Raw genomic sequence first — 72089 nt, forward strand, 5'->3', positions numbered from 1 at the left:
ACTGCTAAGGTGTTGGGTCATGGTTAATTGGTAGTGTTTTTCTTATTGGTACATGAAATATTGGCATGTCTTATAATCCATGCTGTTTTTTGAGTTGATATAAATGGTTTCTATTATAAGGCTGATTAAGCAAAGCAAACAGAACCCAACTATATGCTGTTTGCAAGAGATACACCTAAAACATGGGGGTGGAGAAAACTGAAAGGAAAAGGATGGAAAAAGATATACCACACAAATACTGATCAAAAGAAGATATCTGACAAAGTAGACTTTAAGGCAATAAGCATTCCGAGAGATAAAGAGGGTCACTCCTTAGAGATAAATGCCTCAGCTCACCAGGGAGATATAAAAATTCTAAATACATATGCATCTAATAACATGGCTTCAAAATATATAATGCCAAAATTGAGATCAAAATAATAAATCTATGGCAAAATAATAAATCTAGGAGCTCTTAATGTACCTCTTACATAACTGATAATCAAAATGACAAAAATATCAGTCAGGAGAGAACATTTGCTCAATAGGATTGGATTAATAAATCTGACCTCATGGACATATATAGAATACTGTACATAACTGCAGAATACATGTCAAACATTTACATGCAGACATTGGTGGAAAAATGTAGGGTTGAAATGAGCAGACTGGCAGTCAGGAGATGTTAGTTACTAGCAGCACTAAGGATGGGGATGGGATTGCAACCATGTCTTTATTGACTTCCAAAAGCTTCTTACAGCAAACATGAAATCACATAATTTCCTCCACTTTCCTACTCTGTCCTGCTCTGGATTCTGTCCTGCTTACTGTCCAACACTGTGGCTCCTTAAAAGTTGCTAGTCCTCTGAACCTCATGCCAATGATGGGGCCGCTGTTCCCTGCTGCGGCCTCTCAGATGCTGACTGCATGCTTGGCTGGATATGTGGCTACCACTTGACCCAGATTCCTTGTCACTGTGCTTCTCCCACCTACTGGGACTTGTTGCTACCTGTTTGGGACCCATTCCCATCTTCCCCCACCAAATACTTACAAAGGCAATGCATTCCCATGATCCCTTGGACATTGTACTCTGGACACCAGACTGAACGTCTCCTTTGGGCATCTGCAGCTGGGTTAGTTGCCCCAGCACTGTCTAGCCACTTGGGCATGGTTAGTTCTAGAGCAGAGAATTAGCATTGCTGCCCGTCCTGCTATGCATGCCTGGACAAATCATGAGAAGTGACAGCATCCTATGGTGATGCAGGATGCAAGAATTAAACTGATATCAAAATAGTACTGCAATTCTTTGACTGTTGGACTACGGAATTTATACTCAGTTGGTTTTCCTCTTATTCACTCCACTAAGGCCAGGCCTTGGGATTAGCTGCCCAAGAGAGTGTTTTGATCTGCATAGCATGGAGTCATTCCCAGAATTACTGGCCTACGCTTGTGTGTAGGCCTACACTTGTGCTTTCCTCCAGAAATCAGGATCTGGGGTACTTCCAGAAGGACATCAGCAGCAAGAGGAGAATCCACTGAACTTCAGGCTGCCTGACCCCACAGTCTGAGAGGAAGGGGCAGAGCCCCATGCACAGAAGGCACTCTCCCCAATACGTGCCAGATGGCAGACCTTCCTGTCTTCTGGGCCGAGGAAGGAATGTGGGGAAAGGAAAAGGACAGTTTTCTCCTCCTTTTGCATTAAGTCTGAGAAGTTTCACCAGCTCTCTGGGGAAGCACCTTTCCATGCTGGGTTGAGTGTGGGAAAGAGACATTGAGTTAGAACACTGAAAAAATATATGTCCTGGATTATTCACCTTCAGCTCCAGTGCGCATTGGGTTTGTCCCTCATCCTTGTCACAGTAGAGATGGTCTCCTCTTTAGAGATCATCAAGAGAGCGCCAGCAGCTCAGTCTCCTCACAGACTGAGCCCAAGTATGAGGATAAAATACAGGTCTCTGGAAAACAACAGTCAGTAAAAAAGGCCATTCCCCAGAGCAGGGAAAACTCCTTTACATCTGCTGAGGTTTCAGGGGTGGCACATAACCCTCTCCCCTTGTCTCTGTGGTCAAAGTCCTCCTCCCTGTTCTGCTGCTCCCATCACACTGGTCCAAGCCTCCTGAATTGTTCCATTCTTCTTCTTCTTCTGAAGTCCCCGTTGTCTGACTCCTTCTTAATTCCATCCTTCTGGGAAGATTCCTCTCAGAAACAGCCATCTTTCTAGGCCCTTTCATCTAATTTCTAATGGTTCCCGGGGATTTCCTCCTGTTGCCCACCACCAGCTGGTTCTGGAGGCCCAGAGACGGTACTTGCTGACTTGCAGGGAGAGGCAGGAGACAGAAAGCCCCATTTGGAGGGGTCTTACCCGGCCTGGTGAGGGAGAGACACCTTCACCAGAGAATAGGGCAGGGCGGACAGTCATCTGGGCTTCTCTCGGCTGTTTCCAGAATGGCTTTGAGAGATCCCGCTGTCCAGGACCAGGAGCGTCTGGTACATGACCCAAATGTTGAATTTCATGGGGTCTTTGGCTGTCATCTGAACCGGGATCAATACGACTAGAGAGTAGCATTTCACCTGGAGCATGGGAGACTGCGCCTTCCCAGCTCCACATCAAGCGTCCCACCTCCAGCTCCAGTGGACTCTGGCAAGCTCAGGATTTCTCATTATTTCCTTCTTCCTTAGCCTTTAGTGAGAGGCAAGTGACCTCTCTTCTCAGAACTTAGGCTCTGGAATTAGGCAGAGTTGGGTTCAAATCTGATCTCTCTCACATATTAGTTGTGGGACCTGGAGCAACATTCTGAATTGTTTCAGTTTTTTCATCCATGAGATGAGGATTGTAATAGGGCCTACCAAATAGGGTTGTTCTGAGAATTTAAAAAGTTATTCAGTGATCAATATTAGCAAAGTGCCTGGATCATTGAGGAAATATTAAAAAATTCTTTATTATTATTGTTGTAGTTATTATTTTTCTTAACCCTTTTTCTTCCACTCTCTCCCTGGGGACATCATGCCATCAGCAGTGCCTGGGGTGGGACAGATCCCTGCACTGGCTGGGCCAATGGAGGGAATTGAAGAGTGGGCAGGGAGAGACGGAGACAGGAAGCACCCAAGAGCCCACTGTATAAGACTGAGCTGGCACTGCAGGAGCTCCTTCAAAAACCCAGAGGAAGGGGTTTTTGACGCTGGTTCTCCTGCCACCCCCTGTAACACTTGTTCTCCTGCCACCGCCTCCCTGAATCCATCCTCAGCCCCTCTGTGTGGGATGGCTTCCTCTCTGGGCTGCCACAGCTCTCTGCACGCATACCTGTAGCACGGGTGTTGGTGTCCTTGTCTCATCTCCCTATAGCACTGTATGCTCCCGGGTTGCAGGTCCCCTGTCTGACCTGCCCAGGATCCTCCTCAGCCCGAGCCTAGTGCCCCAAGCATCATGGACACCCAGTGTTTGTGGAATGGATGACCTGCCCAGGTGAGATCTTAAGTAACTCTACAATGATACGGGGTCAGATGAGATCCGTGGTTCTCAGCCCTGGCTTACCTTAGGAATCTCCTTGGGAGCTTTTCTGGGTCCCACCCTCAGACATTCTGACTTCATGAGACAGGTGCCGGTTGATTAATAATCCCTGAACTAGATTACCTCTAAACCTTCCAGCTTCTCAAACTTTAACACGCAACGAATCACCAGCAACTTCTGGTTCAGTAGGTCTAGGTGGTGCTGAGAGTCTGCCTTTCTATAAGCTCCAGGTGCTGTAGATGCTGCTGTGGTCTGATGACCACTCTTTGAGCAGCATGGTCTAAGGCTGTAGTTCTGAGCCTTGGCTGTACACTGGAAATCACCTGGTGGGTGATGTTTTAAGCCCATAGATATCTAGGCCCCACAACCCTGAGATTCTAATTCAATTGGTTCAGGGTGAGACCCAAAGATACTATTTTTAAGAGATCTCATTTCTACCACTACCATTGTACATTTTTTCCCTCTTAAATATTTCTTAATCTGTTCCCTCCTTTTACTTCTGTTTCCCTCCCAGCACGCCCTGACTCGGGCCTTAATCATCTCACCCTCAGGCTAGTGTCATATCCTCATAACTGGCGTGCTTGTTCATCATCTCTGATCCCAAGGCCACTTTAGAGGTGCAAGTGGTTTTAAGGTGCTGCTAATTATTTTCTGTAAGGAATTAGTTCTCAAACAACAGCAGAAGCAGCAGCAACAATGGCAGCAGCAATGGTGCTTGAAGCAGCCTCCCCTCACAGAGACACAAGAGTGGGCCTGACACCCGTGTGCACCTCATATCACTTGGCGCTCACTACTGTTTTGCCAGGGAGGAAAGTGAAGCCTAGTGTTCACACACTGGCCTGCGGTAGAGCTGGGACTCAGGCTGAGGTCTCCTGACTCTGCTCCGTGCAGAGAGTGGTGACGGGGGAGCCTTAAACCTGACTTGGGCAGACAGATGTTATAGTGCCTTTAAATTCCAGCGTCTGTTGCTTACTACCTGTGTCATCTGGGACAGGTAGCCCCTCTCTCTTGCTGTGTTTCTGCTCCTGACAAGTGGTGATGTTAATTTCCTCCTGCGGTCATTGTGAGGTTCACATGGTAGCCTGTGAGTAGGGTTCCGGCTCAGTGCACAGCAGCCATAGCGTTCAGTGGTGTGGGTTTCCTGTGCGCCCCCTGCTGGCCAAGTTTCTCTTTTTCTTAAATTCTGTGAGGAGGTCAGGGTTGCCAGCCTTATGGCAATGATCAGAAGAAGCACCTGGAAGATTCCCAGGCTCAAAAACTTCCTTCTCCTGTACCACTCACCGGATATATATGATCTGCTCCTCTGAGCCAAATCAGAGGCCCACCCAGGGCTCATCTTGCACCCCATCCGTTCTTCCCTGCTTGGCCCCCCTTGTCAGTGCACCCTGTTCAAGAGCTCTCATGTGTGGGCAGAAGGCGTGGAGGAGGTGAGGCTCAAGAGTGGCTCAGAGGCGTCCGGCCAGTGTTGGATTCAGAGCCAATGAGGTTTCACACGAAACAGGAGTTTAGTGAATTCTTGGGAAGTAATGGTAATTAAAATTTTTCTTCTTCATTTTGTTTGTTCTGCCCAAGACTAGGAGCACATTAAAAAATCATAAAAATATTTCATTACCAAATAAATTTTGGAATGCTGGATTAAACAAACATAGCTCAAGAGATGTAATATTAAAGAAACTTAATTTTGTCTGCAATAATACTTTTAAATTTTAAAAAATCAGCTTTGAGGTATAATTTACATACAATAAATATGTTCACTTTAGATATATAGTCTGATGCATTTTGACAAATATATAAGTTCATTGTACCCAAAGTCCCATCAAAATGTAGAGCATTTTCGTCTCCCCAGAAAGTTCCCTCCTGCCCCTTTACAATCAGTCTCCCCCTCCCCCACTCCAGAAACCACTGATCTGATTTCCATTAGTATAGATTAGTTTCACTTGTTCTGAATATTCATATAAATGGACTTGTACAGTATGTAGTCTTTTGTGTCTGGCGTCTTTCACTCAGCATAATGTTTTTACAATTCATCCATGCTGTAGCGTATATCAGTACTTTATTCCTTTTTATGACTAACATTCCGTTGTATGGATATGCCACATTGTGCTTATCTAGTTTTGGACGTTATGAACACAGTGTAATTAACAATGTGGTTGGATTTAGCCTACCGCTTTGCCATTTGTTTTCCAGTTGTCTCTTCCATTTTCTTCTATTGCTCTTTTCTGTTTTCATTTGAGTTAGTCAAATATTTGTTAGTGTTCTATTTTATTTCCGCTATTGGCTCCTTTGCCGTCCCTCTTTTTATTTTATAGCATTTGCTCTGGGGCGTTGTCCCTTTAATTTAAATGCTAATACTCCTCCTGCACCTGTATAAAAACTCAGTCACGTGACCAGAAGTCTCAATCCAGAAATTATGGTGTCTTGTTCCTTGTCCCCACTCTGCTTCCAAGCTCCAACAGATGAGGAAGACAGCAGACAGGGAAGGAACAGACAATACAATGGAGTTTAAGAGGTGGCAACAACGAAAATTAAACTTGAGCTCCCATTGGCTGGAAGGCCAGAGAATACTTCCTAATTTAAAGAACAAACATCATAATTTTGTAAAGTAAACTCTGACATAAGACATATTCATGTTTCCCATGACATTAGAACCATAAACAGTGTTAAATATAAGAATTGGATATGTATTATAATTTTGCCTTCAATTTTCGTTTTCTCCTTATAAACAAAAAACTAGGAATTTCCTCCATGATTTCAAAGTTTCCATTGATGACCCTCTATACTCAGCAACCCGTCACTCTGTCACATTGTCAGTCTGACTGTGTCACCTGTCCTTACACCTGTCACACCCTCTCACAAGGTCCCTGCAGTGACAAGAAGGCAGCTTGAGCCCTTCAAGATTTTCCCAGGATCCACAGGATGCTATCTCAAGAGAGTCTAGTTTGTGCCTCATAAAGGCCATAGGACTCCAGCCGTATGATCTTGGGCAAGGCACATCACTTTTCTGAAATGCGGTTCTTCTCTATTCGAAACAGGAATATTGAAGATGTCTTCATCTCAGGGTTGGTATGAGCATCACAAAAAGAGAGTATGTGAAGAAACATTGGAGCATATTTACTTAAATTGAAATTCGGGGGTCCTGTCAGAGAGGGCCCACCAGGCACTTGGGCAACTGGCGCTGCCCAGTTTGATGGGGCAGAGGCCCTCAGGCCCTCAGAACAGCTCTGGCCACAGGCCCACTGGGCTGTGAGGCCACAGCATGATGTCAGGCCTCATACTGAGACCCTTGCCTGTCTGTCTCTGGCTTCTGGACACGGACCCCACGTGTCCAGCCAACTCTCTCCCTCTCCTTGCCCTGAGCTGTGCTGCTCTTGATCTCTTCACAGACCCAGGACCTAAATCCCATTCTTGCTGCAGGGAAGGCCTGTGCCTTTGTCTCCTCCCCTCCCGTCAGTAAACACAGCCACTGAAGATGGTGAACTAGTGCAAGCTGCTGGCTCTTCCCCCAAAATCAACTCTGGGGAAGTTAGAGAAGCAGAGAGACGTGTGGATTCCTTGATAGTTCCTGGGGATTCACAGAAACTAACGGAGAGAGCATGAAAACCTCCAGGGGAGATTAGAGGCTGCCTGGACAGGTGAGGATGGGCTCCGCAGTTTGGAGAGGAGGGGCCAGAGGTGGAAGGGGGCGAAGGGAGGCAAGGTTTTGGGTTCTGCTCTTGCTGGAATGCCATGTTGCTTTGGGACAATCACCAGCTGCCCCTTCACCACAGACACCACAGACATAGGCAGCCATGGCCCGAGCCACCGGAGGGTGGGGTAATATTGGGGCAGTGTGAAGGCCCTAGCACAAAATGAAGCCTTTTAAAAATGCAGTCATAGCCAGGGGGATGAAGTGCTCTTGGAATTCCCAGGAAGAGAAATTCTTAAACATTCTCTTCAGAGTTTTTCCATCATCTCTGTTAATACTCACATCATAGCACAAATAATAAACAAAAAACTGGGAGCATGTTCCTGAAACCAACTTGTGGAGAGGGAACAAGTTCTCCAGAGCTGCCAGAAACCAAAGGTGGGAGTCCCAAGTGCCAAAGTCTGGTATCAGAAAGGATGGCTGTGAACTGGGAGACACACCTGTCTGCTGTGTCACCTGGAGAGCAGGTGACCCACACAGTGCCCAGGTCACTGGCCTCCCCCACGGAGCAGGAGGTAAGCCTCTGATGAGGAGCACGCCCAGTGGCATGTGCTGACTGTTTGCACTTGTCCAGTTACCGGCACGTCTCTGCCAAGCAGCTACTTGAACACCCTTCAGGCGAAATCCCTCACTGGGGTCTGACCATTTCAGGAGGATCAATAGTGGCAGTGAGAATGGCTGGATGCCACTGGGTCAGCAGTTGTGCAGTGGACCTATTTCATAATTCTCACAAAACGACTATAAGATATCTCAGCACGTCTGGCACCCTGACCATGGGGGGATGGCTTGAAATGGAGTATTATAATCTTGCTGCACTTTCCATTTTGTCGTAAAGTAGGGGATATCTTATGTGTAAATCAACCCAATGTCACGCTGAACCCTGTCTGGTGCTATGCAGTTACAAAGGAAACTAAGGTTTCCCCCACCATACAACATACATGTGCACACGACACAAACAAAACCACACCAAAAAACACATACCCACAACACATACAATACATACCTAACATACACACATATGTACAAAACACACACAAAACATATATACCCCCACACGCACAACATATACATATACACAAAACACATATAGCCATAAAACACACAGCACACAATAATATACACCCACAAAAATAACACACAAAACATACACACAAAAGCACAATACACACTCCAAGAAAACATATGCCCCCACCCCCCACACAGAAAACATAAATGCACCAAAGACACACACACACACACACACACACACACAGGAAAATACAACCTGCAAAAAGTCTGTATAGTCATTGCCTCTGTAATGAGTGTTTAGGTAAGTGAAAAAAAATAATTTAATAAATTAGATTCCTTAAAATCACTGTAAGATGCAAAATTTTAAAAAATATATAAAATAAAATGTGCATATCTTTTGACCCAGTTCTAGGACTTTATCCTAGGGAAGTAATCAATGATATATGCAAAGGTTTAAGTCCAAGCATATTTAGCACAACATTGTATATAATAGTGTAAAAATGAAAACCCAAATGTTCAAAACTGGGGATTAGTTAAATAATGGTACCTCCATATGTGACACACAAATTAGCTGTCCCTTGTCCTCTTCTTCAACCTCCCACAAATAAGAAAACAAATAAGTAAACAAGAACATCCTCTTGTGCATCAGTATTGGTTAGGACTATCAAATTCACTGAGGTTTTGTGGAGGGGGGGCAATAAAGGCAAAGGTTTGCATTGAACACTCCACATCGCACTATGTAACAGCCTTCATTGTAGAGATAACCCTTCTCTCTCATTTCCCTTCCCTGTCTTGAACTCCTGGGCAGGATCTACAAGTCTATTTTGCACTCACCCCGACACAGCACCTCCCCGCCCTTCTCCATCTTCCCCATCCTGAGAGCAATGCTGGGCCGCCCCACACTTACGTTCTCTCTCATTCCAGAACTCAGCAAACAGAAGTGCCTGCCTTCCTAGAGGACAATTTAATGACTGTTTTGACTTTATTTTATTTTTACCTCCTCTTTTCCTTCACCATCTGATCTCCATTCCAAAGGTTTATTTAGAAATTCTCCAAACAAAGATCTCTCCTTATTAGGAATTTAGCAGACAACTTAGAGACTTTTATTCCCGCTATCAAGGGAATAACATTGTTCCAGGTCTTTAGACAAATAATGAAATACCTTACAGCAATTAAAAATGATGGTGTAGAAAAGTATTAATGAAATGAAATGATATTCGACAGATATTGAGTAGAAAAGGCAGGATGCACTGTTAAGTAGGAGAGGCATGTTACAAAGTAATTTGCCAAACACACTCCTACATTTGCATGTTATGTAGATGTGCATGTGGAAAAAGACTAGAAGGTGAGACCTTAGTCTTTAACCACTTATAAGAGATGGAGCTGCCATGTGCTCAGACAGGCCTAAGTTACAGTCCAGTGCTGCCTATAACTAGGTAGGTGATCTCGGGGCCACTGCTTAACCTCTACAACTGTAACGTCTTTTGTCTGGAAGCAGGGAGGAATTCATCTACCCACAGGATCATCAAAGGATTAGGTGTGATAAAGAAAGCAGTGGGGCCGGCCCCGTGGTTTAGCGGTTGGGTGCGCGCACTCCGCTGCTGGCGGCCCGGGTTCGGATCCCGGGTGCGCACCGACGCACCGCTTCTCTGGCCATGCTGGGGCCGTGTCCCACATACAGCAACTAGAAAGATGTGCAGCTATGACACACAACTATCTACTGGGGCTTTGGGGGAAAAAAGAATAAAAGAAAAAATAAATAAAATAAAAAAAAAGCAGTGGACTTAGCCCAGGCCTGGCATGCTGACTGCAATGGTTGTTGCTGTTGTCCCTGTGTTGTTGTGGTGCTGGTGGTGGTGGCCCAGAAGCTATTATCTTATTTAGTTATGTGGATTTTCCTCTGAATTGACCAGCTTTTCCTGGCATCGTGAAGCGCAGTCACACAGACTAGCTGACGAGAGCAAATGCAATGCAAAATGCAAGAAAATGCAAGTAAATAGACAAGAGACTGTAGAGAGAAGCTGGTCCTTGGTGGGCTTGATGAGGAAGGTCCCTTGGGCATGTTTGGCATGTCACCATTGAAGAAGAGGTGGAGGGAGGTGTCAGTGACGTCGTGGAGTGCGCCTGAAGGAGAGATGAAAGGAGGACATTTTTCTCTGGGACTTGGAGACTCCTCCTGCCTGAACTCTGGCACGGGGGTAAAGAAGAGCATGAGGACAGGGACGTCCCTGCACCTCCCAGGCTCACTGCCTGAGGTTAGCCCTGCGTCTCCCCTTTCCTTTCACTCACGTCTCTTTCTTACACCTTTGCTGTCGGACTGGACTGGTGGCCACACAGTCTATCTCGAGTGCCTTGAAATGTGTTGAATGGATGTGGCACAGTCCTTGGTGGAGTGACACTACCCCACAGGAATTTGGTTACAGTAGAATTTGTTTACAGTTCCGTACACCACACCTTGGTATGGAAAACGGCAGGCAACGAGTGATGGCTGATAACCTAAGATGCTGTGTATTATTAGTTAAAGGAATGCTGCTGTTACATTTGCATATACACTCCCAAACTGATTATTTAAAATGAGGACCAGACCTGGCCCCTCCAGATCAGAGATCCCAAGAGCAGAAGACAAACAGAGCTCCAGGACCCCAAGACAGAGCCACAGACTGTGGGGATCCCTGGCCCAAGTAGGTGGTTCTCATCCCCTGCTCAGGCGGCCAGCTGACACGGATGGGGAAGCAGAGGGGCATCTGGGCCCTGCCTTGCTTTTTTCCCCACTAGAAGCACGCCTCTCTATGGATTTCCTGAATTTCTAGATATTACATCTGAGACCTGCTTAGACCACCCTACTCTCAGCCCCAACAGCAGCCCGATGTCTCCTAGGAGGGCTTCCACCAATAAGCAGGGCATTGCTACAGGGCCAGGCAGACACTGAGCTTAGGAAACCTGCAAACTGTGATAATGCTAGCACCTTCTCTGAAGGCTGAGAAGGCTGATTTCAGAGTCTAGAAAGTACTGGTCTTCAGAAAGAGATTTTGAAACCCAATATTTTGAGTGTTCTTAGGTGGAAAGAGATAGATCTCAGATGGTCGAATGCACTGCTTCTTTAGGGAGTTCTGTGGAAGCCACCTGCGTTTGTCTTGATATAGGTGGCAAATTCTATAAGCAGCTCACGGAGATACTCCCAGGTTCCTTCAGCCTGTGGGCATTATTCTGCCCTCCAGCAGCACCACCAGTATATTCATGCATGGGGGTACCTACATTTCTCCCCAGACATCTCTTGTTCTGATGTCCTCTGGCTGCGAAATTCTCTGCCTTCTCAAGTGCCACCCATTCTCCGCGTTCTTTGATTTACCCCCAAACTGCAAAGGCAGTTGTGCTTTGCGGATTTGGGGGCTACAGTCTAACAACAAACAACTTAAAATCAAATAGTAGATATTCGTGCCCTTTAATGATCCATCAGGTCTCCCCACCCCCCAGAACTGCCCAGTGGTCATCCTTTCCTTTTGCTCCCTGTCTTTGCTGCCAAACCCTGGAGCCCTTCTTTATCGTTTTTATTTTTTGAAAAACTGTATAGTTCCCTTTGTCTCACTCCTAAGCCATTGTCGAAGCACTGGGTTTCCACACAAATTGCCCATCTCTGCAACCCTAAAAGTGGTGCAACTCTTGAGAAGTCGTTTGCTTTCAGGTTTTTCTTCCGTAAAGTGAGAGTGACAATTCTAGCCCCACTTCCTTCACTGTGTTGTCCTGAACTAATGTTGGTGAAAGTTTTTTGTGAACTGTGTGAGATGTGATGTGGCAAATTGGGGGATGTTTAGAAATCTCTCTTCTAAGCCCTCCAATGAGTGGATCCTGTGTTAGCCCTGCCCCAAGACATCAGGAGCTGAGCCTTCCGGGACCTTTGGAGGCTTAGTTTCCACGACAAGAGGCTGCAAAGAAACTGCCTTTCTTTGAAAAGATTAGACTACAGCAGGGGGTCAGCAAACTTTTTCTGTAAAGGTTGGGACAGTCACCATTATAGATTTTGCTGGCCACATGATCTCTCTTTCAATTACTCATCTCTGCTGCTGTTGTAGCCAGAGAGCAGCCATAGACAACATGTAAACAAGGGCATGGCTATGTTCCAATAAAACTGTATTTAAAAAACAGACAGTGAGACAGATTTGGCTTATGGGCTGTAGTTTGCCAGCCCCAGGACTAGAACAATACACTTTGAACTTTTTGTTTCATTTTTATAAAATGTTGGCAAGATCCATAAAAATGATATCATGATCCTTAGTGCATTGTGACCCACAGTTTGGAAAACATTGCTTTGGAGGGGCAAAAATCAAAGAAGGAGTGATAGAGAGAAGAGCATGGTCCAGCCCTGTGAGCCTTCCTGGATGCAAACATTTCTAAGCAGAGAGCAAGGCCAGCAGCCTGTTCTGCACTCGGGGGCATCCAGCAAGGTTTCCTGGGGTCAGAAGTTGCCGTAACCGATCTCCTTCTTGTCTACTCAGGACCTGCCCTTCATCCCAGGTTCCTGCTGAGTCATTTCATCACACTGAAAATGTCTGTTTTGCAGGAGAACTCAGGTGTGAGAATGGACTCTGAAGACTGGGAAAGAGAGGAACCCCAGTGCTGCTCAGAAGGTAAGATTCTTGTGAAAATCTACACCAGGGCCAAAAAGTAATTCCTAAAGCAGGACCTTGTTAGGTGCTGTGCACAGACCAGTTCCTCTCTGTTGACCTTGCACGGTAAGTGAGCTTTGAGAACTTCCCTGGTGAATGAATTAGACAAGAGAAATCCTTGAAGGGAAAATGAAGCTTTGCCACAGGTACCCAGGTACAGTAGGTGGTAGATAAATGGATCATCTTCACCCAAAGTTTTGGGGCTTTGAAGACCTGACTCACCAACTGGTTGGTTTTGAATCCTCCAAATGTATCTCTTTGCTCTCAACCTGCGCAGGCAGAGGAGAAGGCCTTGGGGTGGAAGGGGTTCTCTGAGTCTGGGTTGGAAAAATGACCTCAGCTCAGAGCTTCTTAGCACTCCATGGAGGAAGGCACTTGGGCATTGGCTGAAGGGGGACAATAAGAGGAGGTTTTTGACCGAAATGACTGTCTAAGGGATGGAGTGTGAAGGGAGTGGCCTGTAACATGCCAGAGGCCAAACCCGTAAGCTTTCAACTCACACATGGCAATCAGAGTTCCAAAACTAAAAATCAGGACATCGCTCTCACAAATGTGGATCTTCTAACAGTAACAATAGAGTGGTTTGGAACCAGCGCTCCTGGAACAGGGGCAATGTGGTGGCCACCATGCTCATTCTGTCCCTGAGGCTGTGGGGAGTGGACACTGGGAACACACAGACACAAGATTCTGTAATTTCCCAAGGCCAGGGAACTTCACCTGGTGACATTGAGACCATATCCTGATTCTGCCTCTGTTTGTTGGTGCACGGGAGGGGAAGGGGTTTCCTCCTGCTTCCAACACAATCCTTGAGAGTCTTCTGTCTGAGCTGGGCCTGGGGCAGCTCCACCTTCCCTCTCCCCTTCCCCACCAAGCTGCTTCTTTGAGGCATAGACCGTCAGAGCTGGAGGGACAGATGGGGAAAGTGAGGCTCAGAGTGGCGAGAGGTGGAATTGTCTCAGACAGCCAAGCAAAGCTATGACTGGGTAGAACCTTCATACCGGAGCACAAGTTCTTCCATAGCTTCTGTGTGCTCTCAATGTGCAAAAGTTGTTTGGATTATGACCAGGGCTTTCATTCAGGCATTTCTCAAACTTAGTGTTTTATTAGGCAGAATCCTCCAGATTATTCTCGAAGTGATGTGGGCAATGTATACTATCCCCCTGAATTAATGCAACACATATGTTTCTAATAAGGGCTCTAGGAAGTTCTGCATTCAGAAACCCGGTTAGCTCTATTTTAGCTCCATTTCCCACCATTCTTGACCAGGGAAGCTATTTTTAATGTCGTTACTGTCTCTCTGCTTTAGTGTTTCTCAAAACACGGAAAAAAGAAGTGAGGCATTAAATGGCCCCTCGTGCTTCTAAATCCCTGGAAAATTCCAATTGCATGTGCTAATCTCACTGTCTCTTATTCCAGACCCAGCCAGAAGTCCCCTGGAGCCAGGCCCGAGCCTCACCTCCATGAGTTCTGCACACTCATGTAAGGCCCCTGGGTGGACTGATGAGGGTGGCTGAGGGGTGAGGACGGGGATGGGGGATGGTGCCTTGGGGCTTTTCTAGAGGAGAGGGAGAATCAGAGACTGGGGACACCTAAGGGTGCTGGGATGGGGCTGAGGCTTTTCCTTTGCAGAAGCAAATCTCAGGAGGGTCAATAAGACAGATAAGCTCAAGGCAGGCCTCTGCCTTTCCAGAAAGGTGCAGGTAACCCATATCCACTGAGCGGCACACGAGAAGAAAGCTTTCGAGCCTGGGAACCTTCCAAATGCTTCTTCTGACTGTTGCCAAGAGGCTGGCAACCCTGACCTCCTCACAGAGCTTATGAAAAGCAGAAACTTGGCCAGCAGGGGGCGTGCAGGAAACCTACACCACCGAGTGCCATGGTGGCTACACACTGAGCTAGAACCCTCCTCACAGGCTACCATGTGAACCTCACAATAACCCCAGGAGGAAATTGTTAACATCACTTTTCAGGAGCAGAAACTGAGGAAGAGAGAGCAGCTACCTGACCTAGTAAGCAACAGATGCTGGAATTTAAAGGCACTATAACATCTGTCAGCCTAAGTCAGGTCTAAGGCTCCCCTGTCACCACTCTCTGCACAGAGCAGAGTCAGGAGACCTCAGCCCGAGTCCCAGCTCTACTGCAGGCCAGTGTGTGAACACTAGGCCTTACTTTCCTCCCAGGTAAATGGCAGTGAGCGCCAAATAAGATGAGGTGCACACGGATGCCCGGCCTACTCCTGCGTCTCTGTGAGGGGAGGTTGCTTCACTGCTGCCACTGTTGCTGTTGCTCTGGTTGGTTTTGGTCTTGTAGGTAGGAGGTTTAAGGCTCCTGATCTGCATTGCGCCCCATCGGGGTGGAAGCAACCACACAAGCCTGTCTGTTGGGCCTATTCGCATTTCTTCTTGTCGGGGCTGTGGTCCCCCTCAAATCTGGGAGCAGAGGTTCTCAAGATGTGGTCCTCGGACTAGAAGCAGCAACAGCTCCTGGAAGTTTGTTGGGAATGCAAATTCTCTGGCTCCACCACAGACCTCCTGCATCAGAAACTCTGGGATTTGAGGCTCAAGAGTTTGTGTTTTAAGAAGCCATATGGGTTATTGCCATGCACAGGAAAGAGAGAATCACTGCCCTACAGAAAAAATTGCCAGTGCCTTAAAACTACTTGCATCTCTACCGTGGCCTTGAGAAGGAAGTTTGAAGAAGGGATTTGGGGTGTCAGGAATAATGTGAGAGAACACCAATTAAGAGGATGCTACACAAGCCTAAGTGTGAGATGATGGGGGCCCAAGTCAGGGCGTGATAGGAGGGAAACAGAAGTAAAAGGAGGACAGATTTAGGAATTATTTAAGAGGTAAAAAAGCACAATGCTAGCGCTAGAAATGCAACTTATATAGCATGTCTAGGTTTCATCCTGGACCTACTAAATCAGAATCTCAGGGGTGTGGGGCCCAGGCATCCATGGCCTTAAAACTTCTCCCACCAGGTGATTTCCAGTGTACAGCCAAGGCTGAGAACCATGGCCTTAGACCATGCCCTGGAGGAATTCAGCATTCATGATCAGGATCACAAAGTATTGGTTCTGGATTCTGGGACCCTTAAAGCAGTTCCAGATAAAACCTACATACTCCTAGGTGACTCTCAGTCTTGGTTGTGGTTTCTGTCCTCCCCCAGCTGGGTAAAGCCTTCCTCTAAGGAGCTCAGCTCAGGCTGTGCCATACCTCCAGCTCCAGCAGGTGGTGGGCAGCAGGGTCGAGGAGCTCCGGAGACGGCTAGGAATTGGATGGAGCGTGTGTAACAATGACCAGATCTGAGGGAATTCTTTCTAGAAGGGCTGGCAGAAAGAAGGAGCCAGACTGTGAAGGAAGAGGAGGCTTGGACCAGTGAAGGATGGGGCTTTGGCCCAGAGCCAAGGGTGGAGGATTGCACATCATGCCTGAAACCCTGGAAGACAGGAGGGCATTTTCTCTGCTCTGAGGACCAACAATTTTTCTGACTGTCTTTTTCCAGAGATGTTTTTTGTACTAGCCTCCCACTTGAGCTCAGCCTGTGAGCAGAAAGGAAGTCCGATTCTCCTGGCAGTCTCTAAAGGAGAGCTTTGTCTCTGCTGTGACAAGGACAAAGGACAAAGCAAGCCATCCCGTCAGCTGAATGTGAGCATTCCAGTTCAATTTCCTTTACCCTCAGCCACCCCAAAGTGGAAGGCCAAGATCCTCAACACCTCTCACTCTCCACAAAGTCTTATCGTGGCCAATATAACAGGAGCATCCACATTTCTGGAAACACTGGGTAGAAGAGGTTCCTGCCCTCCTACTTGGTTCTGTGCTCCAAGAGCACACATGCTGGATTTTCTCCCTCTCAAAGACTGTGCTGTCTAATTAATCTCTTTTACCTCATAGGAAAAGAAATTTACCAACCTGGCTGCCTAGAAAGAACTAGCACGTTGGCTTTCATCTTTTATAGGGCTAAGGTGGGCTCCCAGAACACATTGGAGTTGGCTGCCCACGCTAGATGGTTCATCTGCACCTCCTGCAATTCTGGTGAACCTGTTGGAGTGACAGATATTCTTGGGAAAAGGAAACACACTGAGTTTTCATTCTGGCGAGTTCCCAAAGCTGACGTGAGCCCCAGTGAGGTCACTGAGTAGGAAACTGCCCCACTGAATGCCTTCTGTGCTTCCCTCTCTCCCACCAAGCACAGAAGAACGTGGAACCTACTGCTAACCTCTTTCATTTCTCATTAGTACTTTGAGAATTCATGTCTTTAGGTCATAGAAAAAAGGATCGCTTAATTATAGAGTTCTTAGATGAAATAAAGTTCTGGTTGGAATGAACCCAGCTTCTGCCTGTATGCTGCTTACCCTGAACCATCAGTCATCTGTAGGCTGTGGCATATTGCATGATTTGGCCAAGCAGAGCATGAACTTGCCACAGGAAGGAGGAGCTGGGCTGATGCTATGATCTAGTATTAGCCATTCTTTTTATTTTGCTGAGGAAGATTTGCCCTGAGCCAACAGCTGTTGCCAATCTTCCTTTTTTTTTTTTTTTCTTGAGGAAGATTAGCCCTGAGCTAACATTTGTGCCAATCTTCCTCCATTTTTGTATGTGGATCACTGCCTTAGTATGGCTGACGAGTGGTATAGGTCTGCACCAGGGATCCAAACCTGCTAACCCAGGCCGCCAAAGTGGAGCGTTTCAAACTTAACCACTATGCCACGGGGCCAGCCCCGAGAATTAGCCATTCTTACTGGTGTTTGACATGAGCTGAGGGGTTGACCCTGGGGCAGAAGTGCATGGAAGATGTTTAGTCTGTGTCTAGGGTCCAGTGTGACAGGAAGAAAAGCAACAGCAAGTCACCATCTAGCCAAGTGGTAAATGGAAAAGGGTGGGGTGGGTCTCAGACAAGGAGCGGGGTGGGTCTCAGACAAAGAGCAGGGTGACTCAAAACGTGGGAGAGGCACAGAGACAAGGAATCTGAGTCAACTGACAGTCAGGAGACCAGAGATCTGTTGAACAGCCAGTTGTCATCTGGAAGGCCTGTCAACAAGGGCAAGGTCCATCACTAAGCTGGGCTCAGATCCTAGTGAAGGGTAATGAGTGGGCTGGCTGAACAGAAACCCAGCACCTGGAAGCAGGGCGTGGGGTGAGGAGAAGAGGAGGCTTGGGAATTAGCTGTGTACCAGTTATGGTTCTTCACTTACAAGCAACAATAGTTGATTCAGGCTTACTTAAGCAAAAAGTGTACTAAAACAAACAGGAGCTTACTAGAAGGATATTGGGCATATTTTTTCTTATTGCTGCTGTGACAAATTACCATAAACTCAGTGGTTTAAAACAATGCAATTTATTATCTTAGCGCTCTGGAGGTCAGTCCAAAATGGAACTCACTGGGCTAAAATCAAGGTGTTGGCAGGGCTGCGTTCCTTCTGGATGCTCTAGGGGAGAATCAATTTCCTGCTCCATCTTCAAAGCCAGCCATGGCTGGTTGAGTCTTTCTATGCTGCATCACTTTGACCCTCCTGCTTTCCTTTTTCACTTATAAGGACCCTTGTGATTACATTGGGCCCACTTGGATAATCCAGGCTAATCCTCAGCTGAAGATCCTTAATTTAACCACATCTGCAAAGTCCCTTTTGAGATGTAAGGTAACACATTTACAGGTTCCAGGGATTAGGACGTGGACATCTTTGGGGGCCATTGTTCTGCCTAGTACATGAGGGACATGCTGAAGACCCAGAGTCAGAAATTTCCCACAGGTCAGAAATAACAGGAGCTAGGGAAGCTTTGTCCCCAACACTCAGATGGGTAAGGACCAATCATGTTTTTTGTCACTTAGCAAAAGATTCAGATTCCAAGGAGAGCATGTGATTGCTCTAGTTTGGGTCATGTGTCTGCTCCTTGGTCAGTTAAAGGCAGCGCACCTTGATCAACACTTTCTCCAAGATACTCCTTCGTGTTTCAAGCGAGGCCAGTGAGGTGTCCTCCAAGTTGAATTGGAGAGCTGAGCTCAGGAGAAGGTGTGTGGATACCAGGCAGGAAGACAAACTGATGCCTCCCCGAGACCTCTCAGTCGTAACTAGGAGTGTGATAGTACCCCAGTCTCTGAGGGTCAAGGGAGACGAAGCCCAAGGTCAGCTGCTTCTGTTTCTGATCTGATGATGATGTTGACCAACACCAGGCCAGTGGTAAAAAAGTATCTCGTATTTTTAGCTTTTGAAAATGTGGTCAGGTGACAATGACGCTTGGGGGTGGGGGCGTGTCTTCTTCAAAACACGGAACCTTTTCACAACCAAGACACAAGTATTCAAATTAGCCTCCGAGCTAGGGCTGTCCCACGGCAGTGAGGACTCTGACTCTCTTATGGACCAGCAGAAAAGAGATGAGGCTCGCTGACCATGGCCTTGAGGAGGTGACCATTCGGGCCAAATGGAGATAGGCACAGCCCGGGCTCCACCTTGCTCCGCTTCCTTCCAACCTGGTGACATGTAGCAAGTCACTGTGGCGCTGGCCACATGGGCTTCTGCAAGGCTCCACTGAGATCACACATGCACCAGCACCTTACTGAAGCATGAGGCCCCTGTGCGCCATTGACTTTATTGTTCGAAAGCTCAGGGCATGGTTATGGTAATCGCATAGGTGTTCCACCCCATTTAATGCTGTGAGCTGCTTCCCAATCCTAGCGCTACCAACCCTCCTTCACCCGACCCTATTTTTTGTCTTTCTAACATACTATATAATTTACTTATTTATTATGTTTATTGTTTGTGTCTTCTGCTAGAATGTAAGTTCCAGGAATGCTTTGCTCTCTGATGTATCCCAAGAACCTACCATAGTACCTGGCACTTGTAGGCACTCAATAAGTTTTTTACGAATGAAGGAAGGAAGAAAGACTGGAGGGAGGAAGGAAGGGAGGGAGGGAGCGAGGGAAGGAAGGAAGCATTGCTGTTTAAATCATGGTCTTATAACTACAGCTAATATGACTCCCCCTGCAAAGTAGATGCATTTTGGAAAACTTGTATAAAACAAACTCAAGTGTTTTGAATTTCATTTTCCTAACTGTCATTGTAATCATGGGTCTGGGTGTTCAGTAAAAAAGTTTTCGCCCTTATGTATTACACCTGAGAATTGCAATGTATTAGTTTTCTAGTGCTGCCGTAACAAAGTAATACAGACTGGGTGGTTTAAAAGAACAGAAATTTATTTTCTCACAGTTATGGAGGCTAGAAGTGTGAAATCAAGGTGGTGGCAGGGTTGATGCCTTCTGAGGGCTCTGAGGGAGAATCTGTTCTATGCCTCTTCTGGCTTCTGGTGTTTGTTGGCATCTTTGGCATCCTTGGCATCTTTGGCATCCTTGGCATTCCTTGGTTTGTAGATGCATCACTCCAATCTCTGCCTCCACTGTCACATGGCCTTCTTCTCCCTGGTCTCTGTGTCTTCACATGGCATTCTCCTCTGTGTATGTCAGTGTCCAGATTTCTGTCTTCTTACAAGGACACCAGTCATATTGGATTAGGGCCCATCCTAATGTCCTCGTCTTAACTTGATGACATCTGCAAAGACTCTATTTCCAAATAAGGTCACATTCACAGGTACCAGGGGTTAGGACTTCAACATATCTTTTTTGGGGGACACAATTCAACTCATAATACTCAACATTCCAGCTGTTCACCTCAAGGAATTCTCTATGCCTGTAAAAGGGTAATCTCAGGGCATTTAATCTGCGGCAGGAATGCCTGCACAATTACCCTAACCAGAGGTTCCTTTCAGAGCTGGCCACTCTTCCTGCCCCTATCCAAGGTCCTGGGGCAGAGTGAGGCAGGTGGGGGCAAGAGGAAGTCTGTCTTGGGAATAGAAAGAGAAGACGCTTGTCCATCCTGCACTCTGCTGGGGAATGAGTTACCCAGCACAGAGCATAACAGACAGCCTTAGGAGTGGTGCACCCCAAGCATTTTTGATCCCAATTACACCAATCAATTAAACAATATTGAGGACACATCTTGAAGTGAGGGCATTAGTACATTATGAAACCTACACAAAATTAGAATTTACAAGGACTAAATAAACAGGAACTGACATTTAGCAGTTCCTTCTCGTATTCCAATGGACTGTCTGGCTCCCCCAACCTCCACCCCCATCCCAGCAGACACTTACCTAGTGATGCGCTGGCAAATGTTTAACAACCAGTTCTCTGGGGATGAGTGGGAGTGGGAGGGAGCTCTGATATGGAGTTCTTGCCGGTTTCCGTGGTGTAGTGACTCCCAACATGGCCAACTTCACACTGCCAACATGAAGTCACTAAACAGTTTGAGTTGGGAAGAGATGCTAACAGTTGGCTCTTGTAAGCTGATAGAAGCTGGCTATGGAACAGCAGTGCAACCACCTTTAAGATCTTTATTCTAGAGCAAGGCAACCTTAGCCTGCAGGCAAAATCCAGCGCACTGCCTATTTTGTATGGTTTGCTGATACAGCCATACTCACTGGTTGTCTATGGCTGCCTTCATGCTGCAATAGTAAAGCATATAGCCTCTCAGCCTGCAGAGCCTAGAATATTTATTATGTGGCGCTTAACAGAAACTTTGCTGACTCCTGCTCTGTAGGGCAAGAGACCATAGACTGTATGCAGCCGCAAGACATTCATCCCTGAGTCAGTCTGGAACTTGAAGCACAATTTCCATCAGAGAGCTGCAATGCGTGATGGTTGGGTTCTCCATTTCACTCACAAAACCCTGCAGTATTTTTTACTGAAAAAGTAATGTTAGTTTTTTTTTTTTTTTTTTAACTTAGCCCAGCTTCTCTTGGCAATTTTCAGCAGGAAAATGCATTCTAAATTCCACCGAATCAGGGGACCTGGAGCCTTTGACACTACCTGTTACTTCCTCACAGCCCTCTTGCAGAAGGTGCTTTGTCTGAGCAGCTCCATGCAGGAGCTTGGGGCAGGATCATAGGTCAGTTGACCCAATGAGGCAGGGACAGACTCTCTTTGCAGAGCATGCAGAGGGCACCATTTGGCAGACTTTCATGGTCATGGTGATTTCTGGTCTGCAAGGTAATTTTCACATGCATTGAGTGATTGTCACATCCGCATAACGCTGTGAGGAGGGTGGGGGGGGGTAGTTATTGTGCCCTTTTCATAGATGAGAAGATAGACTCGGAGACAAGTAACTTGACCATAGTCACCCAGATTGAAAGGGGCAGACTTCCAAGTGTTCTAACTCCTAGTACAGAGCTCTTTGCACTGTCCCTGAGCTGCTAAAACACTACTGTGCTTAAGAATCACCTGGGAAGCTTCTTTAAAATATAGGTTCTCAGGGTTGCACGCCATGAGGTTCTGATTTAGGTATTTCTGGGATGTAGCCCAGGGATCCAGCCGCCTTTTTAAAAAGCCCCCAAGACATTTGGATTCAACCATTTCTTTGTGGTCTACACTTTGAGAAATACTGCCTCCTCCCCTTACATTTCGTTGGAAAATGATAATGTGCCTTTCTCGCTGATAGCTACTTCTGGGTGATTGGGTACCAGCACTAGCATTCAGTCTGGGCTTAAACATGAACCACTAGAAATGTCCTACTCCAGGTAATGTGAGCTTGAACCATAGAGAAATCTCATTGCGTTGCCCGTCTGGTGCTGGGCACTGTCCCCAGCAAGGAGGCATCCAGCAGAAGACAGCTGCTGAGAAAGGCTTATTCACACAGAGCTTGGACAGTGTGGGCTGCCTGGTGAGTCCCCTGCCGGTTGACCCATTCACACAAAAAAGTGCTTGTGGCAGTCTCTGTGTTAGGCGATGAGGACGAAAGGCTGCACAGACTCAGGTGCAGACCCTGCCCTCAAGGTACTTACAGTCTGGTGGGCAGACAGACGTTAATCAGGCAACCACAACTGCACAGTGCCCAATGCATGACGGGGGTGTGTACCCCAATCGGGAAATCAGAGGGGCTTCCCTGAGGAGGAAACACCTGAGCAAGATCAGAAGAAAGAGTGGATGTTAGCTAGGCGCAAGGTGGAAGAACTTCCCTCATCCTTGAGGGATCTCGATGAGTTTCCTTTATTGATATAGAAAAAAGCAAAGATGGAGAAAAAGGAGAGACGTGGACAGCATGGAGCCAGCTGTATTTCCATATCTGGCAGGGCTGTTTTATCAGACCCCAGGCCATGGTACCCTGAACACCCCATCTATGTGCCTTTGGGTACCTCCTTTCATATGGAGGGGCAAAGGGAAGGGGTGCTTTTAGAGGCACAGGGAGCCCGTGTCACCCATCCCTCTTCCACCCTGTCTCCTGACATGCGCAAAACCCATTTCTTGACCTGACAGACAAAACAAGTGTTGCTGGAAGGGCAATAAATGAGAATGGGCCTTGGGCACATTCACGGCATGAGACAACCAGTATCTCCTCCTCGGAAATTTGGGAAGAGAAACTCCTTTATTCCTCTTTACATAACCCCAAAGCAGACGCTGGCCCCTGATCCACTTTCTGAAACTGTGGCCACAGCCCATATATTACCCAAGGCTGCAGAGGAGAGGAAAGGGCAGGCAAATTTCAGAATGTTGCTGTGTGCTAGTTATTTCCTGCCTCAGCCCGACAAAGTCACTCAAGAGAGGGATGGACTCAGACCAACGCTCACCAGGTGACAAGCAAAGATGGAAGGAAACACTTCTTTCCTAAGGGAAGTGGCTGGTCTGCAGCCTGCAATCTAAGCTCCCTGCAAGTCCCATTTTTTTTGGAGCTCTGCAGGACTGAGAAAGCCAACTGCTTCTCTATGGACCATAGAAGCTGCAGAGTGGCAGCTTTAACAGTAGATAAGATTGGGGCCCCACATCTTTATCAGGTATGGTCCTTTAAGAATAAATATACAGGGCTGGCCCCGTGGCTTAGCGGTTAGGTGCGTGCGCTCCGCTACTGGTGGCCCGGGTTCGGATCCCGGGGGAGCACCGACACACCGCTTCTCCGGCCGTGTTGAGGCCGCGTCCCACATACAGCAACTAGAAGGATGTGCAACTATGACATACAACTATCTACTGGGGCTTTGGGGGAGAAAAGGAGGAGGATTGGCAATAGATGTTAGCTCAGGGCTGGTCTTCCTCATCAAAAAGAGGAGGATTGACATGGATGTTAGCTCAGGGCTGATCTTCCTCACACACACAAAAAAAGATCCATTTTAAAAAAAAAAGAATAAATATACAAATACATTTACTCAAATAGATCAGGCATTGTCCCTTAAGAGTCAGGCCAAGTCGGTCTGCCAGTAAGTACTAGACTAAGAACATTTATAATCTCATCTGAGCGCATTCTGAATTATCTCAAGGCAGCATCATTAAGTTAAGGACCTTTCAGACCCCAGAGCAGTGGTTAAATGCCACTGCCATATAAGAACTGTCGGTTGCCAGAACTCCCCAAATGAAAATAAATGCAAACATTTCCAACACATAAAATGTTAGGTGAGCACTTACATAATCACATAGAATGGAGAACTCTTGAAAGCATTGCTGCAAATGCAAGGTAGTTTTCTTTTTTGTGTGTGAGGAGATCAGCCCTGTGCTAACATCTGCCAATCCTCCTCTTTTTGCTGAGGAAGACTGACCCTGGGCTAACATCCATGCCCATCTTCCTCCACTTTATATGGGATGCCGCCACAGCATGGCTTGCCAGGCAGTGCGTCGGTGCACGCCCGGATCCGAACCAGCGAACCCCGGGCTGCCACAGCGGAGCGCGCACATGTAACCACTTGCACCACTGGCCGGCCCCCTGCAAGGTAGTTTTTATTTTATTTTATTTTTTTTCCCCAAAGCCCCAGTAGATAGTTGTATGTCATAGTTGCACATCCTTCTATTTGCTGTATGTGGGACGCGACCTCAACATGGCCGGAGAAGCGGTGCGTCGGTATGCGCCTGGGATCTGAACCCGGGCCCCCAGTAGCGGAGCTCGCGCACTTAACCGCTAAGCCACGGGGCCGGCCCGGCAAGGTAGTTTTGATTGTCCCTTTTCTTTGGGGTCTAGTCGAAGAAAAAGGCAGCGAAAATGTTAAACCTTGTGATTTATCAAGTCATTTTATTCTTAGTATTGATATTAGTCACGCTCTTTTGGACTCTATATCAGCAGATAAATCCAATGAGTAAGCAAATTTTGTAAGTATCAAGACTTTCAGTTAGAAAGTAATGGCATAGCTCAGTGAACTGTAAAAGAAAGGCGTAATTAGAGTTTTGGTAAATGGTTGGCTTTTAGTCTTAAGATGACACAAACAGGGTTTGTGTTTCTGAAGGATATGGAGGAGAAAGATCAACAACATAACAAAAAGAGCCTCTGACCTCCAGATTCCAAATTTTCACTAGGCTTTCCCAGCTTCAGATGACAGTTTCTGAGTGGATGAGGACCACTCCATGCTTTAAGCATTACATCTGTTTCATGCAACCCTAGAAACCAAACCTATACAAACCTCCAACCTCCCCAGCCACCAAATTTGTGCCTGGGGCCTGAGTTCCTGGCACCCCGACCCTGCTCTAGGATCTGGACCTTGTCTTGCTTTTGACCTACACCCAGATGAGTGATGAGGGCCTGCTGCCTGTCTTCAGACCTAACACAAGCTGCTTCTGTCTGCCACCTGCTCTGGATTCCTTGTCACTGGCTCCTCCACTTGTTCATATCCACTGCCCCACCCTCTCCCACTGAGGACTCACACGCAGTGCCTTGCCATATCCCTTGACCCTGGACCCCATTGAATCTCTCTGTTTACACCTGCAGCAGGATCGGCTTTCCTATGGTTCATCCAGCCTCCACTGGCATCACTAAGTTTAGAGCTTGCATTATCCAGGTGACCCTCCTGGAGGAGATAACCAGTATGGCCTGGTTATATCTTGAGAAACAGGCACCCGAGTGAGGTCGGACCGTTTAGAAAATCAGCAAACCCACAGGCACTGAGATCATAGCTCCCCAGAAATTTATTTCAGCCTAGAACTTTGTAATTAACCACACTCTACATTTTATATCCCAAACTACACACACTTTAAAGGCACAAGTGAAAACAAAGCCTATGTGCTTGCTGGGTAAAGACAACATGTAATGGGGAGAAGAAATTTTCTCATTTGCTATTCTCTGGAAATAAACGAAGACCACTCAAGTGAGAAGAAGCAGCGGCTCCTTACTCAGAGCTGGCTCTAGCACAGGAGTCAGCTACCATCACTTGCATTTGGCAGGGATTCAAAGGCAGGCAGAGGAGTGGGAAAGCTCTACGGTGACAACAAAAGGAGGGCTGCAGGGGTGCTTTGGTTGGAATTGTTGGCGTGGGGAAGCTAGAGGCGGGGCGTCCTTTGTGATTGGTTTGGGGAGCATAGTTGGTTTTCTCTGGTTGGTCCTGAGTTGGAAGGGGGGGCAAAAATAGAAAAGTTGGCAGTTATTGACCAAATCCTGATTCTGGGCCGATTACTGTAGAAGTTGCGAGTCAGAGTTCTATTGTCGTATGTGGTCTGGCCATCGTTTGTATATTCAGTCTTGTACTGCCCTGAAACTCACATCAGTATTTTCAAATTCGAATTGAGTGTTTTCTTCTTTCCCTATGTGTTTCGTCACTCCCACAGGTTGCCTGGGAACGTTGGAGGCGTAGACGAAATATCCGTGATTCGCAGCTGACTCCAAAGTGGAGTAGGAGCCAACCTGTTCCTTGAGGAAGATGAAGGGCAGACGCTCGTCATGGTTCAGTGAGTTCAGTTCTTTGACTTTCTTTTTCTGAAAGACGAAGGAGAATGTATGAGGTAGCCAGGCTACTTTGTGAAGGAAAGAAGGAAAGATCAGGGCAGTCTTTGCCCAAGTTTAGGTTTTCAGCCTTAGCCTTAAGGCTCCCCACCTCCCTGGATGGGAGGACATGGAAAATTCTTTCCCAGATCTCTTACTTTTAGTCACAAAGAGGGGTGCTTTGGCTCTTTGACTCTGTCACAGTAGGGACAGAGCTCCCCTTTAGAGACAGCCAAAAAATATGATTTTCTTTCTTGATACTAGTACTTCTTAACTGTGAAGTTGATATATAAAAGGTCTCTGGAAAACGGCAGAAAACTGGTGAGTAGAAAAATAATCTTTTTTTCTGTTGATGTTTTGGGTACAACAACTCTCTTCCCGTTAGCAATGTCATCAAATTCTCACGCCGAGGTTGGCCCAGGAGCCAAGGACATCCCTATTCTCAGAATTTCCCTTTCCCTATACCTCTGGCTCCTTCTTCCAACTCTCTTAGGGAAACCTCTTTTAGCTCGGGGACTTCTTTGGGCCCATCTCCTCACCCTCATTGTTGTCGACCACCAGCTGGCCCTAGAGGCTGTTTCCCCGGGAAGCAGCCCTTTGCCTGTCCCAGAGAAGGGTGTGGCTGAGCTGCCCCATTGGGAGAGGGGCTTTATACAGGCCAGGGGGTAGTGAGAGAGTATAGGAACCACTTCTGCTGAGTAAAGCAAGGTTGAGAGTCACCTCAGGTTGTGGAGCCTTTGTCTGGAACTGCTTTGAGGACCCCATTTTCTAGGACCAGAAATTGCTGGTTTGGGTCTCGAATAGTACACTTCGTTAATTTTATGGATTTGATTGTTGAACCTGAAAAACAGTACCAGAGATTAGGAACAATTTACGTGCCTCAGTTCACCGTTCTTATATCTCCATCTTGCTCAGTGGGTTCAGGCGAGATGTTTTCCTGTCATTAGTTTTTCACCCCACCCCATTAATCTATTCGTAGACGAACTTTTGTGATTAACCACTTGTGCTCTGGAGTCAGACTGAGTTGGGGTCAAATCTCTGTTCAGTCATTTACAAGCTGAACAAGGTACTAAACTTCTCCAAATGTCATTTTGCCCACCAGTAAAATGGGCATAATAAAAGCTATCTTACATAGGGTTGATGTGAGGAAGAAGGAGGGATTCAATGAAAGTTCATTGTTATCATTAGTAGTAGTATTGATAACCCTCTTTGCTGCACTGGTGGGCCCATGCCATCAGCAATTCCCGGGTGGCAGGGATCTCTGCCATGTTGGGCACCAGCTGGGCCCGTGGTGAGAACAGTGGAAGGGTGAGGAGGATGCGGTGAGGCAGGAAGCAGCCAAGAGCAGCAGCCTTATGTGAGGAAGGGGATGGAGATGGCAGGGGTTTTGTGGAAAATGCAAAGGCATTGTCCCTTCCCTTGTGGAGACCGAGTGGGTGGGACCAGCTGCAGCAGTGGCCAGGGATTTGTTTGAATATGAGGGTATTTAGACATTCAGTCAGGTCAGCCCTCCCTAGAGGCGGGCATCCTAGACCGAGAACTTGTTGCTATGCCGCCTCTGATAGGGCAACTGACCATCCATCAGGCTTTGCATGGGGGAGGACCAATGATTGAGTCTATTTAGAACAACAGATGTAAAATGTGATAATGAGATAGATTATCCTGTAGATTAGTAATTACACTATATAATTATATACATACACAAACATAAACACACACATAGTCTTGTTGCCTACTCATTTGTAAACGTGATGCCTTTAGCTGGGACCTGTGGTTTGCACCCTCTTCCCTGTCACCTACTGGCCACCTCCTCCCCATCCTGTAATCCTGGCTCACATGCCACCTCCTCCCTGAAGCCCTCCCTCAATCCCTTACTGGGAGTGACGTTTTCCTCTCTGAGCTGCCCAGCCCTTGTTCTGCACTGGGGAAGGGCAACAGTAGTGCAGTATCCAATTACAAGCAGTAATTGCCTGCTTGTATAGGAGTCGTTTCTGACTCATTCTGTATTTCTCATAGAGCCCAGTATGGGGCTTTCAGTAACCAGCACTTGGTTAGTGTTCACTGAGTCGGCCTCTCTGGTCTGGAGGAAGTTATCAGTGTGTTTCTGAGGGCTCCTCTGGCACTAGCCATCTACGACTTTTGTTGGGGAATGCAACAATGAGGGTTGAAACTAACTGGCGATACAATCTACTAGTATCTTCAAGTTCGAATTGTATTTTTGAGGAAAAACAGACTTACACAAAAAATGGAATAAAAAGTACTTGAATATTGGGAAAAAAATGGGATAGTTCAACATTAGTTGCTACCTATAAGATCTAATGGAAGTAAATATCTGATTCTTTACAAAACTTGAATCACAGACACACTCCGTGGTTGGCACACACTGGAAGGAAATCACCATCACTAATGTAGGACTCCCATTGCCAAATGAGGCAGCCCAGGGCCCAGCCCTGTCCTGAATCACAATGGCATGGTCATTCCAGCAGGCGGACAGGTCTTCATCACCTGAGCCCTTTCCGTCTGCACCCTCACCGTTCCTCTACTCTCACTTCCTGCTTCAGCTGCCCCCAATTCCTTCTCTTCCCATATACTCCCCCATGCCTTTGCTTACACTGTTCCCTCTGCCTGGAATTGCTTTCCTCCTTTATTCTCCAGGGTGATTCCAATTTCTCCTGCAAGATTCAGTGCAGGCATCACCTCCTCTGGGATCTGTCTCCCAATTCCACCCCTCAACACAGGCTGGTTCTCCTTATTCCTATAGCAACCTGTGCTGCCTTCTATGGCAGCCCTTACCATGCATAGTAAGGTATGCAATCAAAATCATTGTTAGAGGTCTGTCCTCTCTCCCCTCCTCGACTGGCCTCTGAGAGCCAGAAGACAAATGAAAGTCTTCCTTTCCTGTCTGCATGAGCACAAAGGGCACATTCACAGGACCTTCTGTCCGCGCACACCAGCTTCGACACCCAGAGTCAATGCCCATGGGTCCTATGCCAGGGCCCATGTTCCAGGGGAAGGTGGGGAGGACTTGAAAGAGGGTATCTTGGCAGAGAATGGCTGTTGGGGGCAGCTAGTTGAGGGAGCTTCCAATACATAATTTCCCCTAGTCTCTGAGGAAGATCAGGGCCGGATGAATTGGGGCCAGTCACTGTCCAGCGCAGGAGTACACACTTTTAACATCAACCAAACCATCACTGCCATCAGCAAAAATGGGAGTGGCCACCACTTGCTGGGCCAGCAGTGAGCTCTCATCTCTTACTTGCTTTCTATCATCGGACCTTCACAGCACTTTATAGACGAGGAAGTACAGAACCTGGGGAAACATTCTGGGACTCAAACTGAGGTCTTCCTGCCATGTGTGATGGAAAGACCCCTGGACCTGGAGTCAGGCAGACTGGTAATCCTGGCTCTGCTACTTGCTAGCTGAATGTCTTGGGCAAATTACTGACATTTCTGATGCTCAGTCTTTATTGGACAAGTGGGAATATAATAGTTTCCTAGTAAAATTATCTTGAGAATTAAATTAATTTCCTCGTGGAAAGAGCTCAGCCTGGAGTTTGGTATATACTTGCTCAATAAATGGGAGTTTCTTGTCGCTTCACCAGAGCACCAAGTCCTGTGTTAACCTCCTGTGCTTATTCTTCCCCAAAAGATTAACACTCTCAAAGCTGAAAATGCAAGGGCTGGGATGCCGCCTCCCACAATTCATTAGATGCCCCCAGGAGAGAGTCCCGTACCTCCTCGGGGAGGCTTAGCTACCCACCACCCTTCCCTTTCACCCCAGGACCCCTTGGACGATCACCTGAGTGGCTGGAAGCCGCAGAAGCAAGGCTGAGGTCCGGCACCAGGGGGCCTCTTGCTGATGATAGGAGTCAAAGACAAAAGGTGAGCAAGTGCAATTCCACTAGCCTAGGATTCTTAACTTCTGCAGTTTGCAAAGCACCATCTGAAAAGCACTCACACAGAAACGTATTAACGCTCTTAACGAGGTTCCACGTCCAATAACTTTGAGAGATTCTGGATTGAACAATGTTAAGTCAGGTTCTTAAAGCAGGACTTCTCAGAGCCATTTTCCAAAATATTTTGTGAGGAATAATAAGAGATTTTGCCGACGTGGACCTACCTAGACCCGCTCTGCTCTGAAGGAGGATCCTCTTTCTGGCTTTGGGGATTGGGGCTTTAGGTACACATTTCAACATGCACCATCTCAGTCCTGTTTTTTCTTTGGGTGTGTGGGGGCAGGGGCGGTGCAGGGAGTTTAGTAGCTGCAAACCAGTTGATTGGAGAAGCAATGCTTTAAAATCTTTCATCCGAGCCTACGTGTGAAAACGTGTCTACTCGTGATACGTCTGGGGTCCTGAATCACAATATGCCCGTTTCCACCACCTTCCATAACTGTCCCTGTTTACGTAGCATGCTGGGAAAATTCCTGGAGCCCAGTTCTTTTGCACACTGAACAGAGGAAGAATCATTTCCATAGACAGAATTTAACACATTCCTGTTTGGAAACCACTTTTTGATGCCAAGGATGTATTTGTAGAGATTTCTTATGTTCTGGCTCTGGTTGGGATTTGTGCTTGTCTTCACAGGACTCACGGTCAGTGTTCACATGTGAGCTGCCATCCAAAAAGGATATTGTCCAAGCTGAGAACACAATGGGAGAGGTGGAGGCAGAACGTGCATAGATAGGAGGATATTGGTTTTGGAAACTTCCAACCCTAGGAAACCTCTCTTCGTGCCCCTAATGCCTACAGGACCTTGCCTTATCTCTCCTTGGGAATGTTGCTTAATGTCACAGGGCCAGATCATTCCAATTTGTAATGGAATTCTATTTAGATTTTAGCCCATTAAAGTAATTCTGTGGTTTGCCTATCAAATGACTATTTATTTTTGGCCACTTGCCTTATTTTGTTTCCCATGTGGTTGGATCCCCAGGAATCACCTGGGGGTCTTGCTAAAATGCAGATACTGATTCAGTAGGTCTGGTGGCTCCTAACAAGTTCTAACAAGTTCTCAGGGGATGCTGCTGGTTCACAGACCATACTTTGAGTAGCAAGAGTCTAAGAAACTCAACTTCTAGTGCCTTGGAGCAGAGCAGGCTCACAATCATGCCTGTACTGTGGGTTTGAAGAGAACAGGACCTCAACTCTTTTTCAGATCTGCACTGCACTTTACAGTGTAGAAGCCCTTTTGCATGCATGACTCAGCAAATCCTCACCATGAGACTGCAGAGGACGTGGGCTGAGTGTTTTCAGTCCCTTTTTACAGGTAAAGAAACTGAAGTTGAGCGACATCCCCTAGGTTTCAGAGCTAAAAACCAGTTGGAGAGCCCTGGAATTCCAATCCAGACTTCCCAGGTGCTTTTCTATCATGCGTCAGTTCCCGCTGGAGAGAGCACCAGGTGGACGGTCGCCAGACACGAATGCTCATCTCAGCCCCACCACCAATGTGCAGGGTGACATGGTAAGTTATGTAAGCTCTCTGGACCCCCAAAGACATGATACACAGACAGGATTCAGTGATATCTCGGAAAGCACTGGCATTTTGTGATTCTGTGTGGCTGGAAGAATTTCCCGAACTTTAAAGAGCACATGAATTACCTGGGGCCCTTGTTAAAATGCAGTCTGATTCAGTAGGTCTTTAATGGAGCCCAAGACTGCATTTATAACAAGTTCCTAGGTGATACCAATGCAGTAGATCCATGGGCCATGCACTTAATTCTGGCTGTATCTTGGGATCACTTGAGGAACTAAATCTCTGGGTCCCATCCCCAGTGACTGACTCAATTGATCTGGGGTGGGGCCCAGAGTTGGCATTTCTTGAAAGCTCCTAAGTGATTTTAACGTGCAGCCAGAATTGAGAATCACTGTGCTTTAGGGTTGGGCTCCTCACTGGAAGGAGTTTGCACCAACAGGTAATACACTTTCTGATAATAGTTGAGCTCCCCTCCCAGAGTTTCTGATACTGGATGAGTCATGTTTTCAAATTTTTACTAGGAGAGGAACTACCTTCCTGCCATTGTTTTCTTTCTTCTACTATTCTAACTCCCATGTCCTTTGGAAATCCCATTGGAGATGAATCTAGAAAGTCACTCTCTTGGCTACAGCAGAGAGTAAAGTGTCAGCTTCTTTGTACCAGATTCTAGTTGGGGTTGGTGGTAGGAAAGCGGTGCCCAGAAATCCTCTCCTCACATCAGTCCCCATCTGGATCAGACAAAGTCATTGCTACAAGGTTTTCTTACCTTGTTAGGACATTTGGAGGTCTCATTTATCCCAATTATTCATTTGGACGAGTGGTTCCCAGAGTGTGCACTGATGTGCCTTGGAGTGCCTCACTGCATCACAGGGGTGCCATGGGATATTTTAAAGTTTTGAGGAAACGTGGACATCCGTTAGACTCATGCAAACCACTACCGTTCAGTTGTTTCCACCTGAATTCTTAAACAGAGCTGTCAGGCATTTCTTTTGTCTTAGAAGCTCTGTGAAGAAACTCCTCAGACACTAAGGGCACTGTGAACTGAGAAAGTTTGGGAACCTCTGGTTTAAGTAGCATCCCTTGGGCGGAGTACTGCCTTGGGATTAGTAAATACTTTTGACAGTGCATTCAGGTGTGGAAAGAAAGCTCATAGAGTGGGATTGGGATGTGCTAGGAGACAGAGATGACTAGATTGACCTGCCCAATAAAGAAGAACAAGTGATGCTTCCACAAGCAGCTCGAGAAGGACAAGGCAGGGGAACTAAGAATAGGGAGGAGCCAAGGGAAATGAAAGAAGAGAGAGCTGGGACCAGAGGAATAATATGTCCTCTGGGAAGTTCCTGATGGTGGTGACATTGATGGATTTCTACCAGGAAGGGTATAAATTTCTTGCTGGGCCGCTGTCATCCCCTGTGGCTGCTAGCTCCTTGCTACTCAAAATGTGGTCTGGGGATCAGCAGCATCAGTGTCACTTGAAAACTTGTTGGAAATTCAGAATCTGGGGCCCCACTCTAGACCCAGAAACAGACTGCATTTTTTATTTATTTTTTGTGAGGAAGATCAGCCCTGAGCTAACATCCATGCTAATCCTCCTCCTTTTGCGGAGGAAGACCGGCCCTGAGCTAACATCTATTGCCAATCCTCCTCGCTTTTTTCCCCCTAAAGTCCCAGTAGATAGTTGTACATCATAGTTGCACATCCTTCTAGTTGCTGTATGTGGGATGCGGCCTCAGCATGGCCGGAGAAGCGGTGTGTCGGTGCACGCCCGGGATCCGAACCTGGGCCGCCAGTAGCGGAGCGCACACACTTAACCGCTAAGCCACCGGGCCAGCCCACAGAATGGATTTTAACAAGATCCCCAGATGATTCTCATGCACACTGGCATTTGAAAAGCACCGTGCTAGCTGAGAGATTCTCAAGCCTTGGGACATTGAAATAAGGAGTTAAAAAAAATACTGAAGCCTGGGTCTCACCCCCAGAAATTCCTATTTAATTCTTCTAGAAAGCAGGCTCAGCATTAAGATATTTAAAAGTCTTCCAGGTGTTTCTAAAGCCAAGGTTGAGAACTACTGGGCTGGTACAACTGGTACAACCCATTTGTGACAATGGGTTTTTTGGGGGAGGAAACCAAAGTTCTGGGTCAATTTGGAACCAACATAGGAAAAAATCGAAATATATGAGCCATGAGAGAGATCAGCAGATATTAGAAATCAGTGACTACAAGAGATATCCCTGAGGTATTAGGGAATAGGGTTGGAGAAATTGGGTTTCCATCATATGTTGGATAGAGGATGAAGCCAATTCCTACTTAAATGTTGCGAAAAAGATAACCTCAACAGCCTGGAGGACTTGGAGACATCTAGATGACTGACATCCAGTTACGGACAGAACTGGCTCACAAGGCTAGTGAAATTCACAACAGATTTTCAGATGGTTTCTGCTCAGATGGTATCCACAGATTCACCCCCAAAAATGCTATATTCAGCCATCAAGCAAAGAATGCTCGAAGCAGTGGATTCCAAAAGCACTTTCCTAAGACAAATTCTCTATTTGCCTTCAAAATTAGTCATTCCAGCCCCTGGAATAGAGGAGTGAGTGTCATCAGTGGTACCCTACTACAATGCACCAAGGTACCTATGTTCTTGAGTTCCATTCCCTCCTTCCCCCTATATCATTCACAACCCATTGATTTCTAGGGCAAGCCTTCCTGGGAGAAAATGTCTGTTCTTGTACTGGAGCAAGTTGCTCAGAGTAGGTCTTAGGGGTAAAATTTGGAAAAGTTTGAAAGGCCATAAGGAGAGGAGGTCCTCCTAGTGAGAAAACAACCAGGCCAAGCCAATGAGTGCTATTTCATCTCCCCAACCATGCAGGTCCGTAGCTAAAGAAGACGGTTAGGCTTGGGCCAGAGGGTTGAGAAGGGCCAAAGAGGCTGGTTCCCTCAGCCCAGAGGGATATTCCAGAAACCAGGGATGTGCCGTGCCTGTGGCTCTGAGTGGATGTTGGAGCCCTGGTGTGTCTTGTATACCACTGAGACTGTGCTCATCAGGAATGGATAGCAGATGGGAGTGGATGGGAGTGGATAGATGTGAAATTATGACAGCAACAATTAGTCAATAGCTCACTGGTGGGGCAGATTAAATATGACTGCAAATTCTTTGATATTCTTCTCCTTGAGTGGTGTAGTCTGTGTTCCCTCCCTTTGACTCTGGGTAGGCTCTGTGATTGCTCGGCCAAGAGAAAATAGAGTGCAGTGGAATTGTGCCCATTTCTAGCCTCTTCTAGGTATTGAGGACTGGCAGCTTTTATTTCCTTTCTCTTGGAATACATGTTCTTGCAACCCAGTCATCATACGGTAAGAAATTCCAAGCAGCCTCACTAAGGGGCCCAAGTGGAAAGGAATTGGGGCCCCACTGACAGCCCCAGCTGAGCTCCTAGCTGACAGCCAGCACCAACATGCCAGACAAATGAGTGAACCTCCTGGAAATGAATTTTCCAGCCGCAGGTGAGCCACATGAAACAGAGTAAACCATCTCAGCAGAGCCCTGCCCATATTGCAGAATTATGAGCAAAATAAGCCACAAAGTTTTGGAGTGGTTTGTTATACACTAATAGATAAATCGGAACAGAACTTGGTACCAGGAGTGAGGTGCTACAGTAAGTAAAGCTTAAAACGTGGTACTGGCTTTGGGTTTGGGTGGCAGGTGGAAGTTGGAAGGCTTTGAGAAGAATGTTAGTGACAGCTTGAAGGACAGTGAGTAAAGTGCTATTGAAAACTGGAGAAAAAAATGATGTGTGTTGTGTAGTGGTGGGAAGGTTGGCAAAACTGTTGCCTGAAGTAATGTGGAAAATTGTAAGACCTCAGAAAGATTTATGGGCATGCCTAATAGGTCCTTTAAAAAACTTTAAGGTCTTGTGCCATGGAAGTCTCACAGCTGACCCAAGGGAGAGAGGGCTGCCTTGAAAGGAAATGTAGGTGTGTTTTTTTTGTCTAATAACATTGATTATAAATTGATAATGCAAAACCTTTTTAAAGGAATTGTACTAGCTTGGATTGAGAGGGACAGAAAAGTAAAAAAATAAAAGGATGCCTTACTATATAAAACATAATACATATAACAAAAATAATGACCACAAGGGTGTCTACATCCTAATTCCCAGAACCTGCGACTATGTTACCTTTCATGGAAAAAAGGACTTTACACATGCAATTAAGTTAAGGATCTTGAGATGGGAGAGAATTCTGGATTATCCAGGTGAACCCAATGTAATCACTAGGGTCCTTATAGGTGACAGAGGAAGCCAGGAGGATCAGAGTTAGAGGGATGCACCATTTAAAAAGACTCGACCAGCCATTGTTGACTTTGAACTTGTAAGGGGGCCATGGAACACGTGAGCATGGCCAGATTTGGCCCACAGGCCATAGTTTGCCTGATTTAGATGAAGGCCTGGAATCCAAGCTGATGCCTTAACCGGATGAGACTTTTAGGGCCCTTGGGAGGGCAGAAGTGTATTTTGCATAAGGGAGGAGTTGAAATAATCTGTGGCCAAAAAGCAGACCGTGATAGATTAAAAATAAATGCATATTCCTTGACATTTCTCCCATTGAGAGATGGCATTTATGTGTACTCCTCTTCAGTCAGTGCAGCTTCTGTGATGGATCAATAGAATATGCCAGAATTGAAGTGTTGCCAGTTCCTGGACCCAGGCCTTAAGAGACTAGCAACTTTCCCCATTCTTCCACTCTTCTGTAGAACCCAGCTGCCATTCTGTAGAGAAGCCCAAGCAGGCCTGAGGAGAGTCCATGAGGAGAGGAACTGGGCGCTTGGCCAGTAGCCCTGGCCGAGCTCCCAGTCAGTAGTAAGCACCAACTTGCTAGCCACTTGAGTGAGCTACCTTGGATGTGAATCCTTCATCTCAGCTAAACTCCCTGACACTGCATGGAGCAGAGCTGAGCTGTTCCCATGGATCCCTGTCCAAATAGCAGATTTTTGAACAAAATAAATGATTGTTGTTGTTTTAAGCTACTAAGTTTTGGGACAGTTAGTAAGGCAGTGGTAGATAACAGAGATACTTGGCTTTCTGTGGTCTTTTATTGTAACCATCGTCAACTGCATGAAACCATTAAACCGTGATGAAGGCAGTAGAAGACGATGAGGTGGCGGCACATCCACTTCTATAACAAGGTGTCTGTGGAAAGTAGCCATGAGTGCAAGAAAAAAGGGAAAGGGTAGGTGAGTCAGGAGTGAGACTGGGTTAGGCAAGACTTCTGCTCTCATTTGCTTTTTCTTAACAATCCAAGGAGTCCAGGCAGAAGTGGCCTCTCCCATCTCTTCTTCCAGGTGCTCACTCAGACCCAACTAACCTCGAACTCCACCTCCTCCCTGTCCCCTAATCTTTAAAACCTGAAGCACCCCCAGGACCTTGACCAAGTCCCCCAAGGACCTACTTCTTCCTACAGCCCATTGGCTATTTGATTATTTATTTCACTTTCCTCATTTTTCTTTGCAAACATTCCTTAATATTTTAAAATAATTTATTAATTTTTAGCATGACTATGTTTCACGATGACACAAATAGATGGTTAATTCAGGGAAAAATACATAAGCCAGCTTGGAACCTAGCACAACAATGAGTATAATGATGGACATTTATTGAGCACTCGATACGTGTTACACACTCTCTCTGTGTTATTGCACTTAAGTCTTACACCTGCCCCAGCATACAGACAAAGGAGGGATTTGGAGGCTGAGGAAATGGCCCAAGGCCACATGTCTGGTAAGCGGGAGACGGGCTGTAGCTCAGGTTTTTCTGACTCCAAAGCCATGTTCCTAACCATCCTACTACACTGCTGCTTAATCACTATGAATGTTTAATGTCTATCCTTCTAGTCTTTTATTTTCATATATATTTATTTATAATTACAAATATAGAATCATGCAAGAAAAGTTGATTTATTTTTGTCACTAACAGTGTATCTTGAATTCCTTTCCATGTCACAAGATAGGCTTCTACAAGATCATTTGTAATGATTACATAATGTTCCATTGAATGTGTGAGGATATGTAGACAACTCTCTTCCCTTTTCAGCCATCATAGGAGTTTTTAGTAATGAGAGACCCATCTTTCTTGGGAGAATTCCTTGTTAGTCCTTCCATGGGGTACAAGACTCCCCAAATCATACCAAAAGGACAAAATATGGTCATTAAACTGTAATCTAAGGAGCATCTGTTCTGTTTACTGTACTGGTCTTTCTTTTAGTAAACTCTGAAATAGATAAGCAAGGAAAATTTGAAAGGAATGGGGATGGAGAGTTGAGCAAAACGGTGTTCAGTAAGAAAGGACCAGACTAGAGCTGGTGAAACTTTGATGGGAGGAAAGGAGTGGAGGAAGGAGGAGAGCGAGGAAAGCAGGGGAGGGGAGGGAAGAAGGAAGGGCTGGGAGGGGAGAAGACACCTAGTGGCTTCACGACTCGGAAAGGGGCATGCAAAGAAGGGACATTGGAGGATGGGGTGATTAAGTTGTTTCTGGGGGGTTACACTGTAAACCTTCTCCATGTCTCCTTCAAGTCTCCAGTACCTTCCGTATTGCTAACACATATTTGGGTCCAAGTGGACTCTTTTTTGGCATAAATGGCTCAAAGTTGAGGAAAAGGACAGCTTCCGTATGGGTTATATATGGACATCCCACAATTTATTGAAATGATTTCATATCATTGGACATTTAGGTATACCCTATAAACTCAGCAGTGGGGTGAATATTTCCTTAGAAGCCTTACACGAGGAAGTTCTAGGTTAAAGAGTAGGCATAGGGTAAAGCTTTTAATGTATTTGAAAACTTTAGAAATTTGTTTGGTAACATGCAGAAATTGCAACTTTTTTTGATTTGTTGTCTTAACATTTCACTTCTCTAGCCTATTGTGACATCATATTGAAAGAAGACTTTGTGGTAGATCGTGAGCTCCTCCAGGTGTGTGGGCTGGGATGCTACTTCCTTTCCATCTGTGCAGCCCTAGACAGGACCCAGCACAGTGAGCATTTCAGGCTCATTTCCGAGGGCTGCATCTCTAACCATTGGCCTTACCTGCCACTGCTGTGGATTCGACCACCCAACTTTGTAAGTGCCTCTCATGCATGTAGTTGTTGGCAGCGTCTGTGGTTGTTTTACCTGAAACACAAGATAACTCCCCAACAGAACTGCTGACCTGATAGGATTTTGGTCACGTTGCTTCTCAGTCTCTTCATTTCTGAAAAGGTTCAGTTTCACTGAGTGACTCCACGTTTCCCAGATTAAAACGTCCTCGTGGCTACTTAGCAGAGATAATGGCCCAACCTGTAGGTAGAGTAGGTGACAGTCCATATGTGGAGAAAAGAGGGAACAAGAGTGGTCCGGGTGATGTTTCCTGTGAGGAAAAGGGTGATGACAGGTGTTTCTGCACATAACTGTTCATAGGTAAATCTGGGGGGGAGGCGGCCTCCAAACCCTGCTTGCAAGGTGTTGAGGCGTCCTGATAGAGTGACACTATACTGTGGAGTGATGCGATCTTGTGGGCATCTTGTGGTGTGGTAACTCTAGGTACCAAACCAGAAACCATGCCAGGTACTGAGCAAACTCAGCCACAGCATGGGTCACATGAGTGTTTGTGGCTCTATCCATTGCCTTAGAAACAGACCTTGGGACGCAGTCTGTTCCTACCTCTGGATTTGGGCGTGCCTTTAGATTGTGCCCAGTGAGTGGCTGCAGCTTGGAGCCCGAACCTACAAGGCTATGAAGCCCAGAGGTGTGGCCGGGAACAGGACAGGAGACACAGTAGCCCTTGCTGGGTGATTCTGATGATACGCTTATATAAAGCAGTGCATTTTCCCCTGAAGTCTTGCTTTAATTCATCAGACCCTTTTAACAACAGAAGTAAAAACGGGCAGGATTTACTCGCCGTTTAACAAATGAAGCACAGGTGGAGTCCAAGCTTGGTTAGGGGCAGGATGGGCCCAAAGGACTCTTTTCTCCTAGTTCCAAGCTGGGCTCATTCTGTGTGGTCAGCCCCTGGAGGAGATGAGAAGGGACCTGTGTCCTCTAGAGCCAAATGCCAATGATCTATGTTTTCTCCCAGCTCTGATTCTAGGACAGTGCCTTATCAACTGTGGGCTGAGCTCTGTAGTGAGTCATAAAAATCAATTGAAAAACAGAAAGGAATACAACATAAAATATCAGAATCCATTAAATATAGTAAGGGTAAGTATTGATTGTACCATGAAAGGTCGATTCTGCACTTAGCTCACAAATTCTTGGTGAAGTTCTCCTTTTACTGTTCAGCAGAGATATTCTGCTCCCACATCTTAACCAGGAGCTGAAAACAGATTGGATAGAAACAGTTGAGTTTCATAAGACACACCAATGTTTTAACATCATGTGGTGTGAAATTCAGATGTCCAGGCAAGATCTTATACCCCAGATCTTCCCTGTGAGTTCAATAATCATCCAGAGTGTCTGAATCTCAGCACTTTCAGAAAGAACTTGATATAAAACCACGACGCCATTCTGTTACTGCAGCCTCATCACCAGGACACAAACTTCTGCAGTGCTTCTAGAGTATCTTATTTATTTTAAAGCATTTATTTACTCATTGAATATTTCACCCCTGGTAGCTTATCTTGTAGAATTTCTTTTCAGTGATCTCAACTATTGTATTAACCGTGCACAACTATTGTATAACTGTGTATTGATAAACATAATGTTTATCAATCTGCAATGAAAACTTTAAAAAGTTTATTGGAAAGTGGAAGCTTTTGTTTTTGCTCTATTGGTCTCAAATAGTGCAAACTGCTCTCACACAGCTGTTAAGGGAATGATTCTGCTGCCCCGCGAGCCATTTTGCCTTTAACAGTTAACCGTACCACTTTGTGACTCCTCCAGCTGGTCCATCTGACACTGTTACTAAGCTCATAAATTATACTCTTTCCAGTCTGGCCCAGTGAGCAACGGTTAAGTGCACGCGTTCCGCTGCAGCGGCCCAGGATTCACAGACCTGGATCCCAGGCGCTGTGCGCTGCTTGTCAAGCCATGCTGTGGTGGCGTCCCATATAAAGTAGAGGAAGATGTTAGCCCAGGGCCAATCTTCCTCAGCAAAAAGAGGAGAATTGGCATGGATGTTAGCTCAGGGCTGGTCTTCCTTACCAAAAACAATATATAGATATGTTCTTTCTTATCTTGCATTTGTAGACACTTACGGAAGTCTCATTCATCTAACAAGGTGTCCGTGCAGTTTGTTTCCTGCTCCCGCTCCTTGTGATGACGTTTCCATGAAACAAGACGTTTAAATTAAGGAAGAGAATTATTTGGAGCATGAATCCAAATATGAGATAATTATTACTATGTTTGTTAAAAAACAACAGACCCAGTATGGAGTCACTTTTGCTAAGCCCCACGTCACCAAACCAAGACTTGAGCATAATTTCGGCTCTCCCAGAAATGGAGTCGTAAACCAGTCCATCAGGAATTGCACTAGTTAGGTTATCTGCCTGAGAGATTCCTGCCATCCTTAAAGGAAAGTGCCTTGTAATAACCGACTTGCTTTGTGCCTAGTATAACTTGCTTGTTCCTCTTCCCTTCTGCCTATAAAACTCCCTCGTTTTGTACAGCTCCTCAGAGCTCCTTTCTATCTGCTAGATTGGATGCTGCCCAATTGAATCAATTTTCTGCTCAAATAAACTTAAAATTTTTAATATGCCTCAGTTTATCTTTTCACGTGTTACAGAGTTGATGGCGAAGTTTTGTCCCTGTGAATGTCCACTGTGAATGACTTGTGAATCTGATAACTTTCTAGTTTTAATTAAAATGTTACCACTCTGCAGCCCAGAAAATAAATAACTCATGAAAATTAATTGAGTTTCGTTTTAAGGAGACTGTAGACCTTTATGACTTTACGCAGTCAAATTTCTATAATTTTTTAATCTATATTTTAAAGAACGTTTCAAAATGAGATGCATTGAAAAATTCCAAAAAGCTAAGCACGCAGTAAGAAAAATATGATGTACTGATATAGTAAATTTCATGCGTTCAATAGCTAAAAATATGACTATTTCATAAACTAACGGCTTGAGACACATAAAAGCAAACTATTTAGAAAACTAGTTTACTGAAGGTACAAAGACCAAGAGTCCAGTTTAATTAATTTTGTTAAAAGTCAATAATAAATATACAAGTATGTGTGAACTGGGCTGCAAGGTAAAATGTATTTCAAACAGTGGGTTGCAGTAAAAAAAAAAAAAAGTTAGGAAGGCACAGTTCTATGGTTATGACAAAAGTCCTGCCTGCAGGGGCCAGGCTGAGCTCAGAGCTCCCGCAGCCGCGCGCCCAGGTGTGGTCTCCAGAGGCCCAGCCATGCGATGTCATTCGATGTCATGGTGCCCTCTGCTGGTCCCGGAAGGCATGGCTGTGATAGTAACTCAACCAGGGCTCAGGTAGAAGTCCTGAAGGTGTTCTATACTGACCACAGGGCGGTCTCTGGATTCCCTGGTAGCCAGGCCCTCTCTGTGGCAGGATCCAGGAGGGTCAAGGGCTGAGGACGGCTCTTTAAGGGGCTTGTGATAAACCACACATTTCCATTTGCTAAGCTATGCAAGGAGTGAGTGAGGAGGTGAGCAGAAGAGCTCATAAAAGGTCTCGTGGTCTCACTACAGAACTTGGACTTGCTGGGTAGACAGTGCAGGGGTTTACTCAGCGGGTGGTGTGATCGGGTCTGTGTTTTAGAGGGCTTTCTTGGCCAGAATGAAGCGGGCAGCTGGAGCAGGGAGCGGCTTGAGGTGGGTGGGCAGTTATGGGCTAGGCCAGGAATCCAGGTGATAAGTGGTGCCCTTGAACCTCAGGTGGGCTTGCCACGTGTCTCACCTGGTCCAAGTCTGTAAGACAGACCTTGTGGGCTGCTTACACGGTGCCCTGTCCTCTGTCTCCTGGTTGGGCTCAGGCAATGGGCCATCAGAGGGAGGGAGGAGAGTTTGGTGAGGGTACCCCCCCCCAGGTTGGCAGTGGCTGCATTGCCATATAGAAGGCCACAGCTCCAGCTCTCGCTGTAGTGGCCGCCGCCCGGTCCCCTTGCCCCTTGTCCTCAGGAGAGAGGGTGCTTCACCGTCTCTTGTTGCTTTCTCTGGACCTGCCTGTGCCTTGTCAATACTGCCTCGCTTACGTTCTCCCCAGTGTGCACCTCCGGGTGCGTGCTCTATCCTTTGTCGGAACCTGACCCACGTCGGAGTTTTAAGTGTATTGTCCTGGCAATAGGGAGTCACTGAAGGTTTTAGAGTGGACAGTGGCAAGAGCAGATGTGCATTCTGAAAATATCTTTCTTACGGAAGTGAGCAGAACAGCCCGAATCAGCAAGGATTTGAGGCAAGCAAACCATTAACAGACAGCAGCAGGAGACCAGGTGATAAACCAAGACACACGCTGAAGCCCACAGCGTTGGGTCAGGGAGTGGAGAGGGAAGCCAACCCATTAGAAGAGCGTTCAGTTACACATATAACTTGGTGATTAGCTTTAAAAATCTGGAGATTTACAATTTTGGTTTTTTAGCATTTCGGGTTGCAAAAATGAGTGTGTTAAAAGTGTCCACCAAAATGTCCCGCTTTGTCCTGTCCCTCAGCCTCTGCCCCTTCCACACAGGCTGGGCGAGCGGCTACCCCTTCTCTCATGCTGTCCCTGGGCTTTTCTGGCACCACAGGGGCATCCTTAGATGAGTGTCCAATTGAAATATAATGCAAGCCACACATCCGGGCCACATTCGGAATTTTCAATTTTGTGGTAGGCATATTAACCAAAGTGAAAAGAAATAGGTGAAACTCTAAATATACAAAAAACTCTAAAACTCAATTATATGAGAACAAACAACCAAATTAAAAATGGGCAAAAATCTGAACAGACACCTCACCAAAAAAGACATACAGATGGCAAATAAGCATATGAAAAGATGCTCAACGTCATATGTGATTAGGGAATTGCAAATTAAAACAACAAGGAGATGCCACTACACATCTATTAGCATGGGGCCAAAATCTGAAACACTGGCAACACCAAATGCTGGCGAGGATGTGGAGCAACGGAAACTCTCAACCATTACTGATGGGAAGACAAAATGGTACAGCCACTTTGGGAAGATGGTCTGGAAGTGTTTCTTTTTTTTTTTTTTTACAAAGCTAAACATAGTCTTACCATATGATCCAGCAATCACATTCCACACAAAAACTTGCACATGAATGTTTATAGTAGCTTTATTAATCATTGCCAAACCTGGAAGCAATCAAGACATCCTTCAGTAGGTGAATGGATAAACAAAATTTGGTACGTGACTACAATGGATTATTATTCAGCCATAAAAAGAAATGAACTATCAAGCCATAAAAACACTTGGATGAATCTTAAATGCATATTGCTAAGTGAAAGAAGCTAGTCTGACAAGGCTACCTACTGTATGATTCCAACTATATAACATTTTGGAATAAGCAAAGCCACAGAAGTAGTAAAAAGATCAGGGGTTGCCAGCGGTTGGGGGCGGGAGGAAGGGATGAATAGGGGGAGCACAGGGAATTTTTGGGCACTGAAACTATTGCATATGATACTGTAATGGCAGATATATGTTATTATGCATCTGTCAAAACTCAGAACTGTATATAGCACAGAGTGAAGCCTAATGTAAGCCATGGACGTTAGTTAATAATAATGCATTATATTATATGTGGTTATACGTACATAATACTGGTTCATCAATTATAACAAATGTACCACACTAATGCAAGATATTAATAACAGAGGAAACTGTGTGCAGCTGTGTTGGGGGAGGAGGGTATATGAGAACTCTCTGTGCTTCCTGCTCAGGTTTTCTAAAAACCTAAAACTGCTCTAAAAAAAGCCTATTAATTAAAAAAAAGAGAAATAGGTTACAGTAATTTTTAAAATGTATATTCTTTAGCTCAGTATCCAAAATATTATCACTTGGACATGTAATCGGTCTAAAAATTATTGAAACATTTTACATGATATTTTGCACTAGGTTTTCAAAATCTGGTGTGTGTTTTACACTAGAGCACATCCCAGTTTGGACCAGTCTCACTTCAGGTGCTCGATACCCACTTGTGGTACCTGGCTGCCGTATTGGGCAGCAGTGTTAGACTTCTGCAGGGATTGTATACAACTTCTCAGCTTTTTTTTCCCCCCACCTGAGTTAGAAAGACAAACTAAATACAAACTCCTACAGCCCTAGCACCCCTGCCCCATCCTGAAACTGGCCCCAGGTCAGACAGTGGGATGCTGTTACCTGGCTCCTCCTCAGTTCTGCAAAGCTTAGCACACAAAAGCATTCGGTGCACCAGCGTCCCCACCCCTGTCAATCAAGCTCGTGAAGAGTGTCTCTACTCTTTCATTTCCTTATCGCCCACTCAGTGTCCTGCCATTTCAGCGCATTAGCCTTTGCTAAGAGCACCAGCCACTCTATGGATTTACATAGTGGATATTTTCAGTGCTGAAGCACCTTGACCTCCCAGCAGCATTTACGATGGGTCTCTCTCCCTCTTGTCGAGATCTCTGCCCTGGGCATCCGTGATAGCTACTCTCTTTGGTTCCTTCCAACTTCTTTGGAGGTTCTCCTCCATTTTCTTTGTTAGACCCTGGGCTGAGCGCTACGGTGCAGCTCTTCAGGACTCAGCTCTAGGCGTCTCTTCACTCCATCCTTTCTTCCTAAGTAATCACATTCACACGCTGACTTAGAGGGATCATTTATCTTGTTGACTCCCTTGTTCATGTCCCCCGTGCAGCTCTCCTCTGAATGCCAAACAGCCGTGTGTTCGTAACAAAGCTCATTCTGGAAAGAAGGTGTTATTATGACCATACCCATTTTAAGTTGAGAATTTGCAAGACTTGCCCAACATCATACAGTTGGTAGCACGGACCACCGGCCAGAGCCTGTCCCTATCAGGGTCCTCTGGCGTCTGAGAAACCCTTGAGGAGTTCAGCATGTGGGGCTCTGGCTCCTTGTTGCTCCACAGGTTGTGCAGGATCCTAACGAGAAAGTGTGACAGACGTGAGACTCGTGATGGCAGAAGGAGGGAGGGAGGAAGCTGGTAGCACCTAGCTAAGAGAGGGATCAGGTCTAAACACCTGGAAATCATAAAATGTATTTTTTTTCATTCATGGAGAGAAAAGGGAGATTTGGGGACTAATTGGAATACGTACTTCTCATTTTTAGCATCACTTAGAGATCTAATATTACTGTATTCACTTGCAAGCATAAAAGGTACTACATATAATTAGGAGGAATAAGGAAGGATATTTTAATTCTCTACAGTTGCTAAGCTTCCCTGGCGACCTCACTTTTTCAAGAAAATAATCCTCATCATGTCCAACCTCCATTTTAAATCTACTTTTTGACAATATAACATTTATTTAAATTTATTTTTTGCTTTCGTTCCCATTTCACTTTTTTTATTTTGTAAAATTTTAAAATCATGCAAAAAAATTATAAGAACCTTATTTCCACCTCCCAGATTTTACAACTGTCAATTTTATTTTTAATAAAAGAGAGCAAATGTTACAAGGGGCATTTTTAACTCTCATCCTCTTCTCCTCTACCCTTCCCAGGAGCAGGCACTAGCATGAATTTAATGTGAGTTCCTTCTGCTCATTAAAAATCTGAATACACATTTAGGTGTATTTACATTCATAACCAAATGATATCTTGAATATTTTAAAAGGGGAGTAAACATATCAGATTATTTTGTAGTTTTATGGATAAGTAGTTAATGCCCAATAAAGTGCATATATTTAAGGTATATAATTAGATGAGTTTTGATCTATGTATACACACATTAAACTATCACCACAATCAAAATAAGGACATATCTGTCATCTCCCAATTTTTTTTGTGCTACTGTGTAATCCATCCCTTCCTCCTCTCTGCCTTGCGGAGATCAGGCAGCCACTAATTTGCTTTTCTGTCACTATAGATTAGTTAGCATTTTCCGTAGACTATGTATGTATGTATGTAGATAAAATCATACAGTATATAACTTTTTTGTCTAGCTGCTTCCACTCAGCATACAGTCATGTGCTGCATAACGACATTTCAGTCAACAATGGACCGCATATACGACAGTGGTCCCCTGAGATTATAATGGAGCTGGAAAAGTCGTATCACCTAGTGACATCATAACCGTCATAACGTTGTAGCGCAATGCATTACTCATGTGTTTGTGGCGATGCTAGTGTAGACAAACCTACTGCGCTGCCAGTCATAAAATTATGTACAGTACATAATACTTGATAATGTAATAAACAACTGTTACTGGTTTATGTGTTTATTATACTGTACTTTTTGTCACTATTTTAGAGTGTACTCTTTCTACTTATAAAAAAAAAAGTTTACCGTAAAACAGTATGCTGTGTTACGCCTGCAGCAGCCTCATACATCTCATGTTTACCACGTCTCTTGATTGCGTCATTTTCTCTTGTGCTTGATTTAATCTTATGTTGTTTTGGTCAGCACGGCCCCTAACCATACAATATCCACTGCTAATGTTTCCAGTAAGAGGCCACGTTGAGTGACTGACTTGGAAATGAAATTATAAGTGATTAAGGACTGCAGAGGTGGAAAATCAGTGATGGTTATTGCTCACCAGTCAGGCATGTCCCGTTTCATCATAGCTACGATCTTGAAGAACAAGAACAAAGTGACAGCAGCTGTTCAAGGATCTGACTCATTGAAGGCAACAAGACTAACAAAAATTCGAGAAGGGCCTATATCAGACATGGAGAAACTTCTAATGATCTGGATTGAAGACCAGACATAGAAGCATATCCCTCTCAGCACCATGACGATCACAAGCAAAGCAAAAAGCTTGTTTGTGGTATTGAAAAAAAAGGGTAGACCCGACTACGATGTTGAATTTACTGCTAGCTCTGGGTGGTTTGAATGATTCAGGAATCATTGTTCGTTACATAACCTGAAAGTGAATGGTGAGTCTGTGAGTGCTGATGTGAAGGCAGCTGAAGAATTTTTGGAAACTCTAGATAAGCTGATTATGGAGGAAAATTACCTGCCAGAGTAAATATTCAATATTGATGAAAACTCTTTCTTCTAAAAACAAATATCTGAAAGGACTTTCATCCCTAAGGAGGCCAAGTCAATGCCAAGTTCAAGGCTTTTAAGGAAAAGATAACAGTCTTGCTTGGGGACAATGTTGCAGGCTACAAATTGAAGCCCTTTGTGATCTGGCTCAGTAAGAACCCCAGGGCCTTCAAGCATGTCAGTAAGCACACGCTGCCAGTGTCCTACAGGAGAATTAAGAAGTCATGGATGACCCATCTCTTCTTCCAAGATGCCCTCCTGCATTGCTACGCCAGCAAAATGGAGAAGTACTGTTTGGAGAACAACATACCTTTCAAGATTTTGCTTATTGTTGATAATGCTCTGGACATCCTCCTTTTATTGGAGATCTTCAGTTTTTAAGGCCTACTACCTGAGGAGGACCTTTGCCCAGGCTATTGCTGCAACTGAGGAAGACGCTGATGCAGTTCTGGAAGAATTACATCTATGACTGCAACAAGAACCTTGCTTGGACTTACAGTTATGTCACCAAGGAGTATATGAATGGCGTCTGGAAGAAGGCACTCAAGAAGTTCATCCACGACTTCAAAGGATTTGCCAAGGATGAGGAAGTGCAAAAATCAACAAGGCTGTGGTTGAGATGGCAAACAACTTTAACCTGGGTGTGGATGAGGATGACATTGAGGAGCTCCTAGAGGTGGTTCCTGAGAAAGTGACTAATGAGGAGTTGTTGGAACCGGAACAGGAACACAGAGCTGAAGAAGAGGCAAGAGAAAAGGAAACTGTAGGAGAAGAAAAACAAGAACACCCAAGAAGACTCACAGTGAAAGGTTTAGCAGAAATCTTTGCAGACCTCAACAAGCTCTTTAAAAAGTTTGGAAACATGGACCCTAACACAGAAAGGTTTTCATTAATACAGAGGACTGTTCATGGTGCATTATCTGCTTGCAAGTAACTCTATGATGAAAAAAAGAAACAAACCAAGCAAGCCATCATGGACATATTTCTGAAAAAACTGACACCTCCTCAGGAAGAGCCTCAGGAAGGTCCTTCAGGAGGTAATCTAGAAAAGGCACTGTTATCCTAGGGGATGACAGCTCTATGCAGGTTATTGCCACTGAAGACCTTCCAGTGGGACAAGATGTGGAGGTGGAGACAGAGATATTGTTGATCCTGATCCTGAGTAGGCCTAGGCTAATACGTGTGTTTGTTTCTTAGTGGGTTTTTTTTTTTTTTTTGGTGAGCAAGATCAGCCCTGAGCTAACATCCATGCCAATCCTCCTCTTTTTACTGAGGAAGACTGGCCCTGGGCTAACATCTATGCCCATCTTCCTCCACTTTATATGGGATGCCTCCACAGCATGGCCTGACAAGTGATGGGTCAGTGCGCGCCCGGGATCCATACCCAGGCCGCCAGCAGTGGAGTGCGCGCCCTTAAGCACTACGCCACGGGGCCGGCCCTGTTTCTTAGTTTTTAACAAAAAAGCTTAAAACGTGAAAAATAAAATAAAATAAATTAAAAATAGAAAAAAGTTTATAGAATAAGGATATAAAGAAGGAAAATATTTTTGTACTGCTGTACAGTGTGTTTGTGTTTTAAACTAAATGTTATTACAAAAGTCAAAAAGTTAAACAAAATAAAAAGTTTATAAAGTAAAAACGTTACAGGAAGCTAAGGTTCATTTATTATTGAAGAAAGAAAAATATTCTTTTATAAATTTAGGGCAGCCTAAGTGTACAGTGTTTATAAAGTCTACATTAGTGTACAGTAATGTCCTAGGTCTTCACATTCCCTCACCACTCAGTCACTCACTTGGAGCAACTTCCAGTCCTGCAAGCTCCGTTCAAGGTAAGTGCCCTACCGTATGGTTATCTTTTGTACCATATTTTTACTGTACCTTTTCTATGTTTAAAGATGTTTAGATACAGAAATACTTACGATTGTGTTACAATTGCCAACAGTATTCAGTGTAGTAACAGCCTCTATAGGTTTGTAGCCTAGGAGCAATAGGCTAGACCGTACAACCTAGTATATAGTAGGCTCTACCATCTAGGTTCGTGTAAGTACACTCTATGATGTTCACAGGATGAAACTGCCTGATGACATATTTCTCAGGATGTAGCCCTGTCCTTAAGCGATGCTTGACTGTACAGGTAACAACCTGGACTCGCGATTGGCATCCTGAGTTGGAGGGGGTCATTGCGACCTCCAATTTGTAGCCAGTTGATCAGAAGCACAGGAAACAACCTAGGCTTTCCAGAGGCATCTGAAGTAGGAGTGGGGGAGGGCAGTCTTGTAGCACTGAGCCCTTTACCTGTGAAATCCGACCTATCTCCTGGTAGATAGTGTCAGAATTGAGCTATCAGAAGCCCTGTTGGTGTCTGAGAATTGCTTGTTGGTGTGGGGAAGCCTCCACTCACATATACTTTGGAGTTGGGTCCAGGAACCCTTTTAGCCCCCAAATTCCATTTCAGGTCTCATCAGCCCGTAGTTACAAATGGGGTTACCTTCCAGTCCCCCGTAATGTGCTCCCTCTTTATCTTGAGTGTGGGCTTGCGCTCATGACCAGTCCACTCTTACTGCTCCTGGTGTCCCTGGCGTTGCCTCTGCTCTGCAGGTGCTGGCCAGCCGTGGTGACTGAGGGACCTGCATCCTTAAGGGGCCAGAGCTGCATGGTGGCTGGGGATATAGTCAGAGAGGGATGCTCAGATGGGAGTCCAGTGGGAGCTGCTCCAGGAGATAAATCTGAGTCACAGATGCCATATTAAACTCAAAATCCCTCCTCCCAGTTAATAACTAAGCCCCTATTACTGGGTTAAACTCACTAAGCCTTGTTTTGTCTTCCCTCAGAAGATTTCTTGATTCCTTCTGGAGTAGGCTTCTAGTGAATTCAGACAACTGGACCAGATATGTCTAGAAATAGCTGACTCTCAGGTTTGACTTAGGCTGCATCCCCAACTAAGTCCCCGTTTTTCATCTGCATAAATTATTCAAGCTCACAATGGTATTAAGTGACTCCTGATGAATCCTAATGTATTTCATCACCACACCCCTTGTGGGGTGTGCGTGTGAAGGAGCGTAGGCATGGGTAGATTGTATCATTTGCCCATGATGCCTCCTTCTCTCCCTGCTCTTGCTATGGCTTCCTTACCATATGGGTGGAGTGTAGGTCCCTGTCCCTTTATGCTGGGCTTGGTCATGTGACTTTTGGCCAGTGGAATGTGGGCAGAAATGACAGTGAGCCAGTTCTGAGCTAAGGCCTTAAGAAGCATGGCAAGTCTATGCCAGAAACCTTGGATTCCTGCCCTTGGCCATGAGAAGAGAGTACCCCGGATTGCACCCTCAGCCTGTGTCCTGGAATGTGAATATGTGGAGGAGAACAGAACCTGACTCAAAGCCTGGAGAGAAGCTGGGCCTGGTGAGATCAGCTGAACTGCAGGTGACCTGCAGACCGAGAGTGCAATAAACAACTGTTCTACGTTTCTAAGATTCTGTGTTTGGTTGTTATGTAGCAGAAACCTAAGCAATACTGGGGGCTAAATACAGTGGACCAGTGATAGCACAGAATGGTAACATGGAGTGATGGGCACTTAGATTGCAACCTTGGTCTCTGTTGATAAATATCGACTAAAAAAAGTGGCTGTCATTGAGAGTTGAGAGTGACTGAGAGTTGAATCCTATCCATTTAGAACCTCTGACAGATGGACCTCTGAATAACTATGGGGATGTGTTCCTCCAGCTTCCTCAGTTCAGGTAGATAAACCAAGGCACAGAAAAGAAAAGTGACTTGTGGAAGGCTTCCTTGACATTTAGCAGCAGAACAAGAACCAAAGAATGAGTCTCTTGTCTCCTGCCTTTCAAGTCTCGTTTCCTGAAGTTAGGATGTTGGGAAACATTACAGAGATATCAGCACCAGGGATGTGGAACAAGATGACTGGCTAAATGAAAGCCTCAGTTTCTACCCCTGCAGCTCTCTCCACCTACCAGGGCATCTCCAGACAACTCACCTGGCAAGGGCAGCCTTACCTTCTGCAGACAATTTGTCTGTCTGGCCACTGGAGAAAGTGTCCTTTTATAATGGCTAAAGGGCTGAAATGTGCCTCCCAAACCTTTCATGTGTGAATCACCTAGGTCGTCTTGTTAAAATGCAGGCAGACTCTGATTCGGTAGGTCTGGGGTGGGGCCCAAGATTCTGTGTTTCTAACAGAAGGACCACACTTAGAGTAGCAATGCATTAGATCATTCCAGTGGAATCGTGTGTGAATGATTGACATGAATTAATCAAGGCCAGGTAAGTGAGGCACTAATACATGAATATTAAGTTGAAGTGAAATTCCCATCTGAAATGGTAGTTTTGCATTGACTTACTATCCCAAGATTGTTCCCTTTTGAGTGGTTTGGAAGTGAATTGAGTCAGCCAGGGGTAGGTCTGGGGGTTGTTGTGTGATTAGAAGCCCTGGTCAAGCTTTGTGCTCCTTCCAATTCCTCAAACATGCAGTGGCCCCCTAGAAATTTGTCTTTTAGTCTCCCCATGGGCCGTCGGCCCCAATATCATCTGCTCAGCACGTTTCCTGGGTTAGGGAGGGAGTCAGGGACCGGGAAAGGTGGAAAATCCAGCCAGGCCGTGAAAAGCTCTTATGTTAAAATGATAAATTATATTTCTAGATATTGTAATACTGGACTATTTATGGACTTATGAAATTTCGTTCAGGACACGTATTTTTTTTAAAACAAGACTCATTTTTTGTTGTGCAATGTTTATCAGTTCTTGGTATTAAGTTTTATACTCACTTCATAAGAAGAATTTGAGAATTTCCCTTCTTTCCCTATGCTGTAGAACAGTTAAATAGCACTGAAGTTAGATCATTGCATTTTTGGTAGAATTCCTGTGTTAAACTCCCTGGGCCTGTACTTTCTGGGGGAAGCTCATTGACTTTGTTACTTCTCGGGAAATCGGTTACACAAATTAAAAAAAATCTCTTCTAGGCTATTTTGATAAATTACATTTTCATAGAAAATTGTTTATTTCATTCAAGTTTTGCACAGAAATGAACAAAGTAGCCTTTTATGAATCTTTTAATTTATCTTATCCTTTCATTAATTTCCATTAATTTATTCTATCCATTTCATACTTTTTTCATACTTTTCCCCTTTGTTTTACTTTGTTTTATTTCTAATGTTTTGAATCAGGCTTGATATTTGTTTTCTTCTTTTTCATCAAGGTAGCTATTTAAGGCTTTGAACTTTTCTGAGACGTGGCTTTAGCTATAGCCTATAACTTCTTATATGTAGTCTTTTCATTATATTTTTCTAGAAATTCTGCAATTTTAGTTTGCATATAACCTCTTTGTCTAAGAGAAAATGTTTTAATTTCCTATTGGAAGGGCCCTTTCATTTTCTGATTTGCTTATTAGTTTCTGATTTTATTGCTGTGATCAGTGCATTGTTATCTGTAATCTAGCTGACTTTGTTACTTAGGTGACTTATTTTATTGTTCACCTGATCCATTACACTCAGGCGCCCTTCTCTCTCCACTTACCCACCCGCTCTAAATGGCACAGTGGTGCGGAAGTTAAGATTTTATCTGGAGACACTGTCTCTAAGCACTTGGCCAAGGCACTGAAACTTGTTGCATTGCTCTTTATTCAACTTTAAAATGTAGATGTTGTTGGGGTTCCTTATTTGAATCTACCCTGAGATTCAGGAATTTCTCGGTATATATGACCAAGTGGTAGGATGGTTTCATTAGAAGCCTATTTTCAGGAGAGTAGTCAGTCAAGGAGAAGAAGAAATATGGCTTGGGGAGGTTAATTCAGTAGCAACAGCAAAGTTTTGTAGCAGAGGAGTGATTTGGAACACACTATAATTTGTTCACTTCGTTTTGTCTCTGAGCCAACCCTTTTTGGACCTGTGTTAGACTCATTTAGCGAAAAAAAGATGGATGTCATTAGGAAAAGAGCCATTTATCTAAATGTTCTGTTTGACATTAGGACACTGGCAAAACTACAGACAACAGAGATTTAAAAATAAAAATTATACTGAAAAACTACTCTCAAAAATTTGAAAGCCTAGATGAAGTTTTCTATGAAGTTCATAGAAAATATAATTCTGAAATAACATAAGAAGAACCATAAAATTTGAATACGCCAATAAGCGTCAAAGAAATTGAATGGCACTCTAAAATCTCCTTTTCCCAGAAGTCCTAGGGATAATTTTAGGGTCAATCCTACCAAATTTCAAGGGACAGTTAATTCCTGTTGTATACAAATTGTTCCAGAAACAAACAAACAAACAAAAGTTGCTCAACTCACTCTATGATGAAAGTATAATTTTGATTTCAGAAGCAATTCAGGATACTACTACTACTAGAAATTATAGTCCCATTTCATTTATAAATGTCAACGAAAAATTCTAAATAGAATATTAGCTCTCCAAATCTAACAATGTATTAAAAAAAATGTTATGATCATGTAGAGTTTATCCCAAGAATGTAAGGAAGGTTCAGCATTAGAAAATCTGTCTAGGGCCGGCCCCCTGGCTTAGCAGTTAAGTGCGCGCGCTCCACTGCTGGCAGCCCGGGTTCAGATCCCGGGCGCGCACCTACGCACCGCCTCTCTGGCCATGCTGAGGCCGCTTCCCACATACAGCAACTAGAAAGGATGTGCAGCTGTGACATACAACTATCTACTGGGGCTTTAGGGGGAAAAATAAATAAATAAAATCTTAAAAAAAAAAAGAAAATCTGTCTAATTCACTTTATTAATAAATAGTAAAAATTACATAGTTATCGCAATAGATGCAGAAAAAGCATTTGATAATATTCTGATTTTTTAAATTTCTTAATTTTAACTTAAAATTAGGAAGAGTAGGAGAGTATTTCTTAAACTTGTGAAAAAATATATATCCCAAATCTATATCAAACATGAAATCTAATAGAAAAACTTTAAATTCATTCTCTTCACAATAAGAAGACAAAAGTGCTCACTACTATTTAATGCAATAGTGGGGTTCCTGGGTAACTCTGGAATAAAAAGAATTGAGCAATGTAAGCATAAGAAACAAAGATAAAAAATTGCCATTATTTGAAGATGATATTATCATAAGGAAAATCAATAGAAAGCTGTTAGAACTAATAAAAGAGTTCATTAAGGTTGTTAGATATAAGATAACTTAGAAAAACCAGCATTTCTTTCTGTCAGCAATAACCAACTAGAATATATTACCAAAAAAATACTATTCATAATAGCAAAATATTGTAATTTGCAGCCAAATATATGCAACAAAAAATATGCAAGACTTATTTGGAGAAAATTTACAACTCTAACAAAGGATACAGAAGAGAATCTGAATGATTGAAGAGATGTATTCTTTTGAATGGGCTGACAATATTATCAAGTGGTCAAACTTCTCCCAAATTAATCTATAAATTCAATTTAATCCCAATAAAAATTCCAGTTGGATTTTTTAAAGAAAATCAATAAGCTTATTTTAAATGCCTGCAAATAGCTAAGTTTACTTTGAAAAGAAAGAGTAAGTAGAGATAATTTAATTAGATCAATTCCTTAAGGGAGTGCTATAGCCTTTAGGGTTTCAGAATGTTATTTTTTTCAAAATAGTGTCCAAAATGTTGTAGTATTTATGTCTTGTGACTATTTTGGAAATTCAATTCTTGAATAAAATAAATTTGTTACCAAAATTTTAATTTATCAAATATTTCATGTAATTTGTTTTGAAACATCCTTAAGAATAAAGATAACCTAAATTTTTAAAGATTAATTCTCTGAACTCATAAGGCCTTTATGTATTTATATGTAAATAGATTTACTGCTTTATAGATATTTATTTTCTGGCCAGCAAACAGATGAATTTTGGTTAAAGCTGAGAAGTCTCAGATTCACAAGCATTGTTTTTTTTTGGGAAAAACAAAACAAAAAGAAACTAAAAATCTAAATCACCGATTAGATAATATATTAAAGTATATCTCAATTTGGATTTGCCTACCCCAATAATTCTTCTCTTCATTATCCTAAGCGTCTTATTTGGATGGAAAAATTAGCAAAATAATCAATAGTACCAAACCAACTACTCTAGCATTTTACCATATTATATTCATTTTACTTTTTTAAAAAACTGTTTATTTGAAATAATAATAGACTTACAGAAAAAGTTGAAAAAACAGTACAGAGAGTTTGCATACATTATTCACCTAGCTTTCTCTAACATTAAAAATCTGCGTACCATAGTATAATAATCAAATCCAGGAAATTAACATTGGTAAAATACCGGTAATTAAGCTACTGACCTGACTTGAACTTCACCAGTTTTTCCTCCTTATGTCCTTGTTCTGTTCCAGGATCCAATCCAGGACCACACATCATGTTTAGTTGTTGTATCTCCTTAATCTCCTCCAATCTCCGCCTGTTCCTCAATTTGTCCTTGTCTTTTATGATCTTGACACCTTTGATGAGTATTGGTCAGTTGTTTTATACAATGTCTCTCTAATTAGATTTGTCTGATGTGTTCTATTAATTTCATTAAGGTTATATATTTTTGGCAAGAACACCCCAGCAGTAATGTGTCCTTATCAGTGCATCATATCAGGGGTACATGATGTTGATGTGTCCCATTATGAGTGATGTTAACCTTGATCACTTAGTTAAGGTGGTGTCCACTGAGTTTCTTCACCATAAAGTTATTATATTTCCTTCCATAATTGGTAAATATCATGAGAGATACTTTGAGACTATGTTAATATACTATATCTCCCCAAATTTTGCCTGCCGATTTTAACATTTTTTTAGTGGATCTTGCCAGCAATGGTTGTTACTGTGGTGTTTGCTTAATGGTAAATTTATATTTCCCTCATTCCTTCTACGTTTATTAATTGGAATTCTTCTATAAAGAAGAGCTGTTATTTCTCCCTGATTTATTTATTTGATTATTTATATCTGTATGGAATCATAGTTTTTAAAAAATTATGTATTTTCATTCCAAATTTGTTAAATATAACATTCTTATAAATTGATACATTTCAAATGTATTTATATAAAAAAGGCTGTATTTTCCTGTCCTTACCAGTGAGTTTTATACTTTCATGTGTTTTCCTATTGTTCACTAGTATCCTTTTGTTTCAGCTTGACGAACTCCCTGCCTCTAATTCTGAAGGACAACTTTGCCAAGTAGAATATTCTTGGTTGGTAGTTTTTTTCTTTCAGCACTTTGAATATATCATCCTGCTCCATTCTGGTCTGCAAGGTTTCTACTAAAAAATCTGCTGGTAGTCTTATGGGAGTTCCCTTGTATGTAACAAGTTGTGTTTCTCTTGCTGATTTTAAGATTCTCTCCTTTTCTTTAACTTTTGACAATTTAATTATAATGTGTCTGAGTGTGAGTCTCTTTGATTAATCTTGTTTGGTACTCTCTGGGCTTTCTGGATCTGGATGTCTGTTTCTTTCCACAGGTTAGGAAAATTTTCAACCATTATTTCTTTGAATAAGCTTTCTGCTTCTTTCTCTCTCTGTTCTTCTTCTGGGACCCCCTATAATGCATATATTTGTCCATTTGATGGTGTCCCTGGAATCATGAGTATTTATTTCATTCTATGGGTTATGACACTCCATCTTAATTTTTAAAGTATAAATAAAAGATTATAATTTTAAAAAGTGACTACAAGTGCAAAATAAAAAACACAGTTCTTTTGGGAGATTAAACTCAAGATGCTGGTAGGAGAGTGCCATAACTAGTAGCTAAAGGCACAATGGCAGAATTGCTTATTTACCAGCCTGCATAAGAGTTGTTGGCACCATGTTTGGTACCAATGAAGTAAAAGAAAGAGAGAAAGGTGCCATTTTGCAATAGTGCTATTGGCAGACTCGTGTCAGATGTTATAGAAATTCATAATCCCAAAGATTATTAAATAAAAAGTGTTCACTGTAAATTTATGAGTCAACAGATATTAGTATTGTACTCAGTTAATAACACTGATTAGATTGTTGAAGAGAAATGCTTGGAAGTATATTATTTATTCTGCAAAAGAGTACCAAATAAAATTCCTGGGCACTGACTATGAAAAGTGGTAAGTTAACACTTTGAAACTAATAGGATATGAAGCTCTGTGGAGGTTTATGTAATGGTGGTGTGGCTTCAATGACAGAGAAGTGTAACATTATATTTGTCAATAAAAGAAAAGAAAGGGATATAGATTTAAAGAATGATTGCAACCTTGAAGTATAAATTAAATATATCAAACCATCCAGAGTAGTTGTAAGAAAGTTTCTGCCAATCAGGAAAAAAGTAATAAATACTCTTTGCCATTTGCTACCACCTACTTGTGTGATCAAAATTTCTTATTGATGGTGGCAATCAAGATTTGAAGATATAGATAATTGTTAAAGAAAAGCTTGATCAGGAATTATCTGTAGATATTTTGAACATTAAATCTGTTTTCAAATAAGTATGCTCACAGAAGCAAGCTCAAATTTCTCAGTAAAAATTTAAAACATTTTATTTAGACAATTTATACAAATTCAATATTTAGTGCTTCCAATAATATTTTGTATTTTAACTTCATGCTATTATATAATATGAACAAGCAGTATAGTGCAATTTTCCACAGAGCTTATGTAGATGTCCCTGAATCCTCTTCAGTTTACTTCCATGTTGAAACAATGAAAAAAGTTGGCTGACATTGACCTTAAAATCTCGAAACTCAGCCCTCTTCATGAAGTTGTGAGTACACTGGACAGGAGCATTGAATAGTAGAAGGAACAGAGGCAATTATGTTAACCACTGTAGATTCCAGCCCCGTCTCAGTTTTTTAGTGGTGGAGAGAGCCCCAGTGATGGCTGAGATTTGCTTCCTTTACCATAAATCAGTAGCTGTGGGGGAATCAGTGAATGGATTTAGTTTGATTTAGGTAAATAAATGATTATGACATTTCTTATACCTGAATGTAAAATGCAGTGGTATTACAATTATTCAAATTATCATGGTGGCATGGGATAAAGTACGGGTGGATGGCAAGCATCAGGAAATTAAATGCTCTGGTGACAACAGTGATTTCACAGGTGTTGGAGCTAGCTGGCTTCTTTGGACAGTTTTAGAGAGCATGCATAGGGAAAAGAAGAAGTTGAAAACTGTGAATGTCCCACTGAGAAGAACAAAATGGACAATCACCAAGATTTAATGGCAGAAGGAGTCCCTCATTTCCTGCAATTACAGGGCAGAAATAACTGAAAACTAAGTCCAGTGCCTGCTGGTAAGGGTTGCAGTCTTGCAGGACCAATTAATTACTTAACCTGCCAAGAGATCTCTTATGCCGAGGTCAGGAATGGTGCTCTGAGACATGAGATGAGGACATTTGAACAGACACAATGAGCTAAGGACTTTGAACCTTCATCTGCTCCCAAGCCTCCATTGACAGCTGAGGTAGACAGTCCCCTCTGTTCCCCACCACATGTGAAGGAAGCACTTCAGCGACTGCACCTGAGCCATTTGCCTCATAGGCCAGAGCTCCTCATTACCCTAGTAGAGCACTGATAAGGAAGTACAAGGCCTAGTCTGAAAGGAAGTGGCCTAAACTCCAAAAGAGTTGAAGGACCTTGCCATTTGAGTCAGGACAAGCCTGAATAGTATGCATGGGAGGAAATTCTAAATGTGTTAGATCAAGATTGGGCTGAATTTGTTGACAGAGGTAGATTTATTAGGATTAAGGAAGTAATGCACTGACTTGAGTATCTTGGGGTGATGTTAGTCATCTGCTAGGTTGACTAATTGAAGCCTAGATTTGGTGGTGAACTACAGTCAGTGAAGCTGAAATACTGTAATTTCCCTGGAATAATGTAGAGTAATGATTTTCAAACTTGGCACTTTGAACAATACTGATGCCTGGATCCCATTCCTAGAGATTCTGATTTAACTGTTTGTGTTGCTGTATGGACATGGGTTTTTAAAAAGTCTCCTCAGGTGATTTTCACATGTGGCTAAGGTTGAGTCATTGCTGTACAGGAGGCTCAGGGAGATGGTGAGAATCTTGGAATACATCTATTATGTGCAACTTACTCAGATGCCCACTGATTATACACCTTGGGATGACCCAAGGGACCAATAGCAAATATGTTGGTGAGGGGCCCACCAATCTCCTGGGGAACTCATTGGTAGTTGCCCTCTTTGTGCTGCAGATGATGGTGAGGGTACTGCAACGGAACTGGGTTGCCAGCTCTGACAGGGAATTGATGAGATCCCAGAGCAGAAGAGGCCAGATGGTGGCACCTATTGTCAGACACCAGGTGGGTGCAATTGTCATAATAATGACATTATTATGACACAGGGACAGAATGTTAACCAGAGTATTTTGAACATCACGACTCTGTAGCAATGACTAATTCATTGTAGGATTTCTAGAAATGAAATAGAGAAAATGGAGAAGCATCTAAGGTGCTGCTTAACATATATGAGAAGAAAATTTCTAGGTCCAGTAAGCAGAAAACCTAACTTGAATTGCTGTAGTGAGGATTTGTGGCCTTTTACCCACTTTACAGATCTAAGGGAGATCACAGACCTGAAGCCCTTTGACAGAGGTGAAGGCCAGGCCCTTTGAGGAAGCACTTTGCATAGTGGTGTATTATGGAGTGAATTGCTCCCCCCCACGTCCCCCCTGGCCCCAAATTCACATGTTGAATCCTTAACTCCCATTGTGACTGTATTTGGAGATAGGGCCTTTATTTATTTTTAAAGATTTTATTTATTTATTTTCCCCCCAAAGCCCCAGTAGATAGTTGTATGTCATAGTTGCACATCCTTCTAGTTGCTGTATGTGGGATGTGGCCTCAGCATGGCCAGAGAAGCGGTGCGTCGGTGCACGCCCGGGATCTGAACCCGGGCCGCCAGCAGCGGAGCGCACACACTTGACCGCTAAGCCACGGGGCCTGCCCGAGATAGGGCCTTTAAAGAGGTAATTAAGGTTAAAGGGTGGGGCCCTAGCGTAATATGACTGCTGTCCTAATAAGAAGAGGAAGAAATATCAAGGATGCGTATGCACAGAAGAAAGGCCATTTGAGGACTCAGCAAGAAGGAGAGAGGCCTCAGGAGAAACCAACCTGCTAACACCTTGATCTTGGACTTCCAGCCTCCAGAACTGTGAGAAACAAATTTCTGTCCTTTAAGCCACCAGGTCTGTAGTATTTTGTTATGGCAGCCCAAGCAGACTAATACTTGGTGACAGGTAAATAGTAGGACTCTTTCCCTAAGTCTTCCCCAGAGATACTTGTGGCCATTTACCAGAGGACTGTGCATTGGGAGAAAGAAAGAGTCAGACCTTCTGGGGGTTTCAAATACTGGCTCCACACTGATGCTTATCCCCAGAAACACAGAATGCCACTGTGGTCCATCAATCAGGGTAGAAAATTATTAAGGTCAGGACACAGATAGACTCTGGATCAGAGTCTGTCTGAAGACCCAGCCTGAGACTATTTCCCTAGGCTTAGAATTTATCTAATTTAAATAGATAAATTTACTGACTGGCAACATGCTCATATTGAGCTCCGTCTCATAAAGTGAGGGCTACTATGGAAAGAGTACAAAGGGGAAGCCCTTAGAATTCTTCCTCCCTCCCTGCCAAGATAATAAACCAAAACCCAAAAGCCATACTACATCCCTGGGGAAGTTACTAGAATTAGTGTCATCATCAAAGACTTGAAAGATGCTGGGATATTAATTTCACATCCCAACTTAATTTGCCTTTTTGGCTCTGCAAACCATGTAGGTTTGCAGAGAATGCCAGTAGATCATCACAAACTTAACCAGCTTGTAAAGCCAATTGCAGCTGCATTTCTGCATGTGCTGTCTTTACTGGAGCAAATAAACACAGCCCTTGAGACTTAGAATACAGCTATTAACCTGGAAAATGTTCTTTAAACCCTATATTATGAGCAAAGATTACCAGAAGGAATTTACCTTCACAGGCAGGACTGTATTGCTTCATGTCTATACCAACTCTCCAATTCCCTGTCATAATAAGTCCTGGGGACCAGGTGCTGGTCCATTATATTAATTACATTATATAACTGAATCTGGTAAGCAAGAAAGAGCAAACACACTAGATGCCTTAGAAAGATAAATGCATGCTAGAGAAATCTATTCAGGGGTTTGCTATATTGGTGAAATTTCCAGAGATCCAGTAGTCTAGGACGTCTCAGAATATCCCCTAAAAAGTGATGGACAAATTCTTGTACTTTGTATTTCCCAGCATGAAAAAAGAGGCACAATACTTGGTGGGCTTCTTTGGATTTTGGGGTTAACACATTTCTCGTTTGGGCATGCTGTTTTGGTCCATATACAGTGTAGCCCATGAAGCTGCTAGTCTTGGTGGGTCCTAGAGCCAGAAAAGGTTATGCAGAGGATCCAGGCTGGGATGTGAGCTTATTCGTCCCTTAGGCCTTGTGATTTAACAGACCCAATGGTTTTAGAAGTGTTCGTGGCAGATGGAAGTGCTGCATGGAGCTCTTGCAAGCCCCAGTTGAAGACTCACAGGGCATATCCCTAGGGTTCTGAAGTAAGGCCATGTCCTCTTCTGCTGTACTGAAAATCAGCTCCTGGATTGCTATTAGTCCATTACAGACACTGAACTCCTAACCACAAAACTTGAAATGACTATTCAACTTAAACTGCCCACCATGAGCTTGGAATGACTTGATCTACCAAATCATAAAATTGGACATGAACAGGAACATTCTATTAAAAAAATAGTGGTATATAGAAGACCAGACCTAAGCATACCTGAAAGGCAAAAGTAATTTCATAAGCAGGTAGCTCAGATACCCACAGCATCTGCTCCTACAGCTTTTCTACCCATTTCTTAATCCACACCTATAGATAGTTTCATAGGGATGTCTAGAACAGAGAAGAAAAAGTGTAGGCCTGATTTACATATGAATCTGTATGCTATGCTGGCCCTAGCTGGAAATAGACGGCTACTGCCATTTCACTGTAGCCCACTGAAGTGGCCCTGAAAAAACAATAGTGAAGGGAAATCTTCCCGTTGGGAAGAACTTGAGGCAGCATATTTGGTTGTTCATTTCATGTTGGAGGAAATCTGAGATACAGATCTATAGTAATTTATGGGCAGTGGCTAATGGGTTGGCTAGCTAAGCAGGGATTTGGAAAGAAAAAGATTAAAAAATTGGCTACAAGGAGGTGTAGAGAGTGGCACGTGGATGAACCTCTCAGAATGGGCACAGACTGTGAAATTGAAGATATTTGTGTTCCAAATAAATGCCTACCAAAGGGAATCTACTGCAGATGAGGCTGTCAATAAATGAGAGGTCAAGATAACCCAACCTGTGGATGTCAGTCTTCCCCAGTCACTTGCCACTCAATGGGTCCATGTCCAAAGTGACCATGGTGGCAGATATGGAGGTTATGCATGGGTTCATCTGCTTGACTTCCCCTCAACAAATTAGATTTGGTTATTGCCACTGATGAGTGCCCAAACCAGCAGAGATCAACAGAAAACCCCTAATATGGCACTATTCTCTGGTAAAACCAGCCAGCTACCTGGTGACAGACTGATTATATTGGTCTGTTCCATCACAAAGAGGTCAATGCTTTCTTCCTGCAGGGATAGATATACTTTCTGTGTAGTGATTTGCCTTCTCAACTCATGGCACTTCTGCCAGTAACATCATTTGTGGACTTACTGAATGACTTTATCTAAGGTGTCCCACATAGCATCATTTCTGACTAGGGGATACATTTTTCAGTAAGGGAATTGTGGCAACAAGCTCAACTCATGTAATTCATTGGCTTTACTACCTGCATCATCATTGGCTTTACCACATGCAGCTGTCTTGATAGGACAGTGGAATGGTCTGTTGAAAACTCATGTGTAGTGCCAGCTGGAACACAACACTGCAAGGGTGCTTACTGGAAGCAGTATATTCCTTAAACCACTGGCCGATCGATGCTGCTATCTTCCTTGTGACTGGAATGCACAGGTTCAAGAACTAAAGGGTTGCGGGGCAGGGTTTGGGGAGTAGCTCCTCTTTCTTGTAAACGAAATAGCCTACTGTAGGAATTTTTTCTTCTTGTTCTGTGACCTTAGCCTCCATGGATTGAAGTTTCTAGTGCCCAGGAATGAAATGCTTCCTCCAGGGAGTACAGTGAAGGATCTGAGGGATTGGAAGCTGAGATTGCCCGCTGGCCATTTTGGCCCCTCCTGTCACTGAATAAACAGAAAGGAGTCACCTTACTGGTTGAGGTGATTGATTCTGATTACTGGAAATCAATTACTGGGAAACTGGGATGCTGCTACTCAATAGGGGTAAACGGGGCTATGTCTAGAACCCAAGGGATTCCCTGGAGCATGTCTTGTTACTCCCTTGCCCAGTAGTTTTAGTGAATGGAAAACTGCAGCACCCAATAAAGAAGAGCACCAAAGACTCAGGTTCCACGGAAATGAAGGCTTGATTCACCCTCAAGGTGAGGAAGAGTATCCAGCTGAGGTACTGGTAGGGGGTAAGGGGAACATGGAGTAGATGGAAGAAGAAGGCAGCTAGGATTAACAAATTAGACCTTGTGAGTAGCTATAGAATCAAGGAGCATATCAGCTGCCTGCTTAACTATTTCCTCCCCACTCCTGTCTTTTCCTCTAACCACCTTATATGAATAACACTGGGAATGGCTTAAAAAAAGTTTTAGTTGGGAGTATGACCACATTGACCTAACTTATGATGGATGACTCAGAAGCTGATGTCTTTTTATATTTCACTTGGGATAGGGAAAACAGATTTCTCACTCATGGAGGAAGAAAAAGGACCTGAGGGGCAAAAGGCTTGGACTATGCTGAGTGGCTTCCCCTGACCTTCAACATCAACTGGAAGGAAATTGGAGGATGAGAAGGGAGTGAAGTCAGGGTATTTATAGGCTGACTGTTTTTCTTGACAAAGGTCATAGCTTCTATTAAGTGTCCCTCTCCACAAAGCTCTCTCTCTCTGGGTTCTGGTAACTACATCCTTCTCTTGTGCCTTCAGGCCTATGGGTGGTAAGGGGTGTACCCTACTGAAACTAGCCCTGCGATTCTGCACTATGCTTTGGGATTTCCGTATACTCTCCCCACATCTTTGTAAATAACTCCTTTATTACATCTACCTCAAGTTGCCAAATTTGAGTGTGTCATATGTTTCTTGTTAGGACTTGATTGACACAGCATGGCTCCCAAGTTGGGCCAAACAGACTTGAAAGACTTTGATGTGAGAGAGACACTCTTTGTATCATAAGATATAAATGTCCGAGCATGCAGTTCTGATCATCATAGGCAATTATCTTACAGACTTGTAGGAACCTGGCTTTAAGTTATGAATGTCAGTTCAGAGAGAATTAAAAAATGCTGATTCTTTCTGACATCATAGAATTTTCAGAACAACAACCCCGATCCTGTACTACTTCTGGACTTCCAATTATATGATCTAGTAGACATTTTTATTGTTTTAGCCACTTTGAATCGGATTTTTCCAACTTTTGAAGCTGAAAGTAACTTAACCGATAGATTCTTGTAAGTAGAATTGATGGGTCAAAGGGTACAAACATTTAGATTTTTAATAGCTCCTGTGAAATTGCTTTCTAAAAAGGCTGTGCTGATTCACGCATCCACTCATACAGTGAGTGAAGCTGGTTCCTTACACCATTGCCCATCGTCTTTTTTTTTTTTTTTATTGATGTTTTAATGGTTTCTAACATTGTGAAATTTTGGGTTGTACATTTTTGTTTGTCCAGCACCACATATATGACTCCCTTCACCCCTTGTGCCCACCCCCCACCCCCACTGCCCTGGTAACCACAGTCCAGTTTTCTCTGTCCATGTGTTGGTTTATATTCCACATATGAGTGAGATCATACAGTGTTTGTCTTTCTCTTTCTGGCTTATTTCACTTAACATAATACGCTCCAGGCCCATCCATGTTGTTGCAAATGGGACGATTTTGTCTTTTTTTATGGCTGAGTAGTATTCCATTGTATATATATACCACATTTTCTTAATCCAATCGTCAGTCCCATTGTCTTTTTAATTTGTACCTTTCTGATGGGTGGAAACTGAATCTTGTTATTGCTTTGATTTGCTTTTGCTAATTACTAGTATGATTAACTAGAATTAGTTCTATTTATTGGATATTTATGTTGTTTTCTCAGTGAAATGCTTTTTACATTCATTGCTCACGTAGAATTATTTGCATTTTTCTTATCGATTAGTAGGAACTATTTAAAAGCTTTGGATATCAATTATTAACTTGTTAGATGTGTTGCAAATATTTTCTCCCAGGTACCTTATCCTTTAACTTTCTTCCGTGGTGTGTTTTGTGCAAAATTTTAATTTGGATGATGTTCAATTTATCATCTTTTCTTTCCTGGCTTTTGCATTTTCTGTAATGTGGATCACTGGGCAAAGGCTAGAAGTTCTCTGTCATTTGGCTCTTTGTCCAGGAATTTCAAACTTTTGGCATTTAACCTACAACTTTTCCTTAAATGTCATACCGTGAGCTGTTAAGGCTTTAGCTGTTCGCTTTTTATTTTTTGGTTGCACGTAAGTGTACAATTTGGTCCTTAGTTGTTTTAAATTTAGAGAAATGTACATTTGTGTTGGGCCTGTAGAGTTGGGTTCTTTAGTCTTAGTGCTTTTAATGCTTCTATTTATTTCTGCCATTTTGGTGAGTAGTTTGGGGTTATTTTTGTTAATTTGTCCTTCATTTTCACATGAGGGAGAGGAAGCTGTTAAACAGCATGTTGGCTCGTATCCTAAAGTCTGGAGTTTCCTGGAGAAACCAGCTGCAAGGAGACGTGATTGGTCAGCCCACAAGGAAGAAAGTCTTAGACAATGGGCTTGGGCTGCTTGGAGGAGCAGAGGTCTGGGCATGTTCAACTACATCATCCCACCCACACTGGGTAAAGGCTGTACTGCAGAGGCTGCCCTGGCAATTTCCTGGACATTTTCCCAGATCTACTAGAGTACAAATGGCTCCACACTATTCTCCATGGTTCATGGTGCACGTCATGTTGCCCCATTAGTTCAACTGAGGTAAGTGCTGGTTCTTTTCCCGTAGCAATGCCCAGGCCAGACTGCCAGCCCTGCTTGTAGGTCGCCCTTGATAGGATCTAAGCTACAGTGGCTTTGGTCCTTTTAGGAGCCCCAAGGGAGCTGGTGGGCACTGTAGCAGAGAGCCCTGGATTGGGGAGTTGGGAGTTATAGATTCTAAGTTCAACTACTAATTTGATTCTGTGTATTTGTCAACTGCGGGGACCAGATAACCTCTACTACTTCGTGGTGCCTTCTGCTTTATTAGTCATGATTGTCAGCTTGGTTATATGAATAAGTTATGGAGATTGTGCATCTATGAACAGATTCTAGAGATTCTAGTGGTGGTGAATGCTCAAGCGCTCTCACCCTACCTGGTTTCCACTGATATTTCCTTGACTTATTAAGATCATGGACATGTTACGTGAGCAAACTAGCAGGACTTGTTGTTACCAAGCAAGCATGGATGATCATATCATAGAGCTTGAAAATTGGAATCTGGACTTATTAATGATCTCTTAAAATTATTTCCATGTCTAGGATCTTTGGCTTTATGAGTTCTTACCTGAGTTCAATTCAAGCCACACTTAATGATATGCATAATTTTCATTGTTCTATGTGACAGTAAAACATTAATAGAAAGAATCTGGCAAATTGAGTTATGTTTATATAGCAGAACCGCATTCTTTACTTTTTATAACCAGCATTAACATTGATAGTCTTCTCAAATTTCATTTAATCATATTATTCATCCTTTATACTCTAAAACAAAAGTGCTGGTCCATTTCTTCCGTAGATGGGCTCTCTGCTCTTCAATTATCCACCCCAATGGTTCAGTTCTTCCCTCTTTTCGCCATCACTCCTATTACCTTTAATTTCTCTGATACTCATTCACACTAAAGTTTAAACTGGGGACTTCAGAGTGGATGCTGATTGCTGAGAATTCTGGGATGTGCTGGATCCTCTGAATGTTAGGAAGCTAGGGAAAAGTCAGAATCAAGGGGAATAAGGGGCTGAGGCTAAAAAGGACATGCTATAATACATAGGTTTTTGCAACCTTCATCTGGGCATGAAAAATTCAAGCTATACCCAAAGGCTTTTGGATCAATGAAAATAAAGCTCTCTGGGTTGTGTCCCTTGGATCCTCTGAGCATCTCCTGGGCTGACTCCTCTCCACCTTTATGGTTCATGCACTCACTAGACTATACTCTCTTTTCAGAGATCTGAGCATCAATTTGGCATAGGACCACTCCTGAGGTCTGGGCGTCAGTCCTACAAGGTCCCTCCTTTGAGCTCCTAGGTTCTTTTGTTCCCTCTTGTTTCCTTCCCGCAGTTATTACTATCTGAGATACCTCAGCAACTCCTTTTTACTCTTTAGCCTTCTAACATGTGTAAGCAATTCTTTGTGTTCAATTTCCTTGTGTGGGTTCTGCTTTCTAATTGGGCTCCTGATTGAAACAGAGACCTAAGGAATTTGGAAGCCAGATGATGGGGTCTTTTAGATGCTATTTAGTGGTGAGCATCCCAAGAAAGGGGATATGTTGACAGATACAGAATGGAGGGGCTCTTCAACTGGGCAGAGGGGACTCAAGAGGTGACACTGGCTGAGGCTGACTTTGAACAGAAGTGTGTCTGAATTCATTATCACATTCTCTCCTAGGGTAACAGATAAACTGGAAGCCAAAAGTATGGGATTGGGACCTTAACAGGAAAGGACTATGTTCCTCCAAGGCCAAAAAAGAGATGGGGGTGGAAAGTATGATAGGTTGAGCAAAGAGACTCTTTTCAGGGTGGGAAAGAGGGGCTCACAGAGGTGCTTGCCTAGAAGGTTCTGTCTTATTCTTTGCATTTTTTTTTTCCCAGCTAGACAGTTGAATATGAAGTTGTAGGTGCTTCTAGTCTGTCTCATGAAATTCACTTCAGTCAAGTTAACTTGTGTCTCCCAAAATTTTTATGCTTGACTTCAGCAGATGGGGTGGGGGGTGAGTGTAACAAACATGATACACACAAAAATAACAATTACCATTTATTGAGAACCTACAAATGTCCTGAAATACTAGAGCAGAGGGAGAGAGATAAGTTGGGATCTGGGGCTCAGTTTTTAGAGAAATCACTGCCTACCTGTATAGTCCTTAGGCGGTTCTGAAGTCCACTGTATTTTGGGGACACCAGGGACCAGGCTTGCCTCAATTAAGGGTGTGCTTCTCAGTGCTTGTTGCTCCACAAGGGAATGGAGGCGCATCTCTGAGGGGCTGCAAGAGTGTAGGTAGGGGAGATTTCAGCCTAACCCTCCATTCAGGGCTGGCCTGAGATGGAGCTTTTGGATGACCAGGAATGCCATATGGATCTGGCCTGAAGCACACAGCTAATTTTGCAATCACAGGACTCCCTTAGTGGGACTGTAGAAGGTAAGCTTCCCAGCCCCAGGAGATGGACTCCCTCCATGAAGGACCTGACATTTCCAGTCCTAGCTCCAGAGTAACATGGCAGAAGAACTGAGCTCTGGAGAAATCCCTCAGTCTCCCCTTTCTGAGAAGCCCAGGGTCTGTTCTCTATTTCCTTGTAGGGCTTGGCTCAGTGCTTACTGCTCGGGAAGCTCAGATAGGTCTGATAAATAAATGAGAAGCAATAGTATAGGTTGGAGTATATATTATTTGGAGGGAGCCATTTGGTTTAAAACTAATTTGGCCTAATCTTTTTCCAAAAGGGCCTGATGTGGCCTGTTGAGCATGCATTGTACATCTGCTTTAAACGTTTACTCTGTCCCAAAGACAAGAATGATGCCCTTAAAGATAGAGATGTAACTTTCCCCCATATTGGCATTTCTTTAAGGATATGCATCTCTTCCTGGAAACTAAGGATTAATTACTGACCTGCTGTGCTCACCTTGTGAACACTGCCCTGCTGGCCACCGACCTGCTGTGCCAGCCAAGTATCTCATCACAGTAGTAAAAGGGACATTCCTATCATATGTGATCTATGTTCTTTGTTCCAAGACGGTTATATACCCCACTTCTTTGATGCACTTCCTTCCTTGGGGAAGGAAGGCCCAGGGCTATAGTCCTCAAACCTGGCTCATAATCAACTCACCCCAATTTTGATTTGTAGATTAATTATGGATTATTTGTGTCGACAAGTCATACTCATGCTGATGCTGTGATTTCTTCATCTGAGCCTCAGGGGATCTTCTGGCAGGAGGAACTGGCTTTCTTTCATGTCATACACTTGTCACACCCCACCAAGGAAGCTGGTACCACCCTATGTTCACCAGATAAATAACCCAAGTTCTGTCAGAGCTTGTCACTCATCTTGGGAGCTGCTGGAGCTGTGATTCAGTCCACTGGACTTTCAATAAAGGTCTTTCCTTGCTAGCCGATAGCTAGAAAGTCTTCTGACTCTGGAGGCCTCCCTCTCAGTGAAGGGATGTGGCCATGCCAGGCTGGCTCTGAGTCTTGTCCTGTGTGGGGCTAGTTGCTTCTCACTGGGGAGCTGCTAGGGTCCTGACAGAGCCGCCCTGGCACGGGACCCTCCCCTGCTCCTAGGCAGAAGCAGATGCCGTTGAGAGGAGGGAGGGCTGCTGGGAGGAGGAGACACAGGTATCAGGGCGGTGTGGGGTATTTAAGGCCAAAAGTCATGCTGGCCTTGGAACTTCTAGCGAGATACTGTCACCGGCTGGATCTCTATGTGGAGGAAATTCTTCCTGATCTCCCCTCCCTCAGGCTGCCTTGAAGTTTATTCTCAGGAGGTGGCTCAGATTTTTCTGACTAGAGCTTTGTGTCAGGCCAGGCTTCCCAGCTCCCTGTCCAGAATGAGGACCTTGGGAACCAGTGTCCTGGGAAAGTTTTGGAAACGTCTCCTGAGGCTCATATCTCTTATTGCTGTCCCCACAGGTGTTGAGACAACTCCACTATGACAGACGTTCGAGGAGTCCCTATCCCTGAAAGAACCCATGAAGCAGGTGACGTTGGGATGGAGCCCTAGAGGCCCAGGACAAATGCACTCAGACCTGTCTCTACTGAACACCTCAGCATTCTCTGCCCCTCCCTGCATACAGCCTTTACCACCCAGTGCTGTCCATCTCCCACTGGACTGTGAGCTTCCAGAGGGGGGACCAGTGCTTAGTCACCGCTCTAGCTCCAGACCCAACATTGGGCCAAACACAGAGTAGGCTTCAAAAAGCATGGCTGGGCCTTGACACACATGTAGTATGGGACTGATGGTTTACCCTCTTAGACCAGTTACAGCCCTTGCCCTCCTCACTAGAGCCCACAGCTTTACTGGAAAAAAAGGCTAGACTGATAGGTTACGTGAGTGCTGCCAGTTTTGGTGTGTAAACCCTGGACCTTCTGTCCTGAAGGGCCTGGATTAGATGATCTTTCTCCTAGCATCTAGTAAAGCAGCCTAATCGTAATATTTCTTCATTATTCTTTTCCATTTAAACCTCAGTGAATAAACCTCAGACTGGGAAGGTCTCCGACTTGAGTCAGCAGGTGTGGATCCTTCAGGGTCTGACCCTCGTGACGGTTCCACGGAGTGACAGTGTGGTTCCAGGTGAGTGGTCATGGTTGAGGGGGGCGCTGCTGCTCCTCAGAGGCAGCTGCCTTGCCTTGGTGCAGCTGGAATGCTGGCACTCAGCCTTTTGTTAAAGTGTGACTTTACAATGGGCCCGCCTGGAGGGAGGAGAATTTCACACCTGCCTGGGAAGAGATGTCTGTGTTGTTGTTACCTGCGGTCAAGACAGCTCCAACTTCTGGTGACCCTAAGAATGAGTGGTGTCCGCAATGTCCTGTCCTCAACACACCTACTCAGCTTCTGTAGACTCACGCCTATGGCTTCCTTTATGGAGTCAATCCATCTCATATTTGGTCTCCCTCTTTTCCTGCTGCCTTCTACTTTTCTTAGCATTATTGT

General features: G+C 44.1%; 2 protein-coding genes and 1 long non-coding RNA gene across 3 annotated transcripts in view; all 3 read left to right on the forward strand.

Annotated features, from left to right (window-relative positions):
• The first annotated feature begins 12723 nt into the window (after nucleotides 1–12723).
• Nucleotides 12724–16985, forward strand: IL37 (interleukin 37). The gene is given in 5 exon segments (XM_058534667.1): nucleotides 12724–12805; nucleotides 14261–14323; nucleotides 16349–16491; nucleotides 16738–16780; nucleotides 16783–16985. Coding segments are annotated over 5 exon segments (534 nt in total).
• A 9374-nt stretch (nucleotides 16986–26359) lies between these two features.
• Nucleotides 26360–31391, forward strand: LOC131400005 (uncharacterized). Its single transcript, XR_009217270.1, has 3 exons — nucleotides 26360–26524; nucleotides 30340–30440; nucleotides 31145–31391. It is a non-coding gene; the product is annotated as an uncharacterized LOC131400005 (long non-coding RNA).
• Nucleotides 31392–71076: 39685 nt separating this feature from the next.
• Nucleotides 71077–72089, forward strand: part of IL36G (interleukin 36 gamma) — a 5703-nt gene continuing 4690 nt past the window's right edge. Inside the window, 2 exon segments of the mRNA XM_058534668.1 lie at nucleotides 71077–71136; nucleotides 71625–71729. Coding sequence (XP_058390651.1) covers nucleotides 71088–71136; nucleotides 71625–71729 — 154 coding nt within the window. The 5' untranslated portion in view covers nucleotides 71077–71087.

The sequence above is a fragment of the Diceros bicornis genome, chromosome 40 (assembly GCF_020826845.1).
Source record: "Diceros bicornis minor isolate mBicDic1 chromosome 40, mDicBic1.mat.cur, whole genome shotgun sequence".
Taxonomy (NCBI): domain Eukaryota; kingdom Metazoa; phylum Chordata; class Mammalia; order Perissodactyla; family Rhinocerotidae; genus Diceros; species Diceros bicornis.